Below are 72,089 nucleotides of genomic sequence, written 5' to 3'. Positions count from 1 at the left end.
GATAAAATATATATTTATATAAATAATAAATAAATAAATAATAAGAACATCAATTACCTACTTGATCGATTACTAGACTGATTTCATGATCGATTGATGATGATTTGATGCAATTCCTGTTACTACACGCTGTGGTGTTTAATCTTTCTTCCTAATTTGAACAGACACCAACCGAACACCAACTACTGCTTCAATTTTTCTGTTATTATTCGATAACGATGATGATTAGGACTGATGATGACGATTGAACGATGATGATGATGAATCAATGACCGACTGTACATCGATGATTGTTGCTTGAATTATTGATCTGTTGATGAAACGAAGATCCCCTAAAACATGTTATCTTCTCTGCGTTTTGCTTATGCTGTTTCAATCTAATTTGGGAACCACCTAAAACACGCATAGTTCTTTTAATAGATATAATTAATTAATAATTATATAATAATAATAATAATAATAATAATAATAATAATAATAATAATTATTATTATTATTATTATTATTATTATTATTATTATTTTTATTATTATTTTTATTATTATTATGATCATAAGTATTTGTATTATTATCAGTAGTATTATTATCATTATATTTATTAATATAAATATTAGCATCATTATTATAATTAGTAAAATCATTATTTTTATAAGTAATATTATTAGTATTCAATATTATTAAGATTAACATTTTTTTATTAAAAGTATCATTTTTATTAAAGTTATCATTTTTATCATTAATATTAAAAGTATCATTTTAACTCTATTATCATTATTATTATTTTTATCATTACTAAAATTACTTTAGTATTATAATTTTAACAAACAAATGATATATGTATATATATACAAAAATACATTTAAGACATATAACCTAACTCTATTATTAAATTATGTAATTATTCAAGATATATAAAATAAATATATTAAAGTTATTAATGGAACACATAATTTATTAAAATAACAGTTATATCACTAATAATAATATATAATTGTTCGATTACAAGTATATGTTTTAATATATATACAAATGATATAGGTTCGTGAATTCAAGGTCAACCCTACACTTGTTCAATGACGTCATATGTATTTTTACTACGAAATACAGTATTGTGAGTTCATTTTATTCCCTTTTACTCCTTATATTTTTGGGACTGAGAATACATGCGCTGTTTTATAAATGCTTTATTAAATGTTTTTGAGCTATATTTTTTTGAATTGAGAATACATGAACTGCTTTTATAAATGATTGACGAAATAGACACAAATATTCAAAACTACATTCTATGATAGAATTATTTGGATTCAGAGGTTCGATTTCTATAAAGATTGTATTATCGACCATCGGTGAGATGATTTTGCATTGCATTACGCACTAGCTACCGAAATGGTTCGATTTAGTAGTTAGTAACGGTGAGATGATTTTGCATTGCACTATGCACTAGCTACCGTTTTAGCTACCCTCGGTGAGATGATTTTGCATTGCACTACGCACTAGCTACCATTGTAATATTGTTTATGGTTCAATTTAGTAGTTAGTAACGGTGAGATGATTTTGCATTGCACTATGCACTAGCTACCGTTTTAGCTACCCTCGGTGAGATGATTTTGCATTGCACTACACATTAGCTACCGTTGTAAAATTATTGTATTAACTAGCACGGTGAGATGATTTTGCATTGCACTACGCACTAGCTACCGTTGGTGAGTTGTTTTGAAAGGTTCCGGTGTTCTTCATATGAATGATTTTATAGCAGGAGTAGAACTGCACAGATTGTTTTTCTAAATATGAGTATCTTGTGGTCTATTATATTATTGAAAATAATTGATTATGATAAACTAATGAACTCACCAACCTTTTGGTTGACACTTTAAAGCATGTTTATTCTCAGGTATGAAAGAAATCTTTCGCTGTGCATTTGCTCATTTTAGAGATATTACTTGGAGTCATTCATGACATATTTCAAAAGACGTTGCATTCGAGTCGTTGAATTCATCAAAGATTATTATTAAGTCAATTATAGTTGGATATATTATGAAATGGTATGCATGCCGTCAACTTTCGATGTAATGAAAGTTTGTCTGTTAAAAACGAATGCAATGTTTATAAAATGTATCATATAGAGGTCAAATACCTCGCAATGTAATCATATGTTATTGTATTCGTCCTTATGGATTAGGAAGGGTCGTCTCATGTGGTATCAGAGCGGTGGTCTTAGCGAACCAGGTCTTGCATTAGTGTGTCTAACTGATAGTTGTTTAGATGCATTAGTGGGTCTGGACTTCGACCGTGTCTGCATGTCAAAAAGTTTTGCTTATCATTTCGTGTCGAAAATTACCTGCTTATCATTCTTAGGGAATCACTTTCTTATCATTCTTAATCTAGACATATCTTACTGCCTGGATTGTATGAATAGTGTACATACAAAAATTCATATCTTAGCGTATCTGCTTACTGCAAACTTTGCCTGACATATTCCGTAAATTCCTCCGTAATCTACGAAATCTTTTGTTCTATATAAATATATATTCTATGTAATTAGAATACCATTCGATAGCCGGAAATTGTCTTATATCAAAAAATCCTTTAATCAATCATACGAAATGGAATTCGCCACTAGTTCAAGTCCCTCGGATTCCGATATGGATTTTCACTCAAGCTCCGAAAGCAGTGTGACCAGAATGGATCAACCAATTAGCCATCATCAATTCTAGACGAATTGGGGATGGGTTCGTAGTCGACTAAACCAATGGAGACAAGAAGAAGGCGATCCTTTCCATCAACCAAAATTCCCTCTTGGCGATGAACCTGAAGCACTTATTCACGAACCAGTCCGAAACACCATTTTCACCCTCATTTCCCGAATATCTCGCCACGATTATATTCTATCTAAAATTCTAAACCTTATTCATCCGCTCATTCCGACCGACAATCATCCCGGAATAATAGAAGAAGTGAACGAACTTCGCGCTCGATTAATCAATTAGGAGAATATGGTGCAAAATTTACCAGCTTCAGCAACATCACTGGCACCAACAGTACCATCAATAACAGCACCAATACCACCAACAATCCATGCCTCAACATCTCATTCTGTACCTAGAGTATAATCATCGTTCTACGTATCGTTCTACATCAATTATCTTCGTTCTTCATGGCGATTATGTAATCTCTAATGTTTTAGAGATTATATATTCTTGTTTTAACAGTAAATCAAATGAGTTTAATATCATATTGACTCATTAAATCCATGATTATATCTAAAGAAAATATATATATATATATATATATATATATATATATATATATATATATATATATATATATATATATGTTTTCATAAAGATTATAATTGAAAATTCTTTTGTACAAACTGTTAATGATGAAAATATTTTAACGGATAGGTAATATCCGAGGAATATTTAGATTTCACCTTAATAAGTTACACTGTACATTCTTCGAATCTGATTCAACAGTCATTTACTATCCTACTTATATCCACAGATATACGAATCTGTTCACCACAGAATAACCATTTCAATCAATTTCATATTTGGATTTTGACTTATCAGAATCTAACAAGTGGCATAATGAAGAAAATATTGGACAAAAATAAAATTTGTTAGAAACAAACAAATTAACTATGAGAAATTTTGTTAAGAATCCACGCTAACAAAATTCTAGCTAACTGTTCCTAGCTAACTGTTAATTCCTTATTACAGTTTATTTATCGCAATTTATTTATCGCAATTTTAATTCTCGCAATTTTATTTATCGTCATTTAATTTCTGTTATTTATTTTACGCACTTTATTTATCGTCATTTAAATATTGTTATTTACGTATTTTAAATATCGGGACACATATACAATGTTTTGACATACCATATCGATGTCATATATATATATTATTTGGAATAACCATAGACACTCTATATGCAGTAATGCTCGAGTTAGCTATACAGGGTTGAGATTGATTCTCAAATAATATATATACTTTGAGTTGTGATCGAGTCTGAGACATGTATACAATGGGTCACGACACGTATTAATTAATTCGAATATTATATATTAAACTATATATGAATTATTGAACTACTAACTGTAGACTACTAATTGTGGACTACCAACATTGGACAATTAAAATGAATTAAAATATTGATTTTAACATATGAAACAAAACAATTCTTTAAGTTTGCCACTTGATTTCATCTTAAACCTCATTTGTATCTTGATGATTACAATTTGCGTTCAAACCTTTCATGATTCTTGAAAACACCTCAATCGAGATGATGAACCAACCAAACTTCATCTACGGAAGAAAAGAGTTATGCATATAGATTGCACCTGAAAAACTCTCAGAACCTGAGTAAACATTTAACACGTATCTGTGCTAGCTCCTTTGGCATTGTTATTACCAAAAATTACTTTGAAATCCCTTTCCAAAGTAGCCAATTTTGTCACAGCTTCAGCAAATCAATTTCGACTTTTCATTCGAATAAGCCTTATTGTAACTTTGATATATAAGTTTACCTTTCGTCATTGTTACCGAGGAACCTTTTATATTCCGCCATATTACCAGCAGACGTACCAACAACCTCATTGCTCCTTGGCCTAAATCTCTCCTATAAATCACTATATTTATCTATTGAAGTCCTATCATGAACTCATCCTCACCTTGTAACAAGAGTTGCCATATCAATTACCGAGAATTAGCAATCAGTATTTCAAATCTCGCAGCGTTTCATATAACAATTATCTCTTAGAAATATGATCTTCCATTCTGAAATTCTGATACGCACTCCAATTTATGAAATCAGTTCTCGAAATTTTGAAAAATGCTGATGAAGCAGCAAAAACTGTAAGCGACCTTAACGGCCAAAAGTTTAATGATAAAGAATGGCATGCTGAAAAAGCTTAAAAATTTTGATACTGAAAAACGAATTGAGCAAACCATGAAGGAGACTCTGAACAAATCATAAGGACTAAACTTGTATATAAAGAAACCAGATGATTCTGTTTCTGATGAAGTCTTCAGCGAATACCTTACTACTTAATTATTCTAAATCATTGTGAATTAATTTCTTCATCACATTTTGATTGTAGAATTATAAGATATTATCGTATCTTTCATTATAAATATCCTCGATATTTCTGAAGATACTTCATAACTATTCTTATCTGAAATCAATTATCTCTTCACGCTATCTTTATTACATCATAAAGGAAACTGTTTAGTTTTCTATATTCTGAAAACCTTTGAGTTTAAAATATGAATGTTTTGAAATAGTGTTGGGAACTGAAGCATGAGTTAGTATAATATAATGACACTTGATCAACGTGATTATATTACAATAATTCATGCTGAGTTTCTAATGGAACATGATGATTCATAGATCATAACATCATCATGTGCCATGTTACATGACTCTTACATTCAATCTAATCTATAAACATATCGAGAACTTATCTTCCTGATAGTTCTACCTTTTCTATTGAATTCTGGAAATTTAATCAATCAAGATCGTGCTATTTCAATTTCTCTCTTAGAACGTTAGCTATTTTCATTTCGAATTTCATATCTATGAATTCTAGACCATTATTCGTTTGACTTAACGTCAGGAAGAGAAAACAAAAGGATGGAACTCCAAAATATAAAGTAAATGAAGAGGGTGGATTTATAGTGAAATATCCGACAGAGCAATCGAAACAGATTATTGCATTTAACCAAAGAAGATCCTAATTTCCTTAATTATCGAAGAACCAAATCTTATTACGAAGATTTCCTCTAAAATCCCTTAAATTTCGGAGATCAACCGTGACTACGTCACCGGTTAAGTCAAACCTGCAATTACTCATTTCACTCTTTCGTGATAGCTTCACTCGTACTCCTCACACAAATGAATTATTTTATACATATTACTCAATGATGATAAAACTCTAATTTATAGCTCGTATGCGTCATGAAAACATACTTATTGTCCACCATGACGATCCCAATCAAATTTCGGGACGAAATATCTTTAACGGGTAGGTACTGTGACGACTCAAAAATTTCCGACCAAATTTAAACTTGACCTTTATATGATTTCAAAATGATAACCCAAGTCTGTTAAGTTGAGTCTCAAAAATTTTGAACAGTGTCATATATTCTTTTGACTTTCGACCATTCCCGACGATTCACGAACAACTATTTAAGTGTTAGAAATAAATATGTAAAATAATATAAGTTATAATAAAAATTTATTATTTAAAAATCAATCTATATATATATGAAGTATATGTAATATAATTATTAAATGATTGTAACCCTCATTTATCATTCGATTATTTAGTACTTGTATCTGGTTCATTTTCAGAATTTATTAACAATTGAATTACCTATTGTGAGAAATGCCATGTAGTCATCTCTGTGGCGGTGTAGCCGTAACATGTGAATAAAATGAAGTTCATTACCTTTAATTGAGTTTTAGTAAAAGGTATATTTAATGTAATTTACAATTAACAACAAAATATTATGAAAGGAAGTAGTTCAAGTACTATCACGGACTAAAGCGTTTCGGTAATAATCCAAACTTTGGATCCCTTATTTTCTAATTACATCAATGATGTGTGCGAGGTGTAGTACGTAATACTATTAATTTTACTATGAAATACTATTAAATACGATACAATTTACACAAGTTATTTATTTATTTATTGAATGGATATACCTAAACCTTGCTACAACACTTATAGGCAGTGTACCTAATCGTAGAGTAGTGTAGTTTTTAGTAAGTCCGGTTCGTTCCACAGGGAGCTAGCTGAGTTTAACACTATATATATTTTAAACTATATTTGTATATATATATATATATATATATATATATATATATATATATATATATATATATATATATATATATATATATATATATATATATATATATATATATATATATATATATATATATATATATATATATATATATATATATATATATATTTACGCTATATATATATATGTATATATATATATGTATATATATATATGTATATATATATATATATATGTAGTATTATTATTATTATTATAAAGGGGGGTTTTACCGTTTAGTGACCGGTTTGTCGATTTTAGAACTTAAGTCACAATTAAAACCTAATGTAAAATATTAAATATAAATATAACTTAATTTAAAGAGTAAAGTAAATTACGATAAATAAAAGTGCAATAATTAAAAGTACGATAATTAAAATGACAGTAAATAAAAGAGCGATGAGATATAAAATAAAGGAATTATGCTTATTTAAACTTCCGTAATCATGATGTTCGACGTGTTGATTTTAATTTATTACCATGGGTTAATTGTCCTTTGTCCTGGATTATTCGATATGTCCATCTGGTTTTTGTCCATAACAATCCATCGGTCATAAATATAAAGTGTGAGTGTCCTTGTCAAATTACCCTTACACCCGAAGTCAAATATTCCAACTAATTGGGGACTTAAACTGTAACAAGGTCTTAATACTTTGTTAATGATTACACCAGGTTATCGACTGCGTGTAACCCAAGGTTTTAATACGTTGTTAACAATTACACCAAGTGTCCTTGTATGTAATCCACCCCTGTTTTAATAAATCCATTGACTATTAATCCATTTCCGTGTCCGGTCAAATGAACGATTATTAGTATTTATAAATATCCCGCCCATCGTTTCCGATCGAGTGTATGTGGTTATTTATAATTACCTTAAATTGTAAATCTCTATATTAAATTAACGAACTATCATTCAGTTAAACAAATATAAAGCCCATTAATAGCCCATAGTCCAATTTCCACAAGTGTTGGTCTTTTGTCCAACCCCCAATTATGGTCCAAAGCCCAATAACCCCGTCTTAATATTTAGTCCAACATCACGATTACTTCGGCTTAAATAAACATAATAATAACTTAGCTACGAGACATTAATTTAAAAAGGTTGAACATAACTTACAATGAGTATTAATCGCGTAGTGTTACACGGACAGAATTTCGACTTACAAACTTAAAATATTCGCCACTATAACCTTATTATTATTAACTTAATATTAAAATTATAATTATTAAATAAATATAAATATATTTGAGAGAGTGCAGAGAAGTGTATGATGAAGGTGTAAATAACTCGTCGCCCAAACTTGCAATTTATAGCACTTGGCCATAACTTTGAGGCCATGCGATCACATGGGATATGTGCCTTCTGGCCATGCGATCGCATGGCTATCTGGGATAGCTCACATTGCTTTGTTTTTTTGTTTGCCGACACATTTAAATAATATAATATAATATATATAATTTTATATAATTATATATATATTATATTATATTCATGTGCATAGTTGACTTGTAATTTTAGGCCCGATGCGTTGCGTGTTGATAGTTGGTTCAGGTCCCGGTTCTGGATTTTTGAACGTCCTTTCGTACGATTTAATATCTTGTACTTTGCGTTTTGCGGCTTGTACTCTTGTAATTTCTAGACGTTTCTCATCAATAATTTGAACCACTTGGATTGTACTTTGTACTTTTTAGCTTTCTGGTCGTTCGCGTCTTCAAATCGTCGAATCTGTCTTTTGTCTTCACCTTTTAATATTTAAACGAATATCACTTGTAAATAGAACAATTGCAACTAAAAGCTTGTCTTTCTTGAAGGATAATGCTATGAAATATGTGTTCGTTTTTAGCATTATCAAATATTCCCACACTTGAGCGTTACTTGTCCTCAAGCAATATAGAACTTGAATATAACTTTACTAGAATCACTTCTTTATTCTTCACACTTTGTACATCAGTGATTTTAATACGGCGGTATGAACAATGATAGTAACGTTGTGCTTTACAGTCCCACATGACTATAAAAATTTAGATCCTTTAGGAAATTGGATCTTTATGAAAATATTTGATCTTTTGAAAATTCATTCTAGCTTTTACCCTAGATAAGTTTTCCGGAATAACCCTTCACCGGTGTTTGCAAAATATTTTTGTGGGTTTTGTGGGTTTCAGATTTGAAAATTTTAGCTCAAAACTTGCGATTTTGTGTCACCCACTTGCTAACCTTGTATTGGGAAAGCAACACGTCCAGTATACTTGCTCCGTATATTACCTTTCGATAAACTACCATCCGATTGTAAAGGAAATTGTTGAACAAGCAACTGTTAAGGCAATGTCTAATGACATGCTTTTGATTATGGTCTATATCGTGTCGGATGCAATTACTATCCTTTGTAGGAGCAATAGTAAAGATCACCCTATAGTTTTTTCGGTCTGGCACAGGTCCTATCCTCGACCATGCTATGCAACCACCGTTCTTACGGTTGACACCCGATTTGGTTCAGGTGACCTAATGAATTCCGGTGAATTCTTAGGATTTTACGTTCAATGGTAATGAACGCATTGAAAATAGGTTTTCAGAAAACAAATCGGTTTGTAATTTTGATCAAAATATTTTCTCGTTCAAGCTCGAGTTTAGATATCATCGAATTCCATGAGTTTGAATTCTCAATCTTTAAGGTCAATCTCAAGGATTGAGTAATATCAGGCTTAAAAGCTAATTTTTAATCTTTAAGGAGATTATCCTTTCTGGGGATCTGATTCATTAGTCTTATAAGCTAATTTGTACGGTGCCCCCATTGTACGAGACAGATCCTCTCATGGTTAGGATAAGTCTGACCACTTGGCGACCCTGTTTGATGCTGAGGTCCGTGGATTTCCAGCTGATTTTTGAGAAAACTTTTCGAGATTTTTCGTAGACTCTACAACTGGTCTGGACGACAACTTCCTGACCTAAATCAAGAAGCGCGTGTCTTTTTCTCGGAAGACTTTACTTCTTTTTAAATTCCATTTATATTACAATAAACTGGGTAAAACTGATTAATATCGTCCAAAACAAAAGTATTTTCAATTATTTGTACAAAGATATGTGATATATGTTCTAAATAACTTGGTAAATTTTTTTCATACTTGGCTTTTATTTTTCTTTCTTTGCCTTTTTATTCTCTTCTATTCCATTTTAAATGAATTCAAGCATTTTGGATTGTTTCTCAATTTATGTCCTTTCCGAGGTAACAATAATTTCGGTGTTAACACCTAGTTTTATCGTTCATAAATATGTATAAACATGATTTTGAGTTCATTTAGTTGAAATTTTTTTAAAATTTTTACTAGAAGTGGGTAGTCAGTATATAAGACTAGGGCTGTTATTTATTATCAGAGAGCACTAGATTCTAATACAACTACTGTGTTACTAGTAAAGTTTAACGGTGGCTATTAAACCAAGTGTATAAGTCAAAAAATTTTAAAACCGAAAGAATTTAATCCCTTCCCACACTTAAGATCTTGCAATGCCCTCATTTGCAAGAAATCAGATTCAATTTAAATTATTGAGGGTGATTAGCGTAGAAAGATGATTAAATTTTACCAAAGTTTCCAAACATATTGTTGTTTGTTTGAATGATAAATGGTGCACATCATTTGTTCATTCCTGCAGTTGTTATTTCACATATATTTTGCATCTTGTCGTCAAAATTAGTTGCTTTTACTGAACTTAATGTCAGTCTTTGGAAATGCGCTGTTTTACCCTGTTGTGTACATGAGATAAAATACATACAATACAAATATAAACATGCATGATATTTTGAAATGGGACTTAATATCCCACTTTCAAATTACAAAAATAAAATATTAGTACAAAATAATAAAAATGTTAAACATTACATAAAAAATATCAAAATGTTAAATGTTTAACATAAATAGATAATAAAAGATAAGAAATTACCAATGGAACACTATTGATTTGGATAGGGATTCCAGTTTATATCATTGCTCGGGTTCCATGGTTGGTGATAGGTGTCCTGGTAGGCTTGATTGGGGTCGTACAGATCAAAGGGTGGTCGCATGTCGGGCTGTTGTGATGGATAAAAAGCAGGCTGAGTCGGGATGTAGTTATGTGGTACCTGATATGATAGCTGGCTCATGATTTGGTGCTGATGAACTTGCCAGCTATGGTGTTGGCGTCGCCTGGAGTGCTCATACTCATCCGCGGCTCTCCACTGCTCATACTGATGATGCCTAGCCTGGTTTTCATTTCCACCTCATCTACATGCTGGAAGACATCAGTATAACTATCCCTAATGACATCCTTAATGTCATCTGCTTCCTCCATCTCCTCATCTGAACCCCTCTCTACCTGTGGATGGGTGCCCTGATATGGTATTGGCATATTATGCCTCCGTTTTAGTACCTTTGCACCTTGATAAACCTGCAAGCCTATGCTCTCAGCTTGTTCCTCAATCTCTACCATCGGACCCCCATGCTTTTTATCTATACCTAAGTACTCTCCAATGAGAGTAACAAAAATACCTCCCCCTATAATACTTCCTGCTTGCATACCCTCAACAACTTTAGATAAATAGTGGCCTACACAATAAGGAATGTTAATAAAGCTCCTCGGGTCTCGAATACATTTAAGGTAAAATAAATCATTTAGGGTCATTTTTTCCTTGTTTCTACCCCTTTGTGTAATTGAGATTGCTAAGAATCTATGTATTACCCGGAGCTCTGCTCTATCAATATCTAAGTAGGAGTGTCTTCCATCCCTCGTAAATTCCCTAAATCTTGACATAAGCCTCCATATGGCGTTAGCGTCAAAATTTATATCTACTCTTTCACCTTCAGTAATTAAACTATTACAATCAGGTGTAATAATCTCAGCGGGGGTGTAGATTAATAAGGCTCTAGCCATGTCCAACATGGACATTCTGTACATTGTACCTCCTAAAAGAAATCTAATAAAACTTTTATCTCCTAAAATAGTAACTTCATTATTTAACTCTATAGTGCTAAGCAATTCAACACACCATTCTCTATATATAGTTCTACGTGTAGTAAATAAGAGGATCCAATCGTTAAATGCAGAGTACCATACCTCTGAACTAGTAAATCCCTAACCGGTTCGGCTAGGTTAACCGCTTCCAAAGGCTCCCAATCGATTACCCGAGGCATTTCAATATTTTTGTGGTAAAGAATGTGCATGTTCTTTTGAAATTTCGGGTATTCTGTCCAACAACGATCGAATCTTAGGTTGGGATGTATCTGTTGGTCATCGATAAGTGGGTGCATAATCCTCGGGTGAGGCTAAAATTGACGATAATGAGTGTAAAACAGTGGTTCCGGCTCATAATATAGCATGTGTTGATCATAATGTTGTTGTTGTTCAGGTTGTGGTTCCGGTTGTGGTTCCGGTTGTGGTTCTTGATCAGGTTCTTGTTCATGTTGTCTAGACGATGATGCACCGTCCGTATCTGTATTTCTCTGTAAAACACATTAAACACAAAATTTGTGCATCCAAATATGCATTAGTGTTAGCAAAATAACAAATTAAAACAATTACAATAACATGTTTAATCTATATTAAAGTTATACTCATTTTTATATTTTTATCAATTCTACAATTTTTCAAATAAGCATATATGAAAAGGTATACAAAGTTCATAAGTATTCAACTCAAATAACATGTTAAAATAACCATTACTAGCAATTAAACAAGTTTCAAATGGCATTTATATCAAAATAATCAAGTTCATGAATTTTAGACTTAAAAAGTCCACTTTGATGCTCAAAAATAATGTTTAGGATCAAAGTTTGGATCATTTAGCAACCTAAACATATTACACTACTTAATTTAGCAATAATTCATAACAAAAATCGGCCATAACCTGTTTATATCAAAAAGTCCCAAATTACTCAAGAACACAAACCCTAGATTTCTAAATTTTTTGAAGTTTAAGGCTTCAAATCATGTCAGATAGCATAAATCTAGGTTATACAAGCATAATATACTAACAAACTCAAATTAAGCAAGAAATCATCAAAATTAAATTAGGACAATTAATTATAATTATCACAAAAATTAGGAAATTTAGGAGTTTAGGAGTGAAATTTCTACCTTTTTGCTTCCCCATATGAAGAAAGGCATGTTTATAGCGGATTATAGCAAGAAATTTCGATGATTTTGGTGAAAAAATGAAGATTTTTGAGAGAATTTTGTGGTGTTTTCGTGTTTTTGTGTGTGTTATTTGTGTGGAAGCAGAACTAGTCGATGCTTTTTTTAATCTGTCCAGTTTTTCAGCTCCATGCGACCGCATGGAAAATAAGGGTAAACCCCATGCGATCGCATGGGGTCCCGGATTTTTTTTATATATAAAATCTTTAATTATTAAAACAAAAATTGATTAATTTTTAAAAATTTTGTTTCTTTTAAGATTGAGGGCGTTTTGGTACGTTCACCTAGTACGTCCCTCAACAAAATTTTAAAATTTTGTCATTTTAAAGCGTTGTTTTAAAAACAAAGATTTTTAGGGTTTTTTTAAATGTTTTTGGCATACTTTAAATCAATAAAATTAAAAAATAATGATAATAAAATTTCTCGTCCCGCCCTTGGGTAAAGTAATTTCGGTTCAACGACCTAGTCTTCAACTTACGATGAATTTTAGAAATCAAATTTTTAACTTAATGAAATAAAGTACATTTTTGTTTTTAAATTCACACCAAACTTAAATTTAAAATGTATATTAAAATTTCATATAAATATTAATAATATTTATACATTGGTTTTACAACTTTATATTTAAAATAATATAGTTATATATTAATTTTAAAAACAAGGTAAAAATAAAAATAAAAATCTTTTTGGTCTTTTATCCCACTTTAATCAATCAAATATTAACAAAAATATACCTCACTCTTTTGGGTAAAGTAATTTCGGCTATATTACCTAGTTTTACTCCTGACGAATTTCTAAAATATTTTGGATTGATTGATTAAAGATATTTATACCTTATGAATAAATGGTAAATTTCGTAATGATGAATTAAATTTTTATATGATATCAATAATTTCGGTTTCGCATACCTAATTTTATTGAATATCAATTTAATACTTTATAGTGAACGATTCAGCGTTTATTATCAAAAGGTTAAAAGCAATAAATAAAAATAAATAAAAATTGTACATACTTACCTGTGAGATAGAATTCTCAGAGACCTGCTTTAGCCGACTCATAGGAGAGTCCTTCGATTTGGTTTTCCATAGCTACATAGGCGTAACCTCGATTTTTCAATAACTTTTCTTCTAATCATATGAACGGTCCTTCTCTGCATAGAGTAACGAACTCGGTATTGGAATGTGTTTGATTGTTTGAACATTTCCCTTCGTGTGACCATTTTCCGTATTTATGACATCTTTCAAGGTGTCGTGCTCTTCTTTTTGTTGCGGATTTTGACTTTCCTTTACCAAAATGTGTCTTATGATGATCTTTCCTGAGTTCTTTCCTCAGTTCGTCCATTTTGTCTCTTATGAATTGTAATGACCCGAAAATTTGCGACTAAATTTAAACTTAATCTTTAAAGGATTAATGATTTCGACACGATAAACAAAGTCTGTAAAACTGAATCTCAAAATTTTTGAACTATTCAAGTACCCTTCGATTTTCTCAACGATTCGCGAACAATTATATGTAAATAGATACATATATATACTATAACTTGAAAACGTAACAAAGTTTTAATTGCATAATACCGTACATTAAACTTATTGGTTTATATATCTAATTAAATATATATGATTTCAAGTTATTTAGTAAACGATAGTAACATTCGATTATTGATTTGATTGATATTTAGATAAGTTAACTAAAACGTTTAAGATGAACCAGTAAAACACTAATTTGATAAAGTATTTTCAAATTGCTACAGTACCCAAAATGCTACAGTGTTTTCGAAAATCACTATTATCTACAGTAAAATTGACTTTGCTACAGTGAATTGATACAGTAACTTTGATACAGTAAAACACTATTTTAAAAATGTATTTTAACAAATAGTGAGACGATGATTTATAGAAGTAAATGACCAAAATACTCGAAAGTTTAAGATATACTTTGAGTGGTATAGTTTAGGAATAATTTAAGGCTATATTTTAACAAAGGTACGAGTCACGAAATGTAAAATGCAAGTTTTCTCAGCGTACGAAAGGACATTCGAGAAACCGGAACCGGGACATAAGTCAAGTAACAACGTACGACTTATCGGAACAAAAGTTACAAGTCAACTATGCATGTGAATTTAATATAATATATAATTAATTATTTAAATTATATATATTATATATTTATTTATTCATGTCGACAAACAAAAAACAAAAGAAATGTGAGCTGTAATTGGAGGCCATGCGATCGCATGACCATATAGAAGAAACCCCATGCGATCGCATGGGGATAGATTTCAGCTCTGATTGCTATAAATTGCTCGTTTTGCTCAATGATAATCACACACAAACACACACACAGATATTTATTTTTACTCCGTATTTATTTATTTTATTATTATTATTATTATTATTATTATTAATAATAAGATTATTATTAATCTTATTATTTTTATTATTAGTATTATTATTTTTGCGATACAAAAATAAAAATGTACCTAAAATATTACGACGGAGTGCTGTCCAAGTAACTTTCAAAATGGTTTCCAAGCGAGCTAGAGCTAAGGAAATTATGGGTTATTGCTAAGGAAATTATGGGTAATGTTCGGGGGTATTTTTGTGAATCAAACCTCGTGTTTATCATCTCCGATGCGTCTACGTGCTTTCCTACAATATTGTATATCAATATTAAACAGTGAGTTTCATAAGATCCCTTTTACTCTCTACATTTTTGGGCTGAGAATACATGCAAATGCTTTATTAACCGATATACAATATTTATATGTGTGAGTTTCATAAGATCCCTTTTACTCTCTACATTTTTGGGCTGAGAATACATGCAAATGCTTTATTAACCGATATACAATATTTATATGTGTGAGTTTCATTTGCTCCCTTTTTAATTGCTTTTGCAATCTATATTTTTGGGCTGAGAATACATGCACTTTATTTTAAACGCAATGGATACAAGTACACACTAAATTCTACACCGAGTTTGAACTGAAAATCCCTTAGCTTTGGTAACTAGTAACTGCCAGTTATAAGAACTGGTGGGCGCGAGTAGTTGTATATGGATCCATAGGGCTTGACATCCCCGTCCGAGCTAGAGCACTAGCCTTTTAACGGACGTATGCTATTTGAGAAGCGTACACGTTGGTTTGCGTGTATTATTAAGATGATTATACAAAGGGTACAAATTATATAAACGTTAAAGTTTAGTTACCAGGGTGCTCAATTTTGTAGAACCGATTGATAAACGTTTCGGATGAAACAACTGAAATCTTGTGATCCACCTTTTATGTAAAACCTATTGATAAACGTTTTTAATAAAACAACTGAACTTTTGTAATCCACATTGATATACGGATTATGTGTAATATTAAAACTATGAACTCACCAACCTTTGTGTTGACACTTGTTAGCATGTTTATTCTCAGGATTCTAGAAGTCTTCAGCTGTTTGCTTATACGTGATACAAGATATGTGCTTGGACTCATACATGCTATATACAAGAAACTTGCATTCACCAAACCATTACCATGTATCTTATTTTGACTGTATTGTCAACAGATGTATTATTGTAAACCATTTAAATGGTGATTGTCTATACGTAGAAATCATCAGATGTTAAAAACCTGGAATTTATATATTCATTTATGAAATACCTTTTCAAACGAATACAATGTTACAAAATGTATCACATAGAGGTCAAATACCTCGCAATGAAATCAATGAATGACGTGTTCGTCCATATGGATTTGGAGCGATCGTCACATGAATGATACCAGCTCACTCGGGAAAGTGTTATTATTACATTTAGTAATCATAGCGTGTAGTAGTAGACCATGGTTTAAATCAAAGGAATTCTTCATCTCGTAAAACCTAAAAGAAATAAAAATTCAGAATGGAGGGAGAAAACTAGTTCTTTAGGGTCTACTAGGGAAAGACCAATCGGATTCCATTCTCGAGAACTACACGAAAATAGAACATCTAAATCTAACAGAAATTCATATTACCCTTTAAATATTCGAATCTTCCCACACTTAGTTAGATGTGGTGTCGAAATTGTGATTAACTTCATCTTCAACTTCCATTGGATTATCTATGTAATGTTTAACTCTGTGACTATTAACCTTAAATTCAATCCCATTTCAATTTATTAACTCTACTGTTTCGTATGGGAAAACTCTTTTGACTATGAATGGTCCAGACCATCTTGATTTCAATTTTCTAGGAAATAGCTTGAATCTTGAATTGAAAAGAAGAACTCTGTCTCCTTCCTTAAATTCTTTTGAACTTTGGATTCTTTTATCATGTCATTTCTTCGTTCTTTCCTTATAGATTAACGATTTTTCATATGCCTCCTGTCTTAATTCTTCTAATTCGTTTAGTTGACTTAACCATAGACGTCCAGCTTCATGTAAATAAAGATTACATGTTTTCAAAGCCCAAAATGCTTTGTGCTAAATTTCTACTGGAAGGTGACATGCTTTTCCGTAAACAATTTTAAAAGGTGTGGTTCCAATTGGAGTTTTGTAGGCTGTTCTAAAAGCCCAGAGTGCATCCTCCAATTTCATGGACCATTCCTTCGAATTTGACCCTACAGTTTTCTCTAGAATACGTTTTAATGCTCGGTTGGTATTTTTAACTTGTCCACTCGTTTGTGGATGATAAGCGGTTGAGATTTTATGAGTTACTCCATATCATTTGAGAACTTTCTCAAGTTGATTATTACAAAAATGAGTACCCCAATCACTTATTAAAAATGAGAACTTTCTCGTGCATCGTTAGTTGGGAGAGCTTGGGCTTCCGCCCATTTAGATACATAATCAATGGCAACGAGAATGTAGAGATTATTATGAGATTTTGGAAATGGACCCATAAAGTCAATACCCCAAACGTCAAATAGTTCACATACTTGAATGAAATTTTGTGACATTTCATCACGTTGACTTATTTTTCCAGCCCTTTAACAAGCATCACAGGATTTATAAAGAAGGTGTGCGTCTTTGAAAATTGTAGGCCAATTGAATCCAGCGTCATAAACTTTTCTTGCGGTAAGCTGAGGCCCATAATGCCCTCCTGTTGGTCCTGTGTGACAATGGTTTAAGATTTGACTAGCTTCATCTCTGAATACGCATCGGCGTATTATTCCATCGGGACAACTTTTAAATAAATGTGGATCTTCCCAAAAATAGTGTTTTATATCACTAAAGAATTTCTTTCGTTTTTGGTACGACAACCATTTTTCAAGGAATCCACATACTAAGTAGTTTGCATAATCTGCAAACCATGGAATTTCATTATAATCGATCTTCAATAGATATTCATCAGGAAAGTTGTCTTGTATGGCTGATTCATTTAGAACTTCCAATTCAGGATTTTCAAGACGAGAAAGATGATCAGCTGCGAGATTTTCTGCTCTCTTTTTGTCTCGGATCTCAATAACGAACTCTTGTAAGAGTAAGATCCAACGGATTAATCGTGGTTTGGCATCTTGTTTTTGAAAATAGGTATCTAAGAGCCGAATGATCAGTATAGACCACCGTTTTAGCTAGAACGAGATATGAACGAAATTTGTCAAAAGCAAAGACAATAGCAAGGAATTCTTTTTCAGTAGTTGTATAATTCGTTTGTGCTCCTTGTAACATCTTACTAGCGTAATATATAGGTTGAAATCGTTTTTCAATCCTAAGTCCTAAAACGGCTCCCCATTGCAAAATCACTTGCATCGCACATGAGTTCAAATGGTAGATTCCAATTTGGAGTTATCATGATCGACGCATTAATGAGTTTTTCTTTAAGAATATTAAAAGATTTGATGTATTCATCCGAAAAGATGAATGGAGCATCCTTTTCTAGGAGTTTATTCATCGGAGTGGCAATTTTAGAAAAATCTTTTATGAAACGTCGGTAAAAACCGGCATGCCCTAGAAAACTCCTAACCCCTCTAACATTGATGGGATGTGGAAGTTTAGCAATTACATCTAATTTAGCTCTATCCACTTTAATTCCTTCATTTGAAATTTTATGACCAAGAACGATGCCTTCTTTAACCATGAAATGACATTTCTCCCAACTAAGAACTAGATTTGATTGCTCGCATCTAATATGCATTCGTTCAAGATTAACTAGACATTTTTCAAACGTATCACCGAAGACTGAAAAGTCATCCATGAAAACTTCCATACATTCCTCTATCATGTCATGAAAAATCGCCATCATGCACCTTTGAAAGGTTACAGGGGCGTTGCAAAGTCCAAATGACAAGCGTTTGTAAGCAAAAGTACCATAAGGGAACGTGAATGTAGTTTTTTCTTGGTCCTCAGGTGCTATTGGAATTTGAAAGTATCCGAAAAACCGTCAAGAAAACAATAGTAACTGTTCCCGGCTAACCTTTCCAACATTTGATCAATGAATGGTAAGGGAAAGTGAACTTTTCTGGTGGAGTCATTTAATTTTTTATAATAAATACAAACACGCCATCCTGTTACAGTCCTAGTAGGAATAAGCTCATCTTTTTCATTTGTGATGACAGTCATGCCACCCTTCTTAGGTACACATTGAACTGGGCTTACCCATGGACTATCAGAGATTGGATAAATTAAACCTGCATAGAGCAGTTTAATAATTTCTTTCTTAACAACATCTTGCATATTTGGATTTAGTCTTCGTTGGCGTTGCACATATGTTTTATGACCTTCTTCCATAAGGATTTTATGTGTGCAATACGAAGGACTTATGCCTTTAATGTCATGAATCTTCCATGCAATAGCTGGTTTATGAGCTTTTAGCACAAATGAGTTGAGATTTTTCATTTTCCGTAAGAGAAGACGATATTATTACAGGTAATTCAGATTCACCATGTAAATAAGCGTATTCCAAATGGTTTGGAAGTGGCTTTAACTCTAATATCGGTGGTTCTTCTATCGATGATTTGTATCGATATCTGTCTTCCTCTTTTAGCATATGAAGTTCTTCTATTGTTGGTTCGTATTCATTAGCCATGAGTACGGCTAACATTTCAGCTTCATCAATTGGTTCAGTTCCTTCTCCTAAAGAACATTCTCCTGTCCCTTGTAATTCTGGAAATTCTTGTAACAATTCTGCATGTGAATCTATAGTTTGAATATAATAACATGTATCATCTGCAGATTGCGGTTGTTGCATGGCTGTATCAACAGAAAAGGTAACACTCTCGTCCTCTATACTTAGGGTCAGTTTCTTACCAAACACGTCTATTATTTCTTTAGCCGTGTTTAAGAATGGTCTTCCTAATATGAGAGGAACTCGAGAATCTTCTTCCATGTCCAGAATAACAAAATCTACTGGAATTACTAAAGTACCAACTTTAACTAGCATGTTCTCCATTATCCCTCTAGGATATTTTACTGATCGATCGACTAGTTGTATGCTTATTTGTGTTGGTTTCAATTCTCCAAGGTCTAGTTTAGCGTATAGTGAATATGGCATTAGATTTATACTAGCACCTAAGTCTGCCAATGCTTCTATTGAACTAAGACTACCCAGAAAACATGGAATTGTGAAACTTCCTAGATCTGAGAGTTTTTCTGGTATCTTATTCAACAACACTGCAGAACAATTAGCATTCATTGTAACATCTGAGAGTTCTTCCATTTTCTTTCTATTTGTGATTAGATCTTTCAAGAATTTAGCATATCTTGGCATTCCTAAAATCACATCAATGAAAGGAAGGTTGACATTTATTTGTTTAAACATATCCAAGAATTTAGATTGCTCGGCTTCAAGTCTTTCTTTTCTCATTTTACTCGGGTAAAGAAGCGGTGGTTGGTATGGTTTAACATAAGGCTTTGCCTTAACTATGTTATCTTCATTAACCTTTTCACATACCGGTTCTGTTTCCTTCTCTTGCTCAGGCTGTGGTGCCTGTGTAGTAGGAATAGAGTCATCAAAAATTACAGGCATTTCAGGTGATTTAAGTGTAATACCACTTCTTGTGGTAATGGCTTTAGCTGTTTCATTCCGGGGGTTAGCATTTGTATCACTAGGTAGACTCCCCAGTTTTCTTTCTCCAATTAACCTGGCTAGGTTACTCACTTCTTGTTCCAGATTTTATATAGAAGCTTGTTGATTTCTAAATGCTTGAGCATTTTGTTCATTAGTTTGTTTCTGAGATGTGAAAAACTGCGTTTGAGATTCAACTAGCTTCGACATCATGTCTTCTAAATTTGGCTTTTTATCATCGATTTGTGGTGGTTTATTTGGAAAAATAGGTCTTTGCTGGTTATAAGTATTATTAGATACTTGTTGATTGCTAGGACCTTGTTGGTTGTTGTGTGGAACATTTCGGTTATAATTCTGATTTTAATTGTAGTTTGGTCTTGGCAGTTGATAATTATTTTGATAATTATTTCCAGGCCTTTGATTTATATGTGAAACATTCTCTCTTTGTTCCATTGTTTGTTCAATACCGAGACAATCTTTTGTCAAATGTGGTCCTCCACACTGCTCACAACTAATTCGTATTGCGTGAATATCATAGTCATCTTTTCCATTCGTCTTTCGAAAGCATCTAACTTTGCGGAAATGGAATCAAAGTCATGGCTAGAATCGGCTCTAGCCGCTTTAGATGATCTAACGATGTCTTTTTCTTGATGCCACTCATGTGAGTGGGAGGCTGTGTTATCAATAATTTTGTAAGCTTCAGTTGCGGTTTTCTTCATAATGGAACCACCAGCTGCTATGTCGATGTCTTTTCATGTTGTAATGTTGCATCATTGGTAGAATATTTGTACTATTTGATAAGTGTCTAAACCTTGTTGAGGACATCCTCTCAACAACTTTCCGAATCTTGTCCACGCCTCATATAGAGTTTCATTTGACTTTTGTGTGAACGTAACAATTTCTCCTTGAAGTCTCACAGCTTTAGATGCCGGAAAGAATCTTTTAAGAAATTTCTCAACTAAAACATAACATGTGTCAATCGCCCCTTCAGGTAACGATTCTAACCAATCTTTGGCTTCTCCCTTTAAAGTCCAGGGAAATAACATGAGATAGATCTGTTCATCCTCAACTTCTCTGATTTTAAATAGAGTACAGATCCTATTAAAGGTACGAAGATGTTCGTTTGGATCTTCTTTTGGCGTACCACTAAATTGGCATTGATTAGTTACCATGTGTAGGATTTGTCCTTTGATTTCATAATCTGGTGCATTAATTTCTGGTTGAGTAATTGCATGACCTTGGCCAGTGCGTGTAGCCCTCATTCGATCTTCTATACTTAGAGGTTCCTGATTTTCCATGATTGAATTTGTTGAATCTGAATCACTAGAGGATTCTGATTTAATGGTTTCTTCCTCGACAATCTCTGGATGAGTGATTTGTGGTTCAGGAGGAATGATTAGTGGTTCAGGATCTCTAAATTGTCCTTGAATATCCTCTCGGTTCTCAATTGTGAGGTCGGGTTCAAAAAATGGATTATCGAAAATTTGAATTGGAGTACTTGGTCGACTAGATGATGATTCTAAAGAAAAATCAATGGCGACAATATTGGCTAGATGTCTTGATCGAGTTACAGGAGGTGAACGTATGAAAGGTGGTGAACGTTTTGCTCGGTGCATTCACTGAATATCCTATTAGTTATAAAAATAAAAAATTATATAAGTTATCAAATTAATAGACTTTTCTGATTTTGCCCACGTTTCGAATAGCCAATAGATGCAGCAGGTAACCAGGACCCTTTAAATCGGAAGCCCACAACTCGCCACTAACAAATCCAACTATTACTACGAACCAGAAAATTTTGGATGTCTATCAATTTAACTGCTTAAAATAATTTTTCGTCGAAATTTAAAGAAAATAAAGAAAATTCTATGTCCTAAAAACTAGAGCGTCGAGAAATAAGAGGAAGAAAAAGAGTGCGTCGAAAAACGTCGAAAAATAAAAGGTCGAAAAATAAGCGTCGAAAAACAAACTAAATCTTGCGTCTAAAGGTATTAAAGCTTAAAGGAATTCTATATCCAAAACGACAATAACTTAAATAGGCACTAAAATCTATTAAATATTAAAGCGATAAGTGACGTCGTAAAATTCTAAAGTGTCTAAATCTTAATTTAAAGAAAAAGCACTTAAGGGATCTAGGGCAAAGCCTAAAAATCTAGAAATATAAACAATAACTATGGCAAAATACTAAGTTTAAAACTAATTACGAACAATAAATTATAAAAGTTACGAATTAAACGATAATAAAGAAAAACACAAAATACAAAAATAAACTAAGTTGATAAAAATACAATTTTACAAAAATATTATTTTTATATTATTATTTTATAAAAGTATTAATTTATATAGTTAATAATAATATTAAAACTTAATAATACTAATTATAAATTAAAACTAAAATTTAAAAACTAATTAATTACCTAAACCCTAATTAGGGTTAACAATAATAATAATTAATAATTAGAAACCCTACGTGTAATTAATGTCCGAGGATAGTCCTGTCACCTCAGCTCATGCGATCGCATGAGCTGATGGTTTTAAATCCATGCGATCGCATGGTGTGTGGATCCAGACCAATTCTTGGGCTGCTACAGTGTAGTGGCCCGATTACTTTTTTTAACTGAGTTTTAAATTATAAAAATAATATATAAGTAATATTTATAATTATATTTTTAAGAACTAAAAAAAAAAAACTTTTATACTTTTTATAAAATGTATTTTTTTTAAACACTTAAAAATATATTTTTTTTTATATTTTTGCGTTTAAAATTTAAAATATATTTTTACAAAAATAGATTAAAACTTAATAAAAATCTTTTTTTATAGCGTTTCGCTTCGGCGTTAAGTGTTCCCCAGCAGCGGCGCCAAAAATACTTGATCTGTGCGAGGTGTAGTACGTAATGCTATTAATTTTACTACGAAATACTATTAAATACGATACAATTTACACAAGTTATTTATTTATTTATTGAATTGATATACCTAAACCTTGCTACAACACTTATAGGCAGTGTACCTAATCGTAGAGTAGTGTAGTTTTTAGTAAGTCCGGTTCGTTCTGTAGAGACCCGTCCTAATCCATCCGGACGAACTTCATATCGATTATAAACGATTCACAACAGTTGACTACATCGCGAGGTACTTGACCTCTATATGATACATTTTACAAACATTGCATTCGTTTTTGAAAAGACAATCTTTCATTACATCAAAAGTTGACAACATGCATACCATTTCGTAATATATCTTACTATAATTGACTTAATAATAATCTTGATGAACTCAACGACTCGAATGCAACATTTTTTGAAATATGTCATGAATGACACCAAGTAATATCTCTAAGATGAGCAAATGCACAGCGGAAGATTTCTTTCGTACCTGAGAATAAACATGCTTTAAAGTGTCAACTAAAAGGTTAGTGAGTTCATTAGTTTAACATAAATAATCATTTCATAATTTTAATAAACCACAAGATTTCATATTTCCATTTCTCATAAACATACGTCCCATGCATAGAGACAAAAATATCATTCATATGGATTGAACACCTGGTAACCGACATTCACAATATACATATAAGAATATCCCCATCATTCCGGGATCCTCCTTCGGACATGATATAAATTTCGAAGTACTAAAGCATCCGGTACTTTGGATGGGGCTTGTTGGGCCCGATAGATCTATCTTTAGGATTCGCGTCAATTAGGGTGTCTGTTCCCTAATTCTTAGATTACCAGACTATAAAGGGGCATATTCGATTTAATAATTCAACCATAGAATGTAGTTTCGATTACTTGTGTCTATTTCGTAAAACAGTTATAAAAGCAGCGCATGTATTCTCAGTCCCAAAAATATATATTGCAAAAGCATTTAAAAAGGGAGCAAATGAAACTCACCTAATGTATTTTGTAGTAAAAATACATATGACGACATTTAACAATTGAACAATGTAAGGTTGACCTCGAATTCACGAACCTATATCATTTGTATATTTATTAATATACATATAATAGAACTATCACATAAATTCATTTATATATATATTATTTATATATTTGTAGTTATATAGAATTTATACTAAATTCCATTTAAACATATATTTATATTATATCTTAATTTTTATATTATGTGTATTTATTTTGTAAATATATTTAAAATAATTAGTATCCATACGTTTAGTTATATTAATATATATATATATATATATATATATATATATATATATGATTAGTATTATATTTAAAATCATTAGTTTGTTATATGTATATATATATATTTATATATATAAAAATGTTAATAGGTTTGATATATAGTTAAATGAGATGTTAATATGATTATAGTATAAGTGATAAGTATATTTTTATATACAAATTATTTATCTGTTCAAAAGGATACTTTTGATAATACTGATTCTTTTGATAGAAATAATAATAATAATTTTTTTTATTTCTTTCTTTAATAATGATAATATATAATTCTAATAATAAAATAATGATGATAATAATGATACTAATAGTAATAATATTAGTTATGATAATACTAATAAATTTTTAATGATAATACTAGTAATAATAAGGATAATGATATGAATTACATTAGTAATAATAATAATGATTATGTTATTAACATTAGTAATATTAATAGTTATCATCACAATATCATTAATTAATAATAATACTAACTATAATAATAATAGATATACTACTTATTTTATGATAATAATAATAATACTTATCATATCAAAACAATAATAATAATAATAATAATAATAATAATAATAATAATAATAATAATAATAATAATAATAATAATAATAATAATAATAAGAATAATAATAAGAATAATAATAATAATAATAATAATAATAATAATAATAATAATAATAATAATAATAATAATAATAATAATAATAATAATAATAATAATAATAATAATAATAATAATAATAATAAATGAAATGAGAAGAAAGTGTATACCCTAAAAAAATTGCACCAGACGGGACTTGATCCCTAGACCTCCCGCTCACTCATAACACACTTAAACCAGTCACTCTGCCTTGTTTTTCTGATTATCATCACAACCCAATATATTTAACCAATTAAACTGTTTCATCTTCTTTCTCTCCTCATTCTTTAGCTAATCGACCAAATCATCATATTTTCCAACAATACTTATACGTTTAGTTTTAGGACTAAAAATAGATACAAAAATGATTATTTAGTGTTTAAATGATTTTTAAAAAAAAATTTAAAAGAACCCAGCATTACTGCTGCTGTCGCTGATGGGTTTTAAAAAAAAAAAAATTGATTCACGATTTGGTAACGTTTTAGACAAAATTTATAACACAAAACACATTACAAATCATTACTAGAAACTATTGGAAACATCAATTTAATTCAAATCGAAACATAAAAATCGAATTTTGCTCAAGAACAAAAGTTGACTTTTTTTCAATTTGAACTTTGACTTTAAAATTCAGATTCGTTTTGACAAACTGTGATTTCATCTTTTGCAGATAGTTTCAAATAAAGATTACAAACATAACTGCATTTTAGGATTTTGAAATTACTTGATAAATCGAGTTTTGACTGATCATATGAAGAACAGAGATGAACGACGGGTTTCATTGATTTTTTTTGTGTAAAATGGTTGTAATTGATATTGTGAATGTGTAATTGAATGAGCTTCTCAAAAATACAGAATACTCGCCTATTTTGTAGTCCACATAACTCGACAGGATTTATCAAATCAGAGAAAAAGAAACTAAAAATAAAATAAAATAGCAATAAAAGGACAACAACCCTAATATAATTTGTTTGATACTGAATTGGATTAGGAATCGATCGTACAGATAGGGAAGAAAAAAAATATAAAGCTGAAAGGGATTTAGTAATATAACTGTATCCATCTATATTTGTATCTGTGTTTTTTATTTATTTATTTATTTATATAATGAAAATGAATCATCATTTTATTACCAATATAATTATTAATGTCTAGTATTAATACTAATAATAATAATAGTAAGTAATAATAATAATAATTATAATAATACTAAATAATAAAAATGATATTAAGAAATAATAATCATAATAATAGTATTATAAATGATAAATTGTTATAATAATGATGATAACTTATAATTATAGCAATGATTTTTAATATTAATGACAATTATAAGAGTAATAATATTAATACCAAAATAATACTGATCATAATAAGGATAATGATAATAGAAATTTTAAATAAAAAAATAACTTATATTCATAATGATGATAATGTATATATATACTATCGTGTTAATGATAATAATACTAATAATATTGATGCTGATAATAACTATAATAAAAATAGAAATTTTACTATTATTTATAGTGACGATGATAATAATATTAATAATAAAGATAATACTAATAATAATATTAGTAGTAATGATATATTAATAATGTTTAATGATATTACTAATAAATTACTTTAATGATACAATAATCATGATATCAATAATACTAATTAACATAACAATAATTGACATTTATGATATTTATATTAATATTGATATTTACTATTAATGAATGTATTAATAATATTCCTACAGCAACTATATTTTTAACTTGTAATTAAATTTAATGTAATCATATTTATAAAGTATATATATAATAACATATAATACTTCAAATTATATCTTCAATTATTATTATATATATATATATATATATATATATATATATATATATATACACATATACATATATACACACATATCTATTTACAAATAATTGTTCGTGAATCGTCGAGAACGGTCGAAAGTTAAATGCATATATGAACCAGTTCAAACTTATTGAACTTCAACCTAACAGAGTTTTCTTATCGTGTCAAAATTATATAAAGATTAAGTTTAAATTTGGTCGGAAATTCTCGGGTCGTCACAGTACCTACCCGTTAAAGAAATTTCGTCCCGAAATTTGAAGGTGGTCGTCATGGTTAACAATAGAAATGTTTTCATGACGAATATGAGTTGATAAATAGAATTTTATCTTTATTGAGTAATACAGATAAAATAATTCGATTATTCGAAGAGTACGAGTGAATCTATCACAAAATAATGAAATGAAAGGATAAAGATTTGTCTTAGCTTTTGACAAAGTCAGGGTTGAATTTGGATAATAAGGTGCGTCTTAACTTTTGACGTTGTCTTGGTTAAATTCTGGAATTCAAGGGATTTAAAGAAAATCTATGAGATCTATAAGATCTGATTCTTCGGTAAATGAGGAAACTAGGATCTCTTTAATTAAATGCGATGATCTGCCTCGATTGCTCTGTCTGATATTTCCATTATTAATTAAATTCTTCCATTCCATTATTCTCATCATTCCTATACTTTCTTTCTTAGTTCATACATCCAAACGATTATGAAAATGCTTAATCCAGTTCTGATCCTTGTCCTCATCCTTACTATCGCAACAATCATTCTCCTTTTCCAACTTCCATCAGAGGAAATCTGCTTTCTTCTACTTCGCCCTTGTGGTTCTAGTGTTTTTAATTCTCCCGTGTCTTTATGTTGTGATAAACATTAATATACACGATTTGTAATTTATGTGCTGTTATCGGGCTTTATATCTCCCCTTATATTTCAATGTCCCTATTTCTATTTCCTATAATCATTGTCATCCACAGTTAATACTCCCTTCTATTTGCTGCGATTTATACTCCCATTTCTATTTCAGAGCTTCATTCTTTCGTTTCCCCTTCTTGCGATTAAGCACCGTATGTAATGGTCCAGAATTAGTAGATATGAATTTCGAAATGAACATAGTTAATGTTCTAAGAAGGACATCGTAATGGTACGATCTTGATTTGTCAAATTTACAGAATCACTGAGAATAGAACTATCAAGAATATATTTTCTTGATATGTTCAGAAGTTAAGTAGAATGAAAGAGTTATGTAACATGCCACGTGATGAAGTTAGGATCTGTGAATCATCACGTACCATTAGAAACTCAGCATGACTTACTGTAATATAATCACGTTGATCAAGTGTCATTATATTATACTAACTCATGCATCAGTTCCCAACATTACTTCAATAACATTCATATTTTAAGCTCAAAAGTTTACAGAATATAGAAACTAACAGTTTCTATATGATGTAAGACTGATAGCACGAAGAGATTAATAATTTCAGATAAGATTAGTTATGAAAATATATTCAGAAATATCGAGGATATTTATAATGAAAGATACGATAATATCTCGGAATATCTAAGATCAGAGGATGATAGAAACTATTGTCCGCAAGGGTTCAGAGTAAAGAGCAAAATATTCGCTAAAGACTTTAGCAGGCATTAAATCATTTGGATTCTTTGAAGTCAAACTTATTCTTTGTGATTTGTCTACGGCTTCCCTTCATAGTTCCGCATAATCCGCTTTTCGGTACTAAATTTTTCTATTGAATGTTTCCAAAACTCCATTCTTTTTCATCAAACTTTCGACGGTTAAGGTCGTGTACAGTTTTTTTTTTGCCGCCGTATTCAGCTTTTTCAGAATTTGTGATATTGATTAGTAGACTGGGTGCTTTTCAAAATTTCAGAGTGGAAGATCATAATTCTATGAGATAAGGATTATATGTATACTTATAACTGTTGATGTAGACATGCTGCGAGATTTCAAAATACTGATTGCTAATTCCCGGTAGTTGGTAAATGAGTAAATGTTAGGGTTTCACTGAATATAACAATTTTTCGGAAAGTCAAAGATCAACGGAGATGTTGGTAAATTTACTGCTAATGTGGTGAGATATAACCAGTTTCCCGGTATCGATGACGAAAGACAAATTATATATCAAGGTTATAATAAGCTAATCCGAGTGAAAAGTCGAAGTTGACTTGTTGGAGCTGTGACAAAATTGGCTAATTTGAAACAGAATTGCAAAGTTATTTTCGGTAATAACAACGCCAAAAGGAGCTAGCACAGATACGTGTTAAACGTTTACTCAGGTTCCGAGTGTTTTTCAGGTGTATAACTTTATGTTTCGATCTTTTCTTCCGTAGATGAAGTGCGGTTGGTTCATCCTTTCGATTGAGGTTTTTTCAAGAATCATGAAAGGTTTGAACGCATATTAGAATCGCCAAGATACAATGAGGTTTAAGATCAAATCAAGTGGAAAACTTGAAGAATTGTTTAGTTTCATATGTTATAATCAATATTTTAATTCATTTTAATTATCCAATGTTGATAGTCCACAATTGATAGTCCACAATTAGAAATTCAACAATTCATATATAGTTTAATATATTCGAATTAATTAATATGTATCGTGACCCGTATTCGTCTCAGACTCGATCACAACTCAAACTATATATATTATTGTAGAATCATCCTCGACCCTGTATAGCTAACTCCCGCATTACTGCATATAGAGTGTCTATGGTTATTCCAAATAATATATATAGATGGGTCGATATGATATGTCAAAACCTTGAATACGTGTCCCGATATTTAAAGTACATAAAATAAATAATAGAAATTAAATGACAATAAATAAAATTGCAAGAATATAAATTGCGATAAATAAATTGCGATAATTAAATTGCGATAAATAAATTGCGATAAAATAAAATGTAATACGGAATTAACAGTTAGCTAAGAACAGTTAGCTAGGATCTTGTTAGCGTGGTTTCTTAACAAAATTTCATATTGTTAATTAGTCTGTTTCTAATCAATTTTTATTTTGTCCATTATTTCTTCATTATGCCACTTGTTGGATTCTGATAGATCAAAATTCAAATATGAAATTGAATGGAAAGGTTTATTCTGCGGTGAACGGATACGTATATCGGTGGTTGTAAATAGGATAGTAAATGACTGTTGAATTAGATTTGAAAGAATGTACAGTGTAACTTATTAATGCGAAATCTAAATATTCCTCGGGTATTACCTACCCGTTAAAATACTTTCATCATTAACAGTTTGTACAATAAAAATTTTAATTATCATTATGAAAATATATATACATATATATTTTCTTCAGACGTAATCATGGATTTAATGAGTCAATGTGATATTAAACTCATCAGATTTACGGCTAGAACTAGAGTACATAATCTCTAAAACATTAGAGATTACATAATCACCACGAAAGATGAAGATCGTTTATGTAGAACGATTCGTAGAACGATGATTATGCTTAAGATATAGATTGCGAGGTTGAGACGTGTGATGATGATGTTGTTGTTGTTGGTACTGGTTATGCTGCTGGTGCTGCTGATGGTGGTACTGTTGCTGTTGGTGGTGATGGTACTTTTGATGTTGCTGAAGCTGGTAAGTTTTGCACCATATTCTCCAAATTGACTACTCGAGCGCGAAGTTCATTGACTTCTTCTATTACACCGGGATGATTGTCGGTCGGAACGAGCGGATGAATAAGATTTAGAATTTGAGATAGTATATAATCGTGACGAGATATTTTGGAAATGAGAGAGAAAATGGTATTACAAACAGGTTCGTCGGTAAGTGCTTCAGGTTCTTCGTCAAGAGGGCAGTGTGGTGGGTGGAAGGGATCGCCTTCTTCTCGTCTCCATTGATTAAGTAGTCTACGAACTCATCCGATGAATTGAAGATGACTAGTTGGTTGATCCATTTCGTTTACACTGCTTTCGGAGCTTAGGTGAATATCTATGTCGGAATAGCTGTCGGAATAACTACCGGAATAACTATCGCAATCTGAGGGACTCGAACTATTTGAGGGATTCATTTCGTACGATCAGATGAAGGATTTTCGATAAGAAATAGATTATAGGATGTAGATTAGTACCCTGCATTACATAATTTACGTACGCATATATAATACTAAAATCCCATAAGTTACGGAGGAATCTACAGAAGCTGTCAGGCAAGGGTAACAATAACAGATACGCTAAGATATGAATTTATCTATACACAGTCTATGAAATAGAGGCAGTAAGATGTGTCTAGACTAAGAATGATAAGCAGGTAATTTCCTATGGATGATAGGCAGATGATTTTCGACTAGAAATGATAAGTAAAACTTTTGACATGCAGACACGGTCGAAGTCCAGACTCACTAATGCATCCTAACGACTTATCAGTTAGACACACTAATGCAGACCTGGTTCGCTAAGACCATCGCTCTGATACCAACTGTAGAGACCCGTCCTAATCTATCCGGACGAAGTTCATATCGATTATAAATGATTCACAACAGTTGACTACATCGTGAGGTACTTGACCTCTATATGATACATTTTACAAACATTGCATTCGTTTTTGAAAAGACAATCTTTCATTACATCAAAAGTTGACAACATGCATACCATTTCGTAATATATCTTACTATAATTGACTTAATAATAATCTTGATGAACTCAACGACTCGAATGCAACGTTTTTTGAAATATATCATGAATGACTCCAAGTAATATCTCTAAGATGAGCAAATGCACAGCGGAAGATTTCTTTCGTACCTGAGAATAAACATGCTTTAAAGTGTCAACTAAAAGGTTGGTGAGTTCATTAGTTTAACATAAATAATCATTTCATAATTTTAATAAACCACAAGATTTCATATTTCCATTTCTCATAAACATACGTCCCATGCATAGAGACAAAAATATCATTCATATGGATTGAACACCTGGTAACCGACATTCACAATATACATATAAGAATATCCCCATCATTCCGGGATCCTCCTTCGGACATGATATAAATTTCGAAGTACTAAAGCATCCGGTACTTTGGATGGGGCTTGTTGGGCCCGATAGATCTATCTTTAGGATTCGCGTCAATTAGGGTGTCTGTTCCCTAATTCTTAGATTACCAGACTATAAAGGGGCATATTCGATTTAATAATTCAACCATAGAATGTAGTTTCGATTACTTGTGTCTATTTCGTAAAACAGTTATAAAAGCAGCGCATGTATTCTCAGTCCCAAAAATATATATTGCAAAAGCATTTAAAAAGGGAGCAAATGAAACTCACCTAATGTATTTTGTAGTAAAAATACATATGACGACATTTAACAATTGAACAATGTAAGGTTGGCCTCGGATTCACGAACCTATATCATTTATATATTTATTAATATACATATAATAGAACTATCACATAAATTCATTTATATATATATATATTATTTATATATTTGTAGTTATATAGAATTTATACTAAATTCCATTTAAACATATATTTATATTATATCTTAATTTTTATATTATGTGTATTTATTTTGTAAATATATTTAAAATAATTAGTATCCATACATTTAGTTATATTAATATATCTATATATATATGATTAGTATTATATTTAAAATCATTAGTTTGTTATATGTATATATATATTTATATATATAAAAATGTTAATAGGTTTGATATATAGTTAAATGAGATGTTAATATGATTATAGTATAAGTGATAAGTATATTTTTATATACAAATTATTTATCTGTTCAAAAGGATACTTTTGATAATACTGATTCTTTTGATAGAAATAATAATAATAATTTTTTTTTCTTTCTTTCTTTAATAATGATAATATAATTCTAATAATAAAATAATGATGATAATAATGATACTAATAGTAATAATATTAGTTATGATAATACTAATAAATTTTTAATGATAATACTAGTAATAATAAGGATAATGATATGAATTACATTAGTAATAATAATAATGATTATGTTATTAACATTAGTAATATTAATAGTTATCATCACAATATCATTAATTAATAATAATACTAACTATAATAATAATAGATATACTACTTATTTTATGATAATAATAATAATACTTATCATATCAAAACAACAACAACAATAATAATAATAATAATAATAATAATAATAATAATAATAATAATAATAATAATAATAATAATAATAATAATAATAATAATAATAATAATAAATGAAATGAGAAGAAAGTGTATACCCTAAAAAAAATGCACCAGACGGGACTTGATCCCTAGACCTCCCGCTCACTCATAACACACTTAAACCAGTCACTCTCCCTTGTTTTTCTGATTATCATCACAACCCAATATATTTAACCAATTAAACTGTTTCATCTTCTTTCTCTCCTCATTCTTTAGCTAATCGACCAAATCATCATATTTTCCAACAATACTTATACGTTTGGTTTTAGGACTAAAAATAGATACAAAAATGATTATTTAGTGTTTAAATGATTTGAAAAAAAAAATTAAAAGAACCCAGCATTACTGCTGCTGTCGCTGATGGGTTTTTTAAAAAAAAATTGATTCACGATTTGGTAACGTTTTAGACAAAATTTATAACACAAAACACATTACAAATCATTACTAGAAACTATTAGAAACATCAATTTAATTCAAATCATGAATCAATTTAATTACAAATCATGAATCGATCGTACAGATAGGGAAGAAAAAAAATATAAAGCTGAAAGGGATTTAGTAATATAACTGTATCCATCTATATTTGTATCTGTGTTTTTTATTTATTTATTTATTTATATAATGAAAATGAATCATCATTTTATTACCAATATAATATAATTATTAATGTCTAGTATTAATACTAATAATAATAATAGTAAGTAATAATAATAATAATTATAATAATACTAAATAATAAAAATGATATTAAGAAATAATAATCATAATAATAGTATTATAAATGATAAATTGTTATAATAATGATGATAACTTGTAATTATAGCAATGATTTTTAATATTAATGACAATTATAAGAGTAATAATATTAATACCAAAATAATACTGATCATAATAAGGATAATGATAATAGAAATTTTAAATAAAAAATAACTTATATTCATAATGATGATAATGTATATATATATACTATCGTGTTAATGATAATAATACTAATAATACTGATGCTGATAATAACTATAATAAAATAGAAATTTTACTATTATTTATAGTGACGATGATAATAATATTAATAATAAAGATAATACTAATAATAATATTATTAGTAATGATATATTAATAATGTTTAATGATATTACTAATAAATTACTTTAATGATACAATAATCATGATATCAATAATACTAATTAACATAACAATAATTGACATTTATGATATTTATATTAATATTGATATTTACTATTAATGAATGTATTAATAATATTCCTACAGCAACTATATTTTTAACTTGTAATTAAATTTAATGTAATCATATTTATAAAGTATATATATAATAACATATAATACTTCAAATTATATCTTCAATTATATATATATATATATATATATATATATATATATATATATATATATATATATATATATACATATACATATATACACACATATCTATTTACAAATAATTGTTCGTGAATCGCCGAGAACGGTCGAAAGTTAAATGCATATATGAACCAGTTCAAACTTATTGAACTTCAACCTAACAGACTTTTCTTATCGTGTCAAAATTATTTAAAGATTAAGTTTAAATTTGGTCGGAAATTCTCGGGTCGTCACACGTTCCACAGGAAACTAGCTGAGTTTAACGCTATATATATTTTAAACTATATTTGTATATATATATATATATATATATATATATATATATATATATATATATATATATATATATATATATATATATATATATATATATATATATATATATATATATATATATATATATATATATATATATATATATATATATATATATAAGTAGTATTATTATTATAAAGGGGGTTTTACCGTTTAGTGATCGGTTTGTCGATTTTAGAACTTAAGTCACAATTAAAACCTAATGTAAAAAATTAAATATAAATATAACTTAATTTAAAGCGTAAAGTAAATGACGATAAATAAAAGTGCGATAATTAAAAGTACGATAATTAAAATGACAGTAAATAAAAGAGCGATGAGATATAAAATAAAGGAATTATGCTTATTTAAACTTCCGTAATCATGATGTTCGACGTGTTGATTTTAATTTATTACCATGGGTTAATTGTACTTTGTCCTGGATTATTCGATATGTCCATCTAGTTTTTGTCCATAACAGTCCATCGGTCATAAATATAAAGTGCGAGTGTCCTCGTCAAATTACCCTTACACCCGAAGTCAAATATTCCAACTAATTGGGGACTTAAACTGTAGCAAGGTCTTTATACTTTGTTAATGATTACTGATAATGCTAAAAACGAACATATATTTCATAGCATTATTCCCCAAGAATGACAAGCTTTTAGTTGCAATTGTTCTATTTAAAAGTGATATTCGTTTAAATAATAAAAGGTGAAGACAAAAGACAGATTCGACGAATTGAAGATGCAAACGACCAAAAAGCTCAAAAGTACAAAATACAATCAAAGAGGTTCCAATTATTGATAAGAAACGTCTCGAAATTACAAGAGTACAAGATTCAAAACGCAAAGTACAAGATATTAAATTGTACGCAAGGACGTTCGAAAATCCGGAACCGGGACCAGAGTCAACTCTCAACGCTCGACGCAACGGACTAAAAATTACAAGTCAACTATGCACATAAATATAATATAATATTTAAATAATTCTTATAATTATTTATATATTATATTAATATTTAAAACCGTCGGCAGACTAAGATCCAATTTGGAGTGAGCTGTATTTTCAAACTCCGTGACTCGCGGAGTTTGAAGGCAAAAATTGCCGCGAGTCGCGGAGTATCCCTGAACTCAATTCCCTATAAAGCCAACCGAATTCTGATCATTTTTCATAATATATATCCATCCTCTCTATATCTATACGTAAATATTTATATTTATATTTTAATTTTAATTTTAATTTTAATTTTAATTTTAATTTTAATCCTAATAATAAGGGTATGTTAGCGAATATTGTAAGGGTGTAAGTCGAAATTCTGTCCGTGTAACGCTACGCTATTTTTAATCATTGTAAGTTATGTTCAACCTTTTTAATTTAATGTCTCGTAGCTAAGTTATTATTATGCTTATTTAAAACGAAGTAATCATGATGTTGGGCTAATTACTAAAATTGGGTAATTGGGCTTTGTACCATAATTGGGGTTTGGACAAAAGAACGACACTTGTGGAAATTAGACTATGGGCTATTAATGGGCTTTATATTTGTTTAACTAAATGATAGTTTGTTAATTTTAATATAAAGATTTACAATTGGACGTCCCTATAAATAACCATATACACTCAATCGGACACGATGGGCGGAGTATTTATATGTACGAATAATCGTTCATTTAACCGGACACGGGAATGGATTAATAGCCACTAGATTTGTTGAAACAGGGGTGAATTACATTCAAGGGTAATTGGTGTAATTGTTAACAAAGTAGTAAAACCTTGGTTTACACACAGTCGATAACCTGGTGTATTCATTAAACAAAGTATTAAAACCTTGTTACAATTCGAATCCCCAATTAGTTGGAATATTTGACTTCGGGAATAAGGATAATTTGACGAGGACACTCGCACTTTATATTTATGACTGATGGACTGTTATGGACAAAAACCAGACGGACATATTAAATAATCCAGGACAAAGGACAATTAACCCATGGGAATAAATTAAAAATCAACACGTCAAACATCATGATTACGGAAGTTTAAATAAGCATAATTCTTTTATTTCATATTTAATTTCCTTTATTTTATATTTAATTGCACTTCTAATTATCGCATTTTTATTGTTATTGTATTTAATTGCACTTTTAATTATCGTACTTTTTAATTATCGCAAGTTTATTTTATCGCACTTTTATTATTCGCAATTTCATTATCGTTATTTACTTTACGCTTTAAATTAAGTCTTGTATTTATTTATTATTTTACATTTAGTTTTAACTGCGACTAAAGTTTTAAAATCGACAAACCGGTCATTAAACGGTAAAAACCCCCCTTTATAATAATAATATTACTTATATATATATTTGTATTTTTATAAAAGTAAACTAATATAGCGTTAAGCTTTGTTTAAAGATTTTCCCTGTGGAACGAACCGGACTTACTAAAAACTACACTACTGTACGATTAGTTACACTGCCTATAAGTGTTGTAGCAAGGTTTAAGTATATCCATTCTCTAAATAAATAAATATCTTGTGTAAAATTGTATCGTATTTAATAGTATTTCCTGCTAAAATATAAAGCTATTTTATATACACTCCGCTACCACATCAAGTATTTTTGGCGCCGCTGCTGGGGAACAATTTAGCTTAAAAGCCGGAAGCGCAACGCTACATAAGAAAAAAAAAAAAAGAAAGATTTTTATTTTTAGTTTACTTTTATTAAAATTCGTTTTTATAAAAATACGTTTTAAATATTCAAAAATATAAAAAGAAAAACAAAAATATAAGTATTTTTAAGATTTTGTTAAATATTTAAGTTTTATAAAGTTTCTTTATTTTTATATAAGTTTTATTTAAGTATTTTGTTTTTATTTAAAAACCGAAAAAATATATATATATATAAATCTAGCTTTAAGATTTTTATTTATAAAATTATAAAGTAGTTCTATTTTTATTCTAGTTTTTAAAATATAAGTTTTTATTATATAAAAATTTTAGATTATAAAACAGAAAATATTAAACAGAAAAAAAAAAAAGAAAAAAAAAACGCGTCAAGTTTTAAACTATACCAGAGTTGAATTTTGGAACCCCGCGACTCGCGGAGTTTGCTGCCTCGACTACCGCAACTCGCGGAGAGAGTCTGACACCGACAGAAACCCTATCTGCATTTAATTACGGGTAATTATTAATTATTATTATTATTAACCCTAATTAATTATTATTATTATTATAATTAGTTTTACTTTTTATTTAATTTATATTTTAGTTAAATTAGTTTAATTAAATTGTAAAATTAATAGTTTTAATAAATAAATAATATAAAAATAATATTTTTATAAAAATTGTACTTTTTACAACTTTTTGTATATTTTTATATTTTGTCCCTTTTTAATTGTTTTAGAGTAATATTTATATTTTTCGCTCATATTTAGTTTTAAACTTAGTTTTTGCCATAGTTATTTTTACTTCTAGATTTTTAGGCTTTGCCGTAGAATTCCTTAAGTGCTTTTTCTTTAGACTAAGATTTAGATACTTTAGAATTTTGCGACGCCTTTTTAAGTTTTAGTTTCTTTTTAAGTTATTTCCATTTGGGGTTTAGTTTTTCCTGTAAGCTTTAATATTTTTAGACGACTTTTACCTATGTATCAATTATCATTCCAATTAGTAATCTCAATTTGCGATTATAATTTTAAGTTAGTTGTAGTAATAAGGTTAGGTTAGTCAAGTGTTTTTAAGTGTTATAAGTTTCTTTTATTTTTCCGTCACCTTTTATTTTTCAACCATTTTTCTTTTTCGACCTTTTTCGACGAACTCTTTTTCTTTCTTATTTCTCGCTATTCTAGTTTTAGGACATAGATTTTTATTCTACTTCTTATCTAAATTTCTTAAAATTACAAAAATTTATTTTAAGTGGTTAAATTGATAGACATCAAAATTTTCTGGTTCGTAGTAATAGTTGGATTTGTACGTGGACCGGGTTATTGGAGCCAAACAGTCCTCAATTATATTGAGACCAAACGAATCCTGCCCCTCTGCTGCATCTTTTGACAATTCGAAACGTGGGCAAAATCAGAAAAGTCTATTGATTGGATAACTTATTATAATTTTTCTTTCCTTTTAAAAACTAATAGGATATTCAGTGAATGCACCGAGCAAGACGTTCACCACCTTTTGTACGTTCACCACCTGTAACTAGATCAAGACATTTAGCAAATATTACTGCCGTTGATTTTTCTTTAGAATCGGCATCCAGTCGACCAAGTACTCCAGTTCAAATTTCCGATAATCCATTTTTTGAACCCGACCTCACAATTGAGAATCCGGAGAATATTCAGGAACGATTCGTAGATCCTGAACCATTAAATTTTCCTCCGGAACCACCAATCATTCAAACAGAGATTTTTGAGGAACGAACCATAAAATCAGAATCCTCTAGTGATTCCGATTCAACAAATTCAATTATGGAAGTAACAGAACCTTTAAGTATTGAAGACCGAATGAGAGCTAAACGCACTGGCCAAGGTCACGCAATTACTCATCCAGATATTAATGCGCCAGATTATGAAATCAAAGGACAAATTCTACACATGGTGACTAATCAATGCCAATTTAGTGGTGCGCCGAAGGAAAATCCAAATGAACATCTACGTACCTTTAATAGGATCTGCACACTATTTAAAATAAGAGAAGTGGAGGATGAACAGATATATCTCATGTTATTTCCCTGGACTTTAAAGGGAGAAGCCAAAGATTGGTTGGAATCGTTACCTGAAGGGGCGATTGATACATGGGATGTTTTAGTTGAAAAATTTCTTAAACAATTCTTTCCTGCATCTAAAGCCGTAAGACTTCAAGCAGAAATTGTTACGTTCACACAGAAGCCAAATGAAACTCTATATGAGGCGTGGACTAGATTTGGAAAGTTGTTAAGAGGATGTCCGCAACATGGTTTAGACACCTGTCAAATAGTACAAATATTCTACCAAGGATGCGACATCACTACAAGGAAAGACATAGATATAGCAGCTGGTGGTTCTATTATGAAGAAAACCGAAACTGATGCTTATAAAATTATTGATAACACTGCTTCCCACTCACATGAGTGGCACCAAGAAAAAGATATCGTTAGATCATCTAAAGCAGCTAGAGCCGATTCTAGCCATGACTTAGATTCCATTTCCGCAAAGATAGATGCTGTCGAGAGACGAATGGAAAAGATGACTAAAGATATTCACTCAATACGAATTAGTTGTGAGCAGTGTGGAGGACCACATTTGACAAAAGATTGTCTCAGTATTGAATTAACAATGGAACAAAGAGAGAATATTTCATACATAAACCAAAGGCCTGGAAATAATTATCAGAATAATTATCAACCGCCAAGACCGATTTACAATCAAAACCAGAATTATAACAGAAATATTCCATACAACAACCAACAAGGTCCTAGCAATCAACAAGTATCAAATAATAATTACAATCAGCAAAGACCTAATTTTCAAAACAAACCACCACAACAAACCGATGATAAAAAGCCGAATTTAGAAGATATGATGACAAAGCTAGTTGAAACTCAAACGCAGTTTTTCACATCTCAGAAACAAACTAATGAACAAAATGCTCAAGCATTTAGAAATCAACAAGCTTCTATTCAAAATCTGGAACAAGAAGTAAGTAACCTAGCAAGGTTAATAGGTGAAAGAAAACCGGGAAGTCTACCTAGTGATACAAATGCTAACCCCCGGAATGAAACAGCTAAAGCCATTACCACAAGAAGTGGTACAACACTTAAACCACCTGAAATACTTGTAACTTCTGATGAAGTTATTCCTACTCCACAAGAACCACAACCTGATCAAGATAAGGAAAAAGAACCGGTAGTTGAAAAAGTTAATGAAGATAACACAGTTAAGGCTAAACCTTATGTTAACCCATACCAACCACCACTTCCTTACCCGAGTAAAATGAAGAAAGAGAAACTTGAAGCCGAGCAATCCAAATTCTTGGATATGTTTAAACAGATAAATGTAAATCTTCCTTTCATTGATGTGATTTCAGGAATGCCTAGATATGCTAAATTCTTGAAAGATCTAATCTCAAATAGAAAGAAAATGGAAGAACTCTCGGCTGTTACTATGAATGCTAATTGTTCAGCAGTGCTATTGAATAAGATACCAGAAAAACTATCTGATCCAGGAAGTTTCACAATTCCATGTTTTCTGGGTAGTCTTAGTTCAATAGAAGCATTGGCAGACTTAGGTGCTAGTATAAATCTAATGCCGTATTCACTATACGCTAAACTAGACCTTGGAGAATTGAAACCAACAAGAATAAGCATACAACTAGCCGATAGATCAATAAAATATCCTAGAGGGATAATGGAGAACATGCTAGTTAAAGTTGGTACTTTAGTATTTCCAGTAGATTTTGTTGTTCTGGACATGGAAGAAGATTCTCAAGTTCCTCTCATATTAGGAAGACCATTCTTAAATACGGCTAAAGCAATGATAGACGTGTTCGGTAAGAAACTGACCCTAAGTATAGAGGACGAGAGTGTTACCTTTTCAGTTGATAGAGCAATGCAACAACCGCAATCTGCAGATGATACATGTTATTATATTCAAACTATAGATGCACATGCAGAATTATTAGAAGAATTTCCAGAACTACAAGGAACATGAGAATGTTCTTTAGGAGAAGGTAATGAACCAATTGATGAAGCTGAAATGTTAGCTACACTTATAGCTAATGGATATGAACCAACAACATAAGAAATCCAAATGCTAAAAGAAGAAGACAGATATTGATACAAATCATCGATAGAAGAACCACCGAAATTAGAGTTAAAGCCACTTCCAAACCATTTGGAATACGCTTATTTACATGGTGAATCTGAATTACCTGTAATAATATCGTCTTCTCTTACTGAAAATGAGAAATCACAACTCATTTCTGTGTTGAAAGCTCATAAACCAGCCATTGCATGGAAGATTCATGATATTAAAGGAATAAGTCCTTCGTATTGCACACATAAAATCCTTATGGAAGAAGGTCATAAAACGTATGTGCAACGCCAACGAAGACTAAATCCTAATATGCAAGATGTAGTTAAGAAAGAGATTATTAAACTGCTAGATGCAGGTCTAATTTATCCAATCTCTGATAGTCCATGGGTAAGCCCAGTTCAATGCGTACCTAAGAAGGGTGGCATGACTGTCATTACAAATGAGAAAAATGAGCTTATTCCTACTAGAACTGTAACAGGATGGCGTGTGTGTATTGATTATAGAAAATTAAATGACGCCACCAGAAAAGATCACTTTCCCTTACCTTTCATAGATCAAATGTTGGAAAGATTAGCCGGAAATAGTTACTATTGTTTTCTAGATGGATTTTCCGGATATTTTCAAATTCCAATAGCACCCGAAGATCAAGAGAAAACCACATTCACGTGCCCTTATGGTACTTTTGCTTACAAACACATGCCATTTGGACTTTGTAACGCCCCTGCAACCTTTCAAAGGTGTATGATGGCGATTTTTCACGACATGATAGAAGAATGCATGGAAGTTTTCATGGATGACTTTTCAGTCTTCGGTGATACATTTGAATCATGTCTAGTTAATCTGGAACGAATGCTTATTAGATGCGAACAATCAAATCTAGTTCTTAATTGGGAGAAATGCCATTTTATGGTTAAAGAATGCATCGTTCTTGGTCATAAAATTTCAAAAGAAGGAATTGAAGTGGATAGAGCTAAAGTAGATGTAATTGCTAAACTTCCACATCCCACCAATGTTAGAGGAATTAGGAGTTTTCTAGGGCATGCCGGTTTTTACCGACGTTTCATAAAAGATTTTTCTAAAATTGCCACTCCTATGAATAAACTCCGAGAAAAGGATGCTCCATTCATCTTTTCAGATGAGTGTATCAAATCTTTTAATATTCTTAAAGAGAAACTCACTAATGCGCTGATCATGATAACACCAAATTGGAATCTACCATTTGAACTAATGTGCGATGCAAGTGATTTTGCAATGGGAGCCGTTTTAGGACAAATGATTGAAAAACGATTTCAACCTATATATTATGCTAGTAAGACGTTACAAGGAGCACAAACGAACTATACAACTACTGAAAAAGAACTCCTTGCTATTGTCTTTGCTTTTGACAAATTTCGATCATATCTCATTCTAGCAAAAACGGTGGTCTATACCGGCCATTCTGCTCTTAGATACCTATTTTCGAAACAAGATGCTAAACCAAGATTAATCCGTTGGATCTTACTCTTACAAGAGTTTGATATTGGAATCCGAGATAAAAGAGGAGCAGAAAATCTCGCAGCTGATCATCTTTCTCGTCTTGAAAATCCCGAATTAGAAGTTCTAAATGAATCGGCCATACAAGACAACTTTCCTGATGAATATCTATTGAAGATAGATTATAAAGAAATTCCATGGTTTGCAGACTATGCAAACTACTTAGTTTGTGGATTCCTTGAAAAAGGATTATCGTACCAAAGACGAAAGAAATTCTTCAGTGATATAAAACACTATTTTTGGGAAGATCCACATCTGTTTAAAAGTTGTCCCGATGGAATAATACGCCAATGTGTATTTGGAGATGAAGCTAGTAAAATATTAAACCATTGTCACACAGGACCAACAGGAGGGCATTATGGGCCTCAACTAACAGCAAGAAAAGTTTATGATACTGGATTCTATTGGCCTACAATTTACAAAGACGCACACCTTTTTTGCAAATCCTATGATGCTTGTCAAAGGGCCGGAAAAATAAGTCAACGTGATGAAATGCCACAAAATGTCATCCAAGTATGTGAAGTATTTGACATTTGGGGTATTGACTTTATGGGTCCATTTTCAAAATCTCATAATAATCTATATATACTCGTAGCCATTGATTATGTATCTAAATGGGTGGAAGCACAAGCTCTCCCAACTAACGATGCACGAGTTGTAGTCAACTTTTTAAAACGTCTTTTTACAAGGTTTGGAACACCGAAAGCTTTAATAAGTGATCGGGGTACTCATTTCTGTAATAATCAACTTGAGAAAGTTCTTAAAAGATATGGAGTAACTCATAAAATCTCCACCGCATATCATCCACAAACAAGCGGACAAGTTGAAAATACCAACCGAGCTTTAAAACGTATTCTAGAGAAAACAGTAGGATCAAATCCGAAGGAATGGTCCATTAAATTGGAGGATGCACTCTGGGCTTTTAGAACAGCCTACAAAACTCCAATTGGAACCACACCTTTTAGACTTGTTTATGGAAAAGCATGTCATCTTCCAGTAGAAATTGAACACAAAGCATTTTGGGCTTTGAAGACATGTAATCTTGATTTACATGAAGCCGGACGTCTACGATTAAGTCAACTAAACGAATTAGAAGAATTAAGACATGAAGCATACGAAAATTCGTTAATCTATAAAGAAAGAACGAAGAAATGGCATGATAAAAGAATCAGAAGTTCAAAAGAATTTAAAGAAGGAGACAAAGTTCTTCTTTTCAATTCACGATTCAAGCTATTTCCTGGAAAATTGAAATCAAGATGGTCTGGACCATTCATAGTCAAAAGAGTTTTCCCATACGGAACGATAGAATTAATAAATTCAGATGGGATTGAATTTAAAGTTAATGGTCACAGAGTTAAACATTACATACATGGTCCGATGGAAGTCGACAACGAAGTTAATCACAATTTCGACACCACAGCTAACTAAGTGTGGGGAGAATCAAGGGGTTTATGTATTTCTGTTAGAGTTAGATTGTCTGTTTTCGTGTAGTTCTCGAAAATGGAACCCGAATGGTCTTTCCCTAGCAGACCCTAAAGAACTAGTCTTCTCCCCCCATTCTGAATTTTTATTTTTTTAGGAAATGAAGACTGCCTGTGAACTAAACCATGGTCTAATGCTACACGCTTTGATCACTAAACGTAATAATGACACACTACCGAGTGAAATAGTATCAGTAATCAGAGAAAGATTGGACGGAGTTAGAAAAGAATCCAGATGCGAAGATAATAAGTTACAATTTGGTAAAGGAAAATCAAAATCCGCAGCGAAAAGAAGAGCACGACACCTAGAAAGATGTCACAAATGCGGAAAATGGTCACATTGAGGTAAATGTTCAAATAATCAAACCTATTCAAACACCGAATTTGTTACTTTATGCAGAGACGGACCGTTCATATGTTTAGAAGAAAAGACACTGAATGCTCGAGGTTACGCCTATGTAGCTATGGAAAACCAATTAAACCGACTATCTTATGAATGGGATAGATCATATAACTAAGAAATCTATTTCACAGGTATGTTTGTACAGTTTTTATTTTTATTTTTATTTTTAACCTTTTGATAATTAACGCTAATTTGTTCGCTATAAAGTATTAAATTGGTATTGAATAAAATTAGGTTTGGCGACCGAAATTATTGATATCATTCAAAAATTTATTACATCACTGCGAAATTTAACGTTTATTCTTAAGGTATAAATATCTTTAATCAATCAACCCAAAATATTTCAAAAATTCGTCATGAGTTAAATTAGGTCTTGGAACCGAAATTACTTTACCGAAAAGAGGGGCGCATATTTTTGATAATATTTGATTGATTAAAGTGGGATAAAAAGTCAAAAAGATTTTTAATTTTATTTTTACCCTATTTTTTAAAATTAATATATAAATCTTAAATTAATATTATAAACTTTTTAAAAACAATATATTTAAAATTGTAAATATTTGAAAAATTAATATAAGTTTGGTGTGAATTTATAATATGAATTTTTAAATTAAGTTTGGTGTGAATCTTTAATTTTTAAAAATATGAATTTTTAATTTTATGCATTTCAAATTTTAAAGTTTGGTGTGAATTTTTAATATTAATTTTGAATTTTATATTTAAATTGTGTGAATTTAAAAACAAAAATTTACTTTATCTCATTAAGTTAAAAATATGATTTTTAAAATTCGTCAAAAGTTGAAGACTAGGTCTTTAAACCGAAATTGCTTTACCCGAGGGAGGGACGAGAACTTTTATTATCATTATTTTTAATCTTATTGAATTAAAGTATGCCAAAAAGATTAAAAAAAACCCAAAAATCTTAGCTTTTAAAACAATCGCTACAAAAAGACAAATTTTAAAATTTTGTCGAGGGACGGACTAGGACATCAATCCGAAACGACCTCGTCCTAAATAACAAGGGAAACAAAATTTTAAAATTAATTACTTAATTGTTTTAATTAGTATAAGATATATAAAAAAAATTAACAAACTCCGCGACTCGCGGAGTTTGAAGATTTAAACCCCGCGACTCGCGGGAGGATCAAAATCCAGAAAAAATAAAAGCTGAACGAACAGCTCAGTCCACACACACAAAAAAAAACAATTACTGCTAAAATAAAAGCCGCAAAAACCCGAAAAAACTTCCCAAAATCACAATTTTTAACCGTTAATCATCAAATCTTTTACTAAAATCATGTTGAGAAGGATGCTATCAAGGAATTACTCAAGAAAAACGGTAAATTTCTACACCTAAACACCATTTAATCCGAAAATTAGTGTTCTTGAGCAATTTTTTTCCCCAATTCGATTTTGATGCTTTTTAGTGTAATTATGCTTAAATTGTTTATGTATTATGCTTGTATAACCTAGATTGATGCTATTTAACATGATTAGAAGCCTTAAACTTCAAATTTTGAGTAATCTAGGGTTTGTGTTCTAGAGCAAATTTGAGGCTTTTTGATATAAACAGGTTATGGCCGATTTTTGTCATAAATTGTTGCTAAATTAAGTAGTGTAACATGTTTAGGTAGTTAAATGATCCAAACTTTGAGCCTAAACATGATTTTGAGAATTAAAGTGGACTTTTTCAAGTCTAAAATTCATGAACTTGACTTTTGAGAGATAATGCCATTTAAAACTTGTTTAATTGCTAGCAATGATTTTTTTGACATGTTATTTGAGTTGAATGCTTATGAACTTGGCGAATATTTTCGTATATGCTTATTTAAAAAAGTGTAGATTTGATAAAAATATGAAAATGAGCTTAAGTTTGATATAAATTGATCATGTCATTGTAATTATTTTGATTGATGATTTTGCTGACACTAATGCATATTTGGATGCACAAAAATTGTGTTTGATGTGTTTTGCAGACTGAAAGGGGTGAATCTTCATCCCAAGCTCGCAATGCTCCTACTGAGAATGCGGAACAACAGGAGGTGGATAACTACTACAAACAAGATATACCTCATCCAGTCATGACATTTTCTGATATGCACTTGGAAGATTTGCACCCGAACCTGAGATTTGACAGACTTTGGATAGATTATCCAAAATACCAAAAGGGTTTGCATACTCTTCATTCTAAAGTTGTTGAGGTACCTAGGGTCATAGAATGGGGACCATTAGAAGCTGTAGAATTGGCCGGGCCAATTAGGGAATTACTTACACAGAGGTATGGTAATTCTACTTTTAATGACTGGGTACGTTTATTCACCATGCGTAGACCTGTATATAAAGTATGGTGTGAAGAATTGTTGTGTAGTATAGAATTGAATGATCGGGTAGCTAGTTTAACCGATCGATCTTTTATTAGATTTTTGTTAGGAGGTTCGATGCGCCACATGTCTTTACTAGACATGGCTCAGGCTTTACGTATATATACGCCTGAGGAGTTAGCATCTGCCGATTGTAGAGGGTTGATACTAAATGGTAGAAAGATAGATGAAAATTTTGATACACATGGTGTATGGAGTCAAATGACAAGCCATCACCGATTCAAAGGGGGAAATTACTCTTATTTGGATATAGATAGAGCTGAATTAAGAGTGATTCATAGGTTTTTAGCTAATTCGATTACACAAAGAGGTAAGAACAAGGAAAAGGTAAATGAACCGGATTTGTTTTACCATATGTGTATTTGAGACCCACAAAGCGCTGTAAGTATACCTTATTGTGTGGGTTATTATTTATCAGCTATGGTTAGGGGGATGAGACCACATAGCATAATAGGAGGTGGTATATTTATTACTTTGATTGCTGAATATCTCGGTGTGGATATAAGTCGGGGGGGATTATTATTCGAAGAACCAGAACCCCGCGATACAATAGGTTTAAATGTATACCATGGTGCGAAAGTTTTGAAGAGGCGAAATAACGCCGCAGTACAATACCATGGTAGACATCCACAGGTTGAGAGAAACCAACAGCAAGGTAATGTAGGAGGGGGAAATGAAATGCAAGAAATGCAAAGGTTTATAGCTGCACAGGAGTACGAAAATGCTAGACAAAGAGCATTTGAAGATTGGAAAGTTCATCAAAACCAAATCATAGCTTATTGCCAACATATAGGTAGAAACTATATTCCTACTCCAAAGCCCATATTCCCTCCCTGATCTATAGAGATGCAACCACCGTATCCTACGTATAACCCTGCCGAAGCATTTTATAGCACCTATGGTTATGCATGGAACCCCTATTGGTATCAGTATCATCCCTAGTCTACTTAGTTTTATTTATTTTGTAATTTGTAATGTTGATACGTTTAATACTTATGTTAATATTGTAATAGTTGTTATAATTTTCTAACTTTTATTCTTAGATTTTAATAATTTTTGAATGTGGGGTAATATACCAAACTTCAAAAATATGTATATATGTTTGCAGTTTATCTTATGTACACAACAGGGTAAAACAACGCATTTTCAAAGACTGACATTAAGTTCAGCAAAAGCAACTAATTTTGACGACAAGATGCAAAATATATGTGAAATAACAACAAGACGGAATGAACAAATGATGTGCACCATTTATCATTCAGAAAACAAACGCCAATATATTTGGAAACTTTGGTAAAAATTTAATCATTTTCACACAAATCACCCTCAATAATTTAAATTGTTACTGATTTCTTGCAAATGAGGGCATTGCAAGATCTTAAGTGTGGGAAGGGGTTAAATTCTTTCGGATTTTAAAATTTTTATCTTAAACACTGGGTTACCATTAAAAATACTAGTAAAGCAGTAGTTGTATTAGAATCTAGTGCTCTCTGATAATAAAGAACAGCCCTAGTCTTATATACTGACTACCCAATTCTAGTAAAATTTTTCAAAATTTTCAATTAAATGAACTCAAAATCATGTTTATACATATTTATGAACGATAAAACTAGGTTTTAACACCGAAATTATTGTAACCTCGGAAAGGACATAAATTGAGAAACAAACCAAAATGTTAAAATTCATTTAAAATGGAATAGAGGACAATAAAAAGGAAAATAAAAGCCAAGTGTGGGAAAATTTACCAAGTTATCTTAAACATATGTCACATATATCTGTAACAAATAACTGAAAATACTTTTGCTTTGGACTAAACTAAACTGTTTTACCCGATGAAAGAAAAGAAGAGATGGATCTACACGATGAATCAATTCCATCATTAAAAGGAAGTAAAGTCTTCCGAAAAAGAAACGCGCTTCTTGATTTAGGTCATGAAGTTGTCGTCCAGACCAGCTGTGTAGTGACCCGAACTTTTCCATGTTTATATATATTAATTGAGATTGATATTTACATGATTAAATGTTTCCAACATGTTAAGCAATCAAACTTGTTAAGACTTGATTAATTGAAATATGTTTCATATAGACAATTGACCACCCAAGTTGACCGGTGATTCACGAACGTTAAAACTTGTAAAAACTATTCGATGACATATATATGGTTATATATATAGTTAACATGTTTTTATTATAAGTGTGTATCTCATTAGGTATTTTAACAATGAGTTATATACATAAAAATGAGACTATTAATTTAAGAAACTCGAAAACGATATATATAACGATTATCGTTATAACAACGTCTTACTAGGTACATATGAATCATATTAAGATATTGATACACTTGGTTAATTATGTTAAATGATAAGTAAATATATTATTAAGTGTATTAACAATGAAATACATATGTAAAAATAAGACTACTAACTTAATGATTTCGAAACGAGACATATATGTAACGATTATCGTTGTAACGACATTTAACTGTATATACATCATACTGAGATATATTATATATCATAATATCATGATAATATAATAATTTAACATCTCATTTGTTATAATAAACAATGGGTTAACAACATTCAACAAGATCGTTAACCTAAAGGTTTCAAAACAACATTTACATGTAACGACTAACGATGACTTAACGACTCAGTTAAAATGTATATACATGTAGTGTTTTAATATGTATTCATACACTTTTGAAAGACTTCAAGACACTTATCAAAATACTTCTACTTAACAAAAATGCTTACAATTACATCCTCGTTCAGTTTCATCAACAATTCTACTCGTATGCACCCGTATTCGTACTCGTACAATACACAGCTTTTAGATGTACGTACTATTGGTATATACACTCCAATGATCAGCTCTTAGCAGCCCATGTGAGTCACCTAACACATGTGGGAACCATCATTTGGCAACTAGCATGAAATATCTCATAAAATTTCAAAAATATGAGTAATCATTCATGACTTATTTACATGAAAACAAAATTACATATCCTTTATATCTAATCCATACACCAACGACCAAAAACACCTACAAACACTTTAATTCTTCAATTTTCTTCATCTAATTGATCTCTCTCAAGTTCTATCTTCAAGTTATAAGTGTTTTTCATATATTTTACAAGTTCTAGTTACATAAAATCAAGAATACTTTCAAGTTTGCTAGCTCACTTCCAATCTTTTAAGGTGATCATCCAACCTCAAGAAATCTTTGTTTCTTACAGTAGGTTATCATTATAATACAAGGTAATAATCATATTCAAACTTTGGTTCAATTTCTATAACTATAACAATCTTATTTCAAGTGATGATCTTACTTGAACTTGTTTTCGTGTCATGATTCTGCTTCAAGAACTTCGAGCCTTCCAAGGATCCGTTGAAGCTAGATCCATTTTTCTCTTTTCCAGTAGGTTTATCCAAGGAACTTAAGGTAGTAATGATGTTCATAACATCATTCGATTCATACATATAAAGCTATCTTATTCGAAGGTTTAAACTTGTAATCACTAGAACATAGTTTAGTTAATTCTAAACTTGTTCGCAAACAAAAGTTAATCCTTCTAACTTGAATTTTAAAATCAACTAAACACATGTTCTATATCTATATGATATGCTAACTTATTGATTTAAAACCTGGAAACACGAAAAACACCGTAAAATCGGATTTACGCCGTCGTAGTAACACCGCGGGCTGTTTTGGGTTAGTTAATTAAAAACTATGATAAACTTTGATTTAAAAGTTGTTATTCTGAGAAAATGATTTTTATTATGAACATGAAACTATATCCAAAAATTATGGTTAAACTCAAAGTGGAAGTATGTTTTCTAAAATGGTCATCTAGACGTCGTTCTTTCGACTGAAATGACTACCTTTACAAAAACGACTTGTAACTTATTTTTCCGACTATAAACCTATACTTTTTCTGTTTAGATTAATAAAATAGAGTTCAATATGAAACCATAGCAATTTGATTCACTCAAAACGGATTTAAAATGAAGAAGTTATGGGTAAAACAAGATTGGATAATTTTTCTCATTTTAGCTACGTGAAAATTGGTAACAAATCTATTCCAACCATAACTTAATCAACTTGTATTGTATATTATGTAATCTTGAGATACCATAGACACGTATACAATGTTTCGACCTATCTTGTCGACACATCTATATATATTTCGGAACAACCATAGACACTCTATATGTGAATGTTGGAGTTAGCTATACAGGGTTGAGGTTGATTCCAAAATATATATAGTTTGAGTTGTGATCAATACTGAGATACGTATACACTGGGTCGTGGATTGATTCAAGATAATATTTATCGATTTATTTCTGTACATCTAACTGTGGACAACTAGTTGTAGGTTACTAACGAGGACAGCTGACTTAATAAACTTAAAACATCAACATATATTAAAAGTGTTGTAAATATATTTTGAACATACTTTGATATATATGTATATATTGTTATAGGTTCGTGAATCAACCAGTGGCCAAGTCTTACTTCCCGACGAAGTAAAAATCTGTGAAAGTGAGTTATAGTCCCACTTTTAAAATCTAATATTTTTGGGATGAGAATACATGCAGGTTTTATAAATGATTTACAAAATAGACACAAGTACGTGAAACTACATTCTATGGTTGAATTATCGAAATCGAATATGCCCCTTTTTATTAAGTCTGGTAATCTAAGAATTAGGGAACAGACACCCTAATTGACGCGAATCCTAAAGATAGATCTATTGGGCTTAACAAACCCCATCCAAAGTACCGGATGCTTTAGTACTTCGAAATTTATATCATATCCGAAGGGTGTCCCGGAATGATGGGGATATTCTTAAATATGCATCTTGTTAATGTCGGTTACCAGGTGTTCACCATATGAATGATTTTTATCTCTATGTATGGGATGTGTATTGAAATATAAAATCTTGTGGTCTATTATTATGATTTGATATATATAGGTTAAACCTATAACTCACCAACATTTTTGTTGACGTTTTAAGCATGTTTATTCTCAGGTGATTATTAAGAGCTTCCGCTGTCGCATACTTAAATAAGGATGAGATTTGGAGTCCATGCTTGTATGATATTGTGTAAAAACTGTATTCAAGAAACTTATTTTGTTGTAACATATTTGTATTGTAAACCATTATGTAATGGTCGTGTGTAAACAGGATATTTTAGATTATCATTATTTGATAATCTACTTAAAGCTTTTTAAAACCTTTATCTATGAAATAAAGGTTATGGTTTGTTTTAAAAATGAATGCAGTCTTTGAAAAACGTCTCATATAGAGGTCAAAACCTCGCAACGAAATCAATTAATATGGAACGTTTTTAATCAATAAGAACGGGACATTTCAGTTGGTATCAGAGCGTTGGTCTTAGAGAACCAGAAAATTTGCATTAGTGTGTCTTATCGAGTTTGTTAGGATGCATTAGTGAGTCTGGACTTCGACCGTGTTTTCTTTAAAAATGATTGCTTAACATTTTTGTTGGAAACTATATATTATTAACATGTATATATTATGTGATATATTAATCTCTTAACATGTTTGATATTGTGTGATAGATGTCTACCTCTAGCACAAATCCCATTGACTCACCTAATAATAACGAAGAGTCGAATATATATTGGACTGATTCACAAGTTCCCGAAGAGGAACCGGAAGAAGAATCAGAACCGGAAGAAGAATCAGAACCGGAAGAAGAGGAACCGGAGGAGGAAATAGAACCGGTGGGGAAAATAATAAAACGGTTAAGTAAAAGAAAATCCTCAACCAACCGACCAAGGTTAATTATGGTCAATGGTGTTTCCGCCAAGGTAGAAAAATATTGGGAGGATTACCAATTCTCCGATGAATCGGATTCCGATGAGAATTTCGATGATGTTATAGAAATTACCCCAACTGAATTTAAGAAAGCAAAATAAAATAATAAGGGAAAGGGCATAAAAATAGAGAAATCTAATTCCAACCCCGATGAAATTTATATGTATCGTCAACCCCCGAAGTCCTTAAGTTGTAACAATGACCCGGGAACCTCTAAACCACCAGGTTTTTCTAAACCGTTGTGGAAAACGACAGCTAGTATTAGGGGAACGTCATATATCCCTAGAAACTTGGCAAAACGAACCAAAACCGAAGAAGAAGAAACGAGCGAGTCGGAATAAGATAGTTGTATTAGAGTGGTGTAATATATGTAATATAGTGTGCTTATGCTTTATGATATATGTAAAAATTGCTTGTATTAATAAGTATTTTTTTATGAATCTAACTCTTGTCTATTTTACAGTTTAAAAACACAAAATGAATAGACAACCCAATATTTTAAGAGACCTACTCGGAGACATGATTGATGAAATCTTGTCTAGAGTCGGTCAGAATTCCTCGGCACAACTATTTAAGGCGAGATCAGTTTGTAAGACATTCGAAGAACGTTCCAAGAATGTCTTGGTTTATAAGAGACTTTCGTTTGAAAGATGGGGGATATCACATTGGGAAACCCTTAAGTTACGATGTGTTTACTTTGACGCATATATTGCGGGGAACCCAAATGCTATTTTACGCAACGGGTTAAGAAATTATTTTGACTCAATGTATCCGAATATAGGACTTCATGATTTAGAAAAAGCGGCTAACATGCAACATAAAGAAGCATGCTATGCTTACGGGTTAGTAATGTTCGCTTCTCACCAAAGTGAGAAAAAGAACATCGGGCTACAGCTATTAAACAAAACGTTCCCACAAGTGACGGAGTCGGTAATTGGGGTAAGAAATGAGGTTTTTAGATTATTACGGGACTGTTGGACATTACGTAACCCTCATCCCTTTGACGACATTACAACACACTGTCTTATCAACGGCCATAACGGTTATGTTCCACAAGACCAAGGATGGGAAGTAGTCCTAGTAAAACCAGAATGCATGACTTGTTTCTGGACGTATGAATTACGTGTTTTTATTGCCTTTGCTGAACGACTTGTGTACTAGCTAGAATTATCTTCACAACTATCTTGTATCAAAGTTATTGTGTGCTATATTTCATGATTTATGTAAAATAAGCGGTATTGTAAGTTTGTAAAATATTGTATAAAAGTTTGAACGCGAAATATTATTATAATCAGTTTTTCATATAGAATTGTAGTAGTTGAATTGTATATTAGCTACTAAGTATGAACTTAACGGGTAGGTACTACCCGAATTTAAACTTATAAAACGCTAATATGAAGAAAAAGCTTTTATAAATGAGTTCATATTATGCTACAAAATACTATTAACTACTCTTAATATTCTGTATGATTAACTTGTTCCATTTGACTATTTTGAAGGAAATGGCACCGACTACTCGACACACCGTGAATATGAATGAAGAGGAATTCCGTACTTTTCTAGCTTCAAACATAGCCGCAGTACAGACTGCGCTACATACCAACAATAACCTTGGATCTAGCAGTACAGGAAATCGTGTAGGATGCACCTACAAAGAATTCACTGCCTGCAAACCTTTGGAATTTGATGTAACCGAAGGACCGATTGGATTGAAACGGTGGACCGAGAAGGTCGAATCGGTGTTTGCCATAAGTAAGTGTACTGAAGAGGACAAAGTGAAGTACGCTACGCATACCTTCACAGGTTCTGCGTTAACATGGTGGAATACCTATCTAGAGCAAGTGGGACAAGATGATGCTTACGCACTACCGTGGTCAGCATTCAAGCACTTGATGAACGAGAAGTACCGTCCCAGAACCGAGGTCAATAAGCTCAAGACATAACTTAGAGGGTTACGAACCCAAGGATTTGATATTACCACGTACAAAAGACGATTCACAGAATTGTACCTATTGTGTCCGGGAGCGTTCGAAGATGAGGAAGAGAAGATCGACGCGTTTGTGAAAGGATTACCGGAAAGAATCCAAGAAGATATAAGTTCACACGAGCCCGCCTCCATACAACAGGCATGTAGAATGGCTCACAAACTCGTGAACCAGATTGAGGAAAGAATTAAAGAACAGACGGCTGAAGAGGCCAATGTGAAGCAAGTCAAAGGAAAGTGGGAGGAAAACGGTGATAAGAATCACCAATACAACAACAACAGCAATTACAATAATAATCGCAACAATTATCCCAACAATCGCAACATCAATCGCAACTACAACAAACGGCCCAACAACAACAACAACAACAACAACAACAACTACAACAATCGTCCCAACAACAATAACAATCGCAACAACAACAACAATCAGAAGCAGCTATGCTAAAGGTGTGAAAAGTATCACTCGGTGTTCTGCACCAAATTTTGCAACAAGTGTAAAAGAAATGGTCATAGCGCGGTGAAGTGTGAGGTCTACGGACCAGGGGTTAACAGAATAAAAGGAACAAATGGTGTCGGAATGAGTAATGGCGGAGCAAATAGTGTCAGAGTAAGTTATGCCAATGTAGTTTGTTATAAATGTGGAAAACCGGGCCACATTATTAGAAATTGCCCGAACCAGGAGAACACGAATGGACAAGGTCGCGGAAGAGTTTTCAATATTAATGCGGCAGAGGCACAGGAAGACCTGGAGCTTGTTACGGGTACGTTTCTTATTGACAATAAATCTGCTTACATTTTATTTGATTCGGGTGCGGATAGAAGCTATATGAGTAGAGATTTTTGTGCTAAATTAAGTTGTCCATTGACGCCGTTGGATAGTAAATTTTTACTCGAATTAGCAAATGGTAAATTAATTTCAGCAGATAATATATGTCGGAATCGAGAAATTAAACTGGTTAGAGAAACATTTAAGATTGACTTGATACCAGTAGAGTTAGGGAGTTTTGATGTGATAATCGGTATGGACTGGTTGAAAGAAGTGAAAGCAGAGATTGTTTGTTACAAAAATGCAATTCGTATTATACGAGAAAAAGGAAAACCCTTAATGGTGTACGGAGAAATGGACAACACGAAGCTACATATTATTAGCAATTCGAAGGCATAAAAACTAATAAGAAAAGGTTGCTATACTGTTCTAGCACACGTCGAGAAAGTACAAACTGAAGAAAAGAGCATCAATGATGTTCCCGTCGCAAAAGGATTTCCCGATGTATTTCCAAAAGAATTACCGGGATTACCCCCACATCGATCCGTTGAATTTCAAATAGATCTTGTACCAGGAGCTGCACCAATAGCTCGTGCTCCTTACAGACTCGCACCCAGTGAGATGAAAGAACTGCAAAGCCAATTACAAGAACTTTTAGAGCGTGGTTTCATTCGACCAAGCACATCACCGTGGGGAGCTCCTGTTTTGTTTGTTAAGAAGAAAGATGGTACATTCAGGTTGTGTATCGACTACCGAGAGTTGAACAAACTTACCATCAAGAACTGCTACCCACTACCGAGAATCGACGACTTATTTAATCAACTACAAGGCTCGTCTGTTTATTCAAAGATTGACTTACGTTCCGGGTATCATTAAATGCGGGTAAAAGAAGATGATATTCCAAAGACTGCTTTCAGAACACGTTACGGTCATTACAAGTTTATGGTCATGCCGTTTGGTTTAACTAATGCACCAGCTGTGTTCATGGACCTTATGAACCGAGTGTGTGGACCATACCTTGACAAGTTTGTCATTGTTTTCATTGATGACATACTTATTTACTCAAAGAATGACCAAGAACACGGTGAACATTTGAGAAAGGTGTTAGAAGTATTGAGGAAGGAAGAATTGTACGCTAAATTTTCAAAGTGTGCATTTTGGTTGGAAGAAGTTCAATTCCTCGGTCACATAGTGAACAAAAAAGGTATTAAGGTGGATCCGGCAAAGATAGAAACTGTTGAAAAGTGGGAAACCCCGAAAACTCTGAAACACATATGCCAGTTTTTAGGACTAGCTGGTTACTACATAAGGTTCATCCAAGACTTTTCCAGAATAGCAAAACCCTTGACTGCATTAACGCATAAAGGGAAGAAATTTGAATGGAAGGATGAACAAGAGAAAGCGTTTAAGTTATTGAAGAAAAAGCTAACTACGGCACCTATATTGTCATTGCCTGAAGGGAATGATGATTTTGTGATTTATTGTAACGCATCAAAGCAAGGTCTCGGTTGTGTATTAATGCAACGAACGAAGGTGATTGCTTATGCATCTAGACAATTGAAGATTCACGAGCAAAATTATACGACGCATGATTTGGAATTAGGCGCGGTTGTTTTTGCATTAAAGACTTGGAGGCACTACTTATATGGGGTCAAAAGTATTATATATACCGACCACACAAGTCTTCAACACATATTTAATCAGAAACAACTGAATATGAGGCAGCGTAGGTGGATGGAATTGTTGAATGATTACGACTTTGAGATTCGTTACCACCCGGGGAAGGCAAATGTGGTAGCCGACGCCTTGAGCAGGAAGGACAGAGAACCCATTCGAGTAAAATCTATGAATATAATGATTCACAATAACCTTACTACTCAAATAAAGGAGGCGCAACAAGGAGTTTTAAAAGTGGGAAATTTAAAGGATGAAATACCCAAAGGATCGGAGAAGCATCTTAATATTCGGGAAGACGGAACCCGGTATAGGGCTGAAAGGATTTGGGTACCAAAATTTGGAGATATGAGAGAAATGGTACTTAGAGAAGCTCATAAAACCAGATACTCAATACATCCTGGAACGGGGAAGATGTACAAGGATCTCAAGAAATATTTTTGGTGGCCGGGTATGAAAGCCGATGTTGCTAAATACGTAGGAGAATGTTTGACATGTTCTAAGGTCAAAGCTGAGCATCAGAAACCATCAGGTCTACTTCAACAACCCGAAATCCCAGAATGGAAATGGGAAAACATTACCATGGATTTTATCACTAAATTGCCAAGGACTGCAAGTGGTTTTGATACTATTTGGGTAATAGTTGATCGTCTCACCAAATCAGCACACTTCCTGCCAATAAGAGAAGATGACAAGATGGAGAAGTTAGCACGACTGTATTTGAAGGAAGTCGTCTCCAGACATGGAATACCAATCTCTATTATCTCTGATAGGGATGGCAGATTTATTTCAAGATTCTGGCAGACATTACAGCAAGCATTAGGAACTCGTCTAGACATGAGTACTGCCTATCATCCACAAACTGATGGGCAGAGCGAAAGGACGATACAAACGCTTGAAGACATGCTACGAGCATGTGTTATTGATTTTGGAAACAGTTGGGATCGACATCTACCGTTAGCAGAATTTTCCTACAACAACAGCTACCATTCAAGCATTGAGATGGCGCCGTTTGAAGCACTTTATGGTAGAAAGTGCAGGTCTCCGATTTGTTGGAGTGAAGTGGGGGATAGACAGATTACGGGTCCGGAAATTATACAAGAAACTACCGAGAAGATCATCCAAATTCAACAACGGTTGAAAACCGCCCAAAGTCGACAAAAGAGCTACGCTGACATTAAAAGAAAAGATATAGAATTTGAAATTGGAGAGATGGTCATGCTTAAAGTTGCACCTTGGAAAGGCGTTGTTCGATTTGGTAAACGAGGGAAATTAAATCCAAGGTATATTGGACCATTCAAGATTATTGATCGTGTCGGACCAGTAGCTTACCGACTTGAGTTACCTCAACAACTAGTGGCTGTACATAACACTTTCCACATCTCGAATTTGAAGAAATGTTTTGCTAAAGAAGATCTCACTATTCCGTTAGATGAAATCCAAATCAACGAAAAACTTCAATTCATCGAAGAACCCTTCGAAATAATGGATCGTGAGGTTAAAAGACTTAAGCAAAACAAGATACCAATTGTTAAGGTTCGATGGAATTCTCGTAGAGGACCCGAGTTCACCTGGGAGCGTGAAGATCAAATACCCGCATCTATTTCCAGAAGATTCGTCAACACCTTCAACAGCTTAAAATTTCGGGACGAAATTTATTTAACGGGTAGGTACTGTAGTGACCCGAACTTTTCCATGTTTATATATATTAATTGAGATTGATATTTACATGATTAAATGTTTCCAACATGTTAAGCAATTAAACTTGTTAAGACTTGATTAATTGAAATATGTTTCATATAGACAATTGACCACCCAAGTTGACCGGTGATTCACGAACGTTAAAACTTGTAAAAGCTATACGATGACATATATATGGTTATATATATAGTTAACATGTTTTTATTATAAGTATGTATCTCATTAGGTATTTTAACAATGAGTTATATACATAAAAATGAGACTATTAATTTAAGAAACTCGAAAACGATATATATAACGATTATCGTTATAACAACGTCTTACTAGGTACATATGAATCATATTAAGATATTGATACACTTGGTTAATTATGTTAAATGATAAGTAAATATATTATTAAGTGTATTAACAATGAAATACATATGTAAAAATAAGACTACTAACTTAATGATTTCGAAACGAGACATATATGTAACGATTATCGTTGTAACGACATTTAACTGTATATACATCATACTGAGATATATTATATATCATAATATCATTATAATATAACAATTTAACATCTCATTTGTTATAATAAACAATGGGTTAACAACATTCAACAAGATCGTTAACCTAAAGGTTTCAAAACAACATTTACATGTAACGACTAACGATGACTTAACGACTCAGTTAAAATGTATATACATGTAGTGTTTTAATATGTATTCATACACTTTTGAAAGACTTCAAGACACTTATCAAAATACTTCTACTTAACAAAAATGCTTACAATTACATCCTCGTTCAGTTTCATCAACAATTCTACTCGTATGCACCCGTATTCGTACTCGTACAATACACAGCTTTTAGATGTACGTACTATTGGTATATACACTCCAATGATCAGCTCTTAGCAGCCCATGTGAGTCACCTAACACATGTGGGAACCATCATTTGGCAACTAGCATGAAATATCTCATAAAATTTCAAAAATATGAGTAATCATTCATGACTTATTTACATGAAAACAAAATTACATATCCTTTATATCTAATCCATACACCAACGACCAAAAACACCTACAAACACTTTAATTATTCAATTTTATTCATCTAATTGATCTCTCTCAAGTTCTATCTTCAAGTTCTAAGTGTTTTTCATATATTTTACAAGTTCTAGTTACATAAAATCAAGAATACTTTCAAGTTTGCTAGCTCACTTCCAATCTTTTAAGGTGATCATCAAACCTCAAGAAATCTTTGTTTCTTACAGTAGGTTATCATTCTAATACAAGGTAATAATCATATTCAAACTTTGGTTCAATTTCTATAACTATAACAATCTTATTTCAAGTGATGATCTTACTTGAACTTGTTTTCGTGTCATGATTCTGCTTCAAGAACTTCGAGCCTTCCAAGGATCCGTTGAAACTAGATCCATTTTTCTCTTTTCCAGTAGGTTTATCCAAGGAACTTAAGGTAGTAATGATGTTCATAACATCATTCGATTCATACATATAAAGCTATCTTATTCGAAGGTTTAAACTTGTAATCACTAGAACATAGTTTAGTTAATTCTAAACTTGTTCGCAAACAAAAGTTAATCCTTCTAACTTGAATTTTAAAATCAACTAAACACATGTTCTATATCTATATAATATGCTAACTTAATGATTTAAAACCTGGAAACACGAAAAACACCGTAAAATCGGATTTACGCCTTCGTAGTAACACCGCGGGCTGTTTTGGGTTAGTTAATTAAAAACTATGATAAACTTTGATTTAAAAGCTGTTATTCTGAGAAAATGATTTTTATTATGAACATGAAACTATATCCAAAAATTATGGTTAAACTCAAAGTGGAAGTATGTTTTCTAAAATGGTCATCTAGACGTCGTTCTTTCGACTGAAATGACTACCTTTACAAAAACGACTTGTAACTTATTTTTCCCACTATAAACCTATACTTTTTCTGTTTAGATTCATAAAATAGAGTTCAATATGAAACCATAGCAATTTGATTCACTCAAAACGGATTTAAAATGAAGAAGTTATGGGTAAAACAAGATTGGATAATTTTTCTCATTTTAGCTACGTGAAAATTGGTAACAAATCTATTCCAACCATAACTTAATCAACTTGTATTGTATATTATGTAATCTTGAGATACCATAGACACGTATACAATGTTTTGACCTATCATGTCGACACATCTATATATATTTCGGAACAACCATAGACACTCTATATGTGAATGTTGGAGTTAGCTATACAGGGTTGAGGTTGATTCCAAAATATATATAGTTTGAGTTGTGATCAATACTGAGATACGTATACACTGGGTCTTGGATTGATTCAAGATAATATTTATCGATTTATTTATGTACATCTAACTGTGGACAACTAGTTGTAGGTTACTAACGAGGACAGCTGACTTAATAAACTTAAAACATCAACATATATTAAAAGTGTTGTAAATATATTTTGAACATACTTTGATATATATGTATATATTGTTATAGGTTCGTGAATCAACCAGTGGCCAAGTCTTACTTCCCGACGAAGTAAAAATCTGTGAAAGTGAGTTATAGTCCCACTTTTAAAATCTAATATTTTTGGGATGAGAATACATGCAGGTTTTATAAATGATTTACAAAATAGACACAAGTACGTGAAACTACATTCTATGGTTGAATTATCGAAATCAAATATGCCCCTTTTTATTAAGTCTGGTAATCTAAGAATTAGGGAACAGACACCCTAATTGACGCGAATCCTAAAGATAGATCTATTGGGCCTAACAAACCCCATCCAAAGTACCGGATGCTTTAGTACTTCGAAATTTATATCATATCCGAAGGGTGTCCCGGAATGATGGGGATATTCTTAAATATGCATCTTGTTAATGTCGGTTATCAGGTGTCCACCATATGAATGATTTTTATCTCTATGTATGGGATGTGTATTGAAATATAAAATCTTGTGGTCTATTATTATGATTTGATATATATAGGTTAAACCTATAACTCACCAACATTTTTGTTGACGTTTTAAGCATGTTTATTCTCAGGTGATTATTAAGAGCTTCCGCTGTCGCATACTTAAATAAGGACGAGATTTGGAGTCCATGCTTGTATGATATTGTGTAAAAACTGTATTCAAGAAACTTATTTTGTTGTAACATATTTGTATTGTAAACCATTATGTAATGGTCGTGTGTAAACAGGATATTTTAGATTATCATTATTTGATAATCTACTTAAAGCTTTTTAAAACCTTTATTTATGAAATAAAGGTTATGGTTTGTTTTAAAAATGAATGCAGTCTTTGAAAAATGTCTCATATAGAGGTCAAAACCTCGCAACGAAATCAATTAATATGGAACGTTTTTAATCAATAAGAACGGGACATTTCAGTTGGTATCAGAGCGTTGGTCTTAGAGAACCAGAAAATTTGCATTAGTGTGTCTTATCGAGTTTGTTAGGATGCATTAGTGAGTCTGGACTTCGACCGTGTTTTCTTTAAAAATGATTGCTTAACATTTTTGTTGGAAACTATATATTATTAACATGTATATATTATGTGATATATTAATCTCTTAACATGTTTGATATTGTGTGATAGATGTCTACCTCTAGCACAAATCCCATTGACTCACCTAATAATAACGAAGAGTCGAATATATATTGGACTGATTCACAAGTTCCCGAAGAGGAACCGGAAGAAGAATCAGAACCGGAAGAAGAATCAGAACCGGAAGAGGAGGAACCGGAGGAGGAAATAGAACCGGTGGGGAAAATAATAAAACGGTTAAGTAAAAGAAAATCCTCAACCAACCGACCAAGGTTAATTATGGTCAATGGTGTTTCCGCCAAGGAAGCAAAATATTGGGAGGATTACCAATTCTCCGATGAATCGGATTCCGATGAGAATTCCGATGATGTTATAGAAATTACCCCAACTGAATTTAAGAAAGCAAAAGAAAATAATAAGGGAAAGGGCATAAAAATAGAGAAATCTAATTCCAACCTCGATGAACTTTATATGTATCGTCAACCCCCGAAGTCCTTAAGTTGTAACAATGACCCGGGAACCTCTAAACCACCAGGTTTTTCTAAACCGTTGTGGAAAACGACAGCTAGTATTAGGGGAACATCATATATCCCTAGAAACTTGGCAAAACGAACCAAAACCGAAGAAGAAGAAACGAGCGAGTCGGAATAAGATAGTTGTATTAGAGTGGTGTAATATATGTAATATAGTGTGCTTATGCTTTATGATATATGTAAAAATTGCTTTTATTAATAAGTATTTTTTTATGAATCTAACTCTTGTCTATTTTACAGTTTAAAAACACAAAATGGATAGACAACCCAATATTTTAAGAGACCTACTCGGAGACATGATTGATGAAATCTTGTCTAGAGTCGGTCAGAATTCCTCGGCACAACTATTTAAGGCGAGATCAGTTTGTAAGACATTCGAAGAACGTTCCAAGAATGTCTTGGTTTATAAGAGACTTTCGTTTGAAAGATGGGGGATATCACATTGGGAAACCCTTAAGTTACGATGTGTTTACTTTGACGCATATATTGCGGGGAACCCAAATGCTATTTTACGCAACGGGTTAAGAAATTATTTTGACTCAATGTATCCGAATATAGGACTTCATGATTTAGAAAAAGCGGCTAACATGCAACATAAAGAAGCATGCTATGCTTACGGGTTAGTAATGTTCGCTTCTCACCAAAGTGAGAAAAAGAACATCGGGCTACAGCTATTAAACAAAACGTTCCCACAAGTGACGGAGTCGGTAATTGGGGTAAGAAATGAGGTTTTTAGATTATTACGGGACTGTTGGACATTACGTAACCCTCGTCCCTTTGACGACGTTACAACACGCTGTCTTATCAACGGCCATAACGGTTATGTTCCACAAGACCAAGGATGGGAAGTAGTCCTAGTAAAACCAGAATGCGTGACTTGTTTCTGGACGTATGAATTACGTGTTTTTATTGCCTTTGCTGAACGACTTGTGTACTAGCTAGAATTATTTTCACAACTATCTTGTATCAAAGTTATTGTGTGCTATATTTCATGCTTTATGTAAAATAAGCGGTATTGTAAGTTTGTAAAATATTGTATAAAAGTTTGAATGCGAAATATTATTATAATCAGTTTTTCATATAGAATTGTAGTAGTTGAATTGTATATTAGCTACTAAGTATGAACTTAACGGGTAGGTACTACCCGAATTTAAACTTATAAAACGCTAATATGAAGAAAAAGCTTTTATAAATGAGTTCATATTATGCTACGAAATACTATTAACTACTCTTAATATTCTGTATGATTAACTTGTTCCATTTGACTATTTTGAAGGATATGGCACCGACTACTCGACACACCGTGAATATGAATGAAGAGGAATTCCGTACTTTTCTAGCTTCAAACATAGCCGCAGTACAGACTGCGCTACATACCAACAATAACCTTGGATCTAGCAGTACAGGAAATCGTGTAGGATGCACCTACAAAGAATTCACTTAATGCAAACCTTTGGAATTTGATGGAACCGAAGGACCGATCGGATTGAAACGGTGGACCGAGAAGGTCGAATCGGTATTTGCCATAAGTAAGTGTACTGAAGAGGACAAAGTGAAGTACGCTACGCATACCTTCACAGGTTCTGCGTTAACATGGTGGAATACCTATCTAGAGCAAGTGGGACAAGATGATGCTTACGCACTACCGTGGTCAGCATTCAAGCACTTGATGAACGAGAAGTACCGTCCCAGAACCGAGGTCAATAAGCTCAAGACAGAACTTAGAGGGTTACGAACCCAAGGATTTGATATTACCATGTACAAAAGACGATTCACAGAATTGTGCCTATTGTGTCCGGGAGCGTTCGAAGATGAGGAAGAGAAGATCGACGCGTTTGTGAAAGGATTACCGGAAAGAATCCAAGAAGATATAAGTTCACACGAGCCCGCCTCCATACAACAGGCATGTAGAATGGCTCACAAACTAGTGAACCAGATTGAGGAAAGAATTAAAGAACAGACGGCTGAAGAGGCCAATGTGAAGCAAGTCAAAAGAAAGTGGGAGGAAAACGGTGATAAGAATCACCAATACAACAACAACAGCAATTACAATAATAATCGCAACAATTATCCCAACAATCGCAACATCAATCGCAACTACAACAAACGGCCCAACAACAACAAAAACAACAACAACAACTACAACTACAACAATCGTCCCAACAACAATAACAATCGCAACAACAACAACAATCAGAAGCAGCTATGCCAAAGGTGTGAAAAGTATCACTCGGGGTTCTGCACCAAATTTTGCAACAAGTGTAAAAGAAATGGTCATAGCGCGGCGAAGTGTGAGGTCTACGGACCAGGGGTTAACAGAACGAAAGGAACAAATGGTGTCGGAACGAGTAATGGCGGAGCAAATAGTGTCAGAGCAAGTTATGCCAATGTAGTTTGTTATAAATGTGGAAAACCGGGCCACATTATTAGAAATTGCCCGAACCAGGAGAACACGAATGGACAAGGCCGCGAAAGAGTTTTCAATATTAATGCGGCAGAGGCACAGGAAGACCTGGAGCTTGTTACGGGTACGTTTCTTATTGACAATAAATCTGCTTACATTTTATTTGATTCGGGTGCGGATAGAAGCTATATGAGTAGAGATTTTTGTGCTAAATTAAGTTGTCCATTGACGCCGTTGGATAGTAAATTTTTACTCGAATTAGCAAATGGTAAATTAATTTCAGCAGATAATATATGTCGGAATCGAGAAATTAAACTGGTTAGAGAAACATTTAAGATTGACTTGATACCAGTAGAGTTAGGGAGTTTTGATGTGAAAATCAGTATGGACTGGTTGAAAGAAGTGAAAGCAGAGATTGTTTGTTACAAAAATGCAATTCGCATTATACGAGAAAAAGGAAAACCCTTAATGGTGTACGGAGAAAAGGACAACATGAAGCTACATCTTATTAGCAATTTGAAGGCACAAAAACTAATAAGAAAAGGTTGCTATACTGTTCTATCACACGTCGAGAAAGTACAAACTGAAGAAAAGAGCATCAATGATGTTCCCGTCGCAAAAGGATTTCCCGATGTATTTCCGAAAGAATTACCGGGATTACCCCCACATCGATCCGTTGAATTTCAAATAGATCTTGTACCAGGAGCTGCACCAATAGCTCGTGCTCCTTACAGACTCGCACCCAGTGAGATGAAAGAACTGCAAAGCCAATTACAAGAACTTTTAGAGCGTGGTTTCATTCGACCAAGCACATCACCGTGGGGAGCTCCTGTTTTGTTTGTCAAGAAGAAAGATGGTACATTCAGGTTGTGTATCGACTACCGAGAGTTGAACAAACTTACCATCAAGAACCGCTACCCACTACCGAGAATCGACGACTTATTTGATCAACTACAAGGCTCGTCTGTTTATTCAAAGATTGACTTACGTTCCGGGTATCATCAAATGCGGGTAAAAGAAGATGATATTCCAAAGACTGCTTTCAGAACACGTTACGGTCATTACGAGTTTATGGTCATGCCGTTTGGTTTAACTAATGCACCAGCTGTGTTCATGGACCTTATGAACCGAGTGTGTGGACCATACCTTGACAAGTTTGTCATTGTTTTCATTGATGACATACTTATTTACTCAAAGAATGACCAAGAACACGGTGAACATTTGAGAAAGGTGTTAGAAGTATTGAGGAAGGAAGAATTGTACGCTAAATTTTCAAAGTGTGCATTTTGGTTGGAAGAAGTTCAATTCCTCGGTCACATAGTGAACAAAAAAGGTATTAAGGTGGATCCGGCAAAGATAGAAACTGTTGAAAAGTGGGAAACCCCGAAAACTCCGAAACACATATGCCAGTTTTTAGGACTAGCTGGTTACTACAGAAGGTTCATCCAAGACTTTTCCAGAATAGCAAAACCCTTGACTGCATTAACGCATAAAGGGAAGAAATTTGAATGGAAGGATGAACAAGAGAAAGCGTTTAAGTTATTGAAGAAAAACCTAACTACGGCACCTATATTGTCATTGCCTGAAGGGAATGATGATTTTGTGATTTATTGTAACGCATCAAAGCAAGGTCTCGGTTGTGTATTAATGCAACGAACGAAGGTGATTGCTTATGCATCTAGACAATTGAAGATTCACGAGCAAAATTATACGACGCATGATTTGGAATTAGGCGCGGTTGTTTTTGCATTAAAGACTTGGAGGCACTACTTATATGGGGTCAAAATTATTATATATACCGACCACAAAAGTCTTCAACACATATTTAATCAGAAACAACTGAATATGAGGCAGCGTAGGTGGATGGAATTGTTGAATGATTACGACTTTGAGATTCGTTACCACCCGGGGAAGGCAAATGTGGTAGCCGACGCCTTGAGCAGGAAGGACAGAGAACCCATTCGAGTAAAATCTATGAATATAATGATTCACAATAACCTTACTACTCAAATAAAGGAGGCGCAACAAGGAGTTTTAAAAGAGAGAAATTTAAAGGATGAAATACCCAAAGGATCGGAGAAGCATCTAAATATTCGGGAAGACGGAACCCGGTATAGGGCTGAAAGGATTTGGGTACCAAAATTTGGAGATATGAGAGAAATGGTACTTAGAGAAGCTCATAAAACCAGATACTCAATACATCCTGGAACGGGGAAGATGTACAAGGATCTCAAGAAATATTTTTGGTGGCCGGGTATGAAAGCCGATGTTGCAAAATACGTAGGAGAATGTTTGACGTGTTCTAAGGTCAAAGCTGAGCATCAGAAACCATCAGGTCTACTTCAACAACCCGAAATCCCAGAATGGAAATGGGAAAACATTACCATGGATTTTATCACTAAATTGCCAAGGACTGCAAGTGGTTTTGATACTATTTGGGTAATAGTTGATCGTCTCACCAAATCAGCACACTTCCTGCCAATAAGAGAAGATGACAAGATGGAGAAGTTAGCACGACTGTATTTGAAGGAAGTCGTCTCCAGACATGGAATACCAATCTCTATTATCTCTGATAGGGATGGCAGATTTATTTCAAGATTCTGGCAGACATTACAGCAAGCATTAGGAACTCGTCTAGACATGAGTACTGCCTATCATCCACAAACTGATGGGCAGAGCGAAAGGACGATACAAACGCTTGAAGACATGCTACGAGCATGTGTTATTGATTTCGGAAACAGTTGGGATCGACATCTACCGTTAGCAGAATTTTCCTACAACAACAGCTACCATTCAAGCATTGAGATGGCGCCGTTTGAAGCACTTTATGGTAGAAAGTGCAGGTCTCCGATTTGTTGGAGTGAAGTGGGGGATAGACAGATTACGGGTCCGGAAATTATACAAGAAACTACCGAGAAGATCATCCAAATTCAACAACGGTTGAAAACCGCCCAAAGTCAACAAAAGAGCTACGCTGACATTAAAAGAAAAGATATAGAATTTGAAATTGGAGAGATGGTCATGCTTAAAGTTGCACCTTGGAAAGGCGTTGTTCGATTTGGTAAACGAGGGAAATTAAATCCAAGGTATATTGGACCATTCAAGATTATTGATCGTGTCGGACCAGTAGCTTACCGACTTGAGTTACCTCAACAACTAGCGGCTGTACATAACACTTTCCACGTCTCGAATTTGAAGAAATGTTTTGCTAAAGAAGATCTCACTATTCTGTTAGATGAAATCCAAATCAACGAAAAACTTCAATTCATCGAAGAACCCGTCGAAATAATGGATCGTGAGGTTAAAAGACTTAAGCAAAACAAGATACCAATTGTTAAGGTTCGATGGAATGCTCGTAGAGGACCTGAGTTCACCTGGGAGCGTGAAGATCAAATGAAGAATAAATACCCGCATCTATTTCCAGAAGATTCGTCAACACCTTCAACAGCTTAAAATTTCGGGACTAAATTTATTTAACGGGTAGGTACTGTAGTGACCCGAACTTTTCCATGTTTATATATATTAATTGAGATTGATATTTACATGATTAAATTTTTCCAACATGTTAAGCAATCAAACTTGTTAAGACTTGATTAATTGAAATATGTTTCATATAGACAATTGACCACCCAAGTTGACCGGTGATTCACGAACGTTAAAACTTGTAAAAACTATACGATGACATATATATGGTTATATATATAGTTAACATGTTTTTATTATAAGTATGTATCTCATTAGGTATTTTAACAATGAGTTATATACATAAAAATGAGACTATTAATTTAAGAAACTCGAAAACGATATATATAACGATTATCGTTATAACAACGTCTTACTAGGTACATATGAATCATATTAAGATATTGATACACTTGGTTAATTATGTTAAATGATAAGTAAATATATTATTAAGTGTATTAACAATGAAATACATATGTAAAAATAAGACTACTAACTTAATGATTTCGAAACGAGACATATATGTAACGATTATCGTTGTAACGACATTTAACTGTATATACATCATACTGAGATATATTATATATCATAATATCATGATAATATAACAATTTAACATCTCATTTGTTATAATAAACAATGGGTTAACAACATTCAACAAGATCGTTAACCTAAAGGTTTCAAAACAACATTTACATGTAACGACTAACGATGACTTAACGACTCAGTTAAAATGTATATACATGTAGTGTTTTAATATGTATTCATACACTTTTGAAAGACTTCAAGACACTTATCAAAATACTTCTACTTAACAAAAATGCTTAAAATTACATCCTCGTTCGATTTCATCAACAATTCTACTCGTATGCACCCGTATTCGTACTCGTACAATACACAGCTTTTAGATGTATGTACTATTGGTATATACACTCCAATGATCAGCTCTTAGCAGCGCATGTGAGTCACCTAACACATGTGGGAACCATCATTTGGCAACTAGCATGAAATATCTCATAAAATTTCAAAAATATGAGTAATCATTCATGACTTATTTACATGAAAACAAAATTACATATCCTTTATATCTAATCCATACACCAACGACTAAAAACACCTACAAACACTTTCATTCTTCAATTTTCTTCATCTAATTGATCTCTCTCAAGTTCTATCTTCAAGTTCTAAGTGTTCTTCATATATTTTACAAGTTCTAGTTACATAAAATCAAGAATACTTTCAAGTTTGCTAGCTCACTTCCAATCTTTTAAGGTGATCATCCAACCTCAAGAAATCTTTGTTTCTTACAGTAGGTTATCATTATAATACAAGGTAATAATCATATTCAAACTTTGGTTCAATTTCTATAACTATAACAATCTTATTTCAAGTGATGATCTTACTTGAACTTGTTTTCGTGTCATGATTCTGCTTCAAGAACTTCGAGCCTTCCAAGGATCCGTTGAAGCTAGATCCATTTTTCTCTTTTCCAGTAGGTTTATCCAAGGAACTTAAGGTAGTAATGATGTTCATAACATCATTCGATTCATACATATAATGCTATCTTATTCAAAGGTTTAAACTTGTAATCACTAGAACATAGTTTAGTTAATTCTAAACTTGTTCGCAAACAAAAGTTAATCCTTCTAACTTGAATTTTAAAATCAACTAAACACATGTTCTATATCTATATGATATGCTAACTTAATGATTTAAAACCTGGAAACACGAAAAACACCATAAAATCGGATTTACGCCGTCGTAGTAACACCGCGGGCTGTTTTGGGTTAGTTAATTAAAAACTATGATAAACTTTGATTTAAAAGTTGTTATTCTGAGAAAATTATTTTTATTATGAACATGAAACTATATCCAAAAATTATGGTTAAACTCAAAGTGGAAGTATGTTTTCTAAAATGGTCATCTAGACGTCGTTCTTTCGACTGAAATGACTACCTTTACAAAAACGACTTGTAACTTATTTTTACGACTATAAACCTATACTTTTTCTGTTTAGATT

At 32.1% G+C, this 72,089-nt stretch overlaps 1 non-coding gene across 1 annotated transcript; it reads left to right on the top strand.

The window, feature by feature from the left end:
• Positions 1–21,788: 21,788 nt before the first annotated feature.
• Positions 21,789–21,895, top strand: LOC139850923 (small nucleolar RNA R71). The gene has a single exon (XR_011760297.1). It is a non-coding gene; the product is annotated as a small nucleolar RNA R71 (small nucleolar RNA).
• The last annotated feature ends 50,194 nt before the right edge of the window (positions 21,896–72,089 follow it).

The sequence above is a fragment of the Rutidosis leptorrhynchoides genome, chromosome 5, assembly GCF_046630445.1.
Source record: "Rutidosis leptorrhynchoides isolate AG116_Rl617_1_P2 chromosome 5, CSIRO_AGI_Rlap_v1, whole genome shotgun sequence".
Lineage (NCBI taxonomy): Eukaryota > Viridiplantae > Streptophyta > Magnoliopsida > Asterales > Asteraceae > Rutidosis > Rutidosis leptorrhynchoides.
This window is presented reverse-complemented; position numbering and strand designations above follow the sequence as displayed.